The sequence below is a fragment of the Meriones unguiculatus genome, chromosome 3 (genome assembly GCF_030254825.1).
Source record: "Meriones unguiculatus strain TT.TT164.6M chromosome 3, Bangor_MerUng_6.1, whole genome shotgun sequence".
NCBI classification, from domain to species: Eukaryota; Metazoa; Chordata; class Mammalia; order Rodentia; family Muridae; genus Meriones; species Meriones unguiculatus.
In genome coordinates this window covers 11,781,650-11,853,085 of record NC_083351.1, presented here as the reverse complement: position 1 = coordinate 11,853,085, position 71,436 = coordinate 11,781,650, and the positions used below count along the sequence as shown (strand labels likewise).

The 71,436-nt window shown below is 52.8% G+C and overlaps 1 long non-coding RNA gene across 15 annotated transcripts; it reads right to left on the bottom strand.

Annotated features, from left to right (window-relative positions):
* Nucleotides 1–33,889: 33,889 nt before the first annotated feature.
* Nucleotides 33,890–71,100, bottom strand: LOC110545244 (uncharacterized). Of its 15 annotated transcripts, none has more exons than XR_009590525.1 (7): nt 70,840–71,100; nt 68,486–68,612; nt 64,830–66,388; nt 63,947–64,275; nt 63,621–63,861; nt 47,683–47,761; nt 33,890–34,373 (listed from the first exon to the last, which is right to left on the bottom strand). It is a non-coding gene; the product is annotated as an uncharacterized LOC110545244 (long non-coding RNA). The 15 variants fall into 15 exon arrangements; XR_009590535.1 differs by having other exon boundaries at nt 63,947–64,970; nt 66,093–66,388; XR_009590528.1 differs by having other exon boundaries at nt 63,947–66,178; nt 66,301–66,388.
* Nucleotides 71,101–71,436: the final 336 nt, after the last annotated feature.

Sequence of the window (71,436 nt, the reverse complement as noted above, 5' to 3'; positions counted from 1 at the left end):
GGAACAGCATTAAAAAAAACTACCTCTAAACCTTGAGATAATGACAGTTTGAGGAATGAGGGGTAACTGGGGTGTCCAGGTGGGTCTTGAGTCCAGTGGCCAGAATCCTCATAAGAGAAAGGTAGGAGAGGGGCCTTGCACAGAAAACCGGAGGTCAGTCTGCACCTAATCTCTCTGTGTGTGGCTTACCTGCTGAGGAGATGTGGACACGTTACTTTACATCCTGGGCCTCGATTTCCCCTCTCACAGCATGGGAGTGGTGTGATGAGTCCCTGTTCCCAGGGTAGGTGGGCAACGACAGGCTCTATGAGGAGACCCTGACCAAGAGTCAGCTGCTGCTGTGAGCAAGGCGGTGACTTCATGCAAACGCCCCCAAGCCCTTGATGCATTTAAGAACAGGGGTGGAAAGAGCTGAGGGCGGCCATTGGAGCCGCCATGAGGTCCCATTTGGTTGCACAGGGAGGGAAGGGCTGAGGCATTGCATAAGGAATGATGTGTGGGCAGATGGATAGGCGCATGTACACACGCATAGAGGGATGATGAATGAGCAAATGACAGAACAACGTCAAAACTGATATTCAAGTGATTGAAGGAGAGATGGCGGGATCTGCTGAGTAACCCTTAGGTGACTCACAGCCTCGGTAAGGATCCAGAAGGAGAACTGTGCCCAAGAGAACATCACATCAGCACAGTGAATGTCCACAAGGACTCTGAGGAGGGCACAGCCTCCTTACAAAGACTGGCAGTTAAAAAGTAATTTATTTTTAATTATAGTAAAATATTCACAGCATAAAACGTACTGTCGTGGCCATTTTCAAGGGTATAGGACAGTGGCAGAAGTCTGTCCACTCCATGGCTAGCAGGCCAGCACTGCCCTGTCTCCAGAACTGCTCCACCTCATAGAACCTAGAAACCATCATATGACTGTGACTGCTTCAGATGCCTCCTGTAACTGTGGTCAGGTAGCAGGTGTCCTGTGACTGGCTTATCTCACTTAGCGTAGTGTCTTCTATGTGTGTCCTTGTATCAGTGTGAACTCTGACTCTTTTGCAAGTCTTGTGGTCTGTGATGGTTGGTACTGTCAACCTCCAGGTTCTAAACTCACCTGGAAAGCTAGCATCCAGGCACACCTGTGGAGAATTATCTAGATCAGGTTAATCTCTGGGCATGTCCGGGGAATGGGTCTGGGTATTGTTAATTGAAGTGGGAAGACACACCCACTTGACTATGTAGATGGAAAGGGCTGGGCACCAGTATACGCTCATGATTGTGAATGGGATGTGACCAGCTGCTTAATACTCCTGCCATAGTTTCTTTGCTGTAATGGTTTGCACCTTGAACTGTGACCCAGAATAAACCCTTTCTCCTTCGAGTTGTTTTCGTCAGAGTGTTTTTACCATAGCAAAAGAAGAGAAACTAAGATTCAAGCTATCTGGAAATGAATTGACGGATGGATGGATGGATGGATGGATGGATGGATGGATGGATGGATGGATAGGAGGTTACCTTGAAGGATGAATTTGTGAATGGAAAAATGAGTAGATGTGTGGTTGAATAGGTGGATAGATGAGTGCACGGATCAATGATGCATGAGTGGAAGATGAGGTGAATGCATGATGGAGACATAGATGATGCATGGATGAATGAACAGATTGTGGGTGTGTGGATGGATGGATATATGTATGCAGGCACATTGGATAAACATATGCATGCATGGGCAGAGGGTGATTGGTTTGTGGATGCATGCATAGATGATGTAGAGGAATTCTAATTCAGAACATGGCTGCTTTGGCAAGAGATCACATACAAAGACCTTCTAGGTCTGTGTGATCCAGCTGGAAAACAGACACACCTTTAATCCACAGAGACAGAGGCAAGCAGATCTCTGAGGCCAGCCTGGCATAGGGCAAGTTTCAGGTAAAGAACAGCTTAGGTCCAGGCATGGTGGTCCATTCCTTTAATCCTAGCACTCAGGAGAAAGAGGCATGCAGATTTCTGAGTTCTGGTCAGTTCTGTGCAGACAGTTCAGTTGAATCAGGGACCTGAGAGACAGTGCAGTGGAGTTGAGTTTGTAGCAGTTTACTTCATGGGATTCAGAGGAAGTTTTACTAGGAAAGTTTTACAGAGAGAGGTTGAAGAGAGAACAAGCTAGACTCAGGTGAAGACAGAACAGAACAAGCCAGAGAATGAGAAAAAGCCAGATGGTAGAGTTAGTTTGAGGCCAAGCAGAGCTACTCAGTGGGAAAGTGAGAGAAGTCAGACGGAATCAGTTTGGAGAGGAGTTCGAGCCAGAACAGCTGAGTTGAACCAGCCAGCCAGAGTTCAGAGAGAACAAGAAAGGATGAGCTTATTCTGCAGTAAGTCTCAGAAGCTGAAAATATTTTAGGCCTAGCATAGATTGCATGGAGGCTAGAAGCTTCCAGGACTAAGCCTAGGTTAGCAAACAAACAGTAAGCCTCGGAGATGACAATTAGGCAAATAAAGGCTGCTTTTACAGAGGGATGTATATGTGGGTAGCTGTGTGTATGTATGTATGTATGTATGCAGGTGTGAACAGATAAACACATGGATAGATGGGAGAGTAGGTGAGTGGATGGATGAATGGATAGATGGGTGAGTAGATGAGTGGATGGATGGATGGATGGATGGATGGATGGATGGATGGATGGATGGGTGGATGGATGAACGGATATACTGGTACACAGATGGATAGATTAATGGTGAGTGAATATGTGGGTGGATAGACCGGCACATGGATGACATGGATACAGACATGCGTGGATAGAGGTGGTGTATGGATAGACAAATGAATGCTGATTCAGCTGTGCGTCGAAAGAGATATGGTATGAAATACAGGAGAGCCTAGAATGACTCACAGCCTGGGGAAAGAGCAGAGAAGAGCCACTCCCAGCACAGTGTCTCAGAATCACACTGTGCATGCACCCACAGCTCACAAGGACTGTGGGGGACAGCACAGGCATCATAGGATCCAGACCATGTGCTGAGGGCTGACCCGGAACTACTCCTGTGTGAGAGAGATTAACAGCAGACAAGCAGAGGGGAGTATGTGGAGCCCCAGGAGAAAGCTCAGAAGAGAGGCCTCGGGTGGAGAGAGGAGCTCCCGGCTTGTGACAGAGGACTTCTAGCCGAGGAGCTTGTGGGGCCCAGCCTCCCTGCACCTTAGTTTCCTCGGCTGTGAAGATGCGTTCCACCTCTTCAAGTCTTTATGGGACTCCGGAACAGCTGTGAAGATGCCAATCAAAGCTCTGGAGCACGTAATCTCCTCCCAACACCTGGGCTGTCCTCAGTCCCATCCCCCTGGGGTGTTCAGGCTGCCAGGCTCAGTATCCCCCCTGGGGTGTCAGGCTGTTGGGTTCAGTTTCCCCCTGGGGTATTCAGACTGCCTAGTTCAGTTTCCTGAGGAAAGACCCAGCCAACCCAGGGAACATGCTCGCTCCTACCTCAGGCCCCACCTCCACTGCTGATTGGTGGAACTTTCCCCCAACCCTCTCTTCCCAACACTCACACTATCCTGGGTTGGGCACCTGCGCTCTCTCTCTCTCTCTCTCTCTCCATGAAGATCTGCATTGATTTTGCCATAAACCCTTATGAATTCAGCACGTGGAAAAAATAACATTGATCCCCCTCGTAATTTGTCTACGAACAGCAGGGCCTGCTAATAGCTCCCCTGAAGATTTATGCTGGAGAACAGGCATCTGGCTCTGTCCACCCACCCTGAGCCACCCTCTTCACATTTTGGTGTCCTTTGATTGTTTGGCCCCTTTTGTGGAAAATGGGCAGGTTTGGGGACCAAGAACCACGCCAATCGCCACTTGCTCCATGCAAGGAAAGGGAGCATGGAAGACAGCAAGAAAGGGGGTTGGTTGCAGGGGACAGGGGCGGTGGGCTGCCAGAAAAGGAAGGAAGTTGACACTGCTAAGCAGCTTCCAAACTCCTGAACCTGCCTCCCTCACATAGAGTAACAACACTAGGGCCTTTGATCCTGTTGACAAGACAACTGGGGCTCAAAGAGTTGGGGCAAGTTCTGGCTCACACAACACAAAGCACAGAGTCAAGCGTTTTCAGTACAACGGGAGTGTACAGAATTGGGACATTGTCACGGGCTCCCCATGCATGACATGCTCCATCCTTCCCTGCAAGTTGGACCATATCTCTCAGAGGGATGTGGACACAGATGCTCGAAAACAATCTCCACTCTTCTCACTCCCAGTGTGGGGACCTCAGGGTGTGTGCTTGGACAACGACAGGGGCCACCCTGATGTCCAGTGAGAAATAAGTGTTTGTTTGCACAAAGCCCCCCAGGCTTCAGCGTTACCACAACACAGTAACAGTTATTGAGCACCTGCTGCATACCAAATGCCCTACAGTGTGCTCTGTATTGTTTTCCAGCTATGCCTTATACTCCAGCCTGAGGGGGGTGACTGCCAGCCACAGCTAGAAATGGCCGGTGTATGGGCAGTAGTGGGCAGGATCAGAACTCAAATCCAGGCAACGCTCACCTTCATGCCTGTGTCCCCTCTCCTCGCCGGAGCACCCTCCAATCTCCTGGCTGGAGGTGTAATGTGCAGGGGCTGCGGGGGTTGGTGGCTGTGACAGGGGCCACCAGGCAGTTTTGAAATTCCTTACCTCCAGACACTTTATTTTCTCCTGTGTCATTTCTTTCCATTACATTTGGTCCTGGAAGTTTGCACTAAGTAGTTATGTATCTGTCAAACTGCTTGCAGCTGTGAAAGAGCGGAAGAGACACAATTTAGAAGGAAGGACACTTATATACTGTGTGTGTGTGTGTGTGTGTGTGTGTGTGTGTGTGTGTGTAGGTGTCTCACACTGTAGCCCAGACTGGCAACAACACTGTAGCAATTCTCCTGCCTCAGTTTTTCAAGCACAGGGATTACGGATGTGAGTCACCATGCCCAGCTGAAATCGGGAGAAGATTGGTTCTGGCTCATGGTCTCAGGGATCACAGGCCGTGACGCTTCACCTCCTTGTTCCCAAGCCTGGACATGAGGGCTGGATGCCATGGTGGAGAGAGGGCAGGGTGGAGCAGATTCTCACCTCACAGTAGCCAGGAAGCCTAAAGCAACAGGACTGGTGGAGCCTGGGGGCTGCAGAGATTTCTGATGCGCATCCCAGTTGGGAAACGGTGATCTGGACTCTGCCGATACCAGCATGTGATCGCCTGCATCCAAGTGGCACCCGGTGGGGTAAATTATAGGAGTCATTCATGCATGCATTCACTCGATCTAGAACACATGAGGTCCTCCTTCTCCCCCTTGCCTGCTCCCTGGACACCACTGATGGAAGCTTACCTCAGCATGTTGGGGAGCCCCGTGGACCACCAGGCCAGTTACACTCCTACCTTCTTCTGATCCCCTGTGAGGCCCCCGGCCCCTCACACTAAACTGGGTTTCACTCGAGCCCCTCATCTCATCTCTATGGTTTGCCTGATGTCCTCCTGCACATTCTGAGCCCTGCTAGAAGTGCACGCTCCCTTCTGTTAGTACCAGTGTTTCTTTATGTCAGTCCTTGACTTCTCTGACCGCTCCTCCTGCAGCCACACTGATCTGACTGCATGGACTCCGTGCCACCGTGGGGCAGTGAAGAGAGCAGACATGACTCGGAGGGCACAGTGGGCCTCTGAAGCGCCACCTCTAGTCCCTTGCAATCTAGACTTCTGCATGGCCACTAGCTCACTGAGCATGCTGGCCACTTAGCCGCCAGCTCTTGGCCCCTGCATGGGAGGTAGTGACCAGCGCGGCGCCTACCCTCCCAGTTCTCAAACTAAAAGAACTTGTTCAGGGTCTCTCTGTCCTCTGTTTGTTCCTGTCAGCTCAGGGGAAAGAGTCCTTCCAGAGGCTGATGAGAGGCAGAGGTTGAGGTTGAACCCAGGGTCCTCTGGCTCAAAAGACAGAAGTCACTTGGCCCACCTGGTGCCACCTGTAGCAGGTGACCATATCCCTGGTATCTTGCGAAGGCTCCAAACCAGCGGTTGCCAGACTCGGGACAGGGGGATGTCAGTCAGCCCTGGCATCAGGAACTCTGTGCCTTAGTGATGCTCTATTCTCACCCATCCATATAGCTCTCTCTCTAGCTCCCCCTCTTCCCTCCACTCCCATAGAAAGCCCTTTGAGTGGGTTTAGTGGGGATCCTCTGTGTGTGTATGTGTGTGTGTACGCGTATATGTGTGTGTGTGTCTCCACTTCATTGCCAGATCTCTGCCATTCATCCATATTGCCATGGGTACTTAGGACACAATGCTTCTAACAGCTCTGAGCTCGCAGTGGACACATTCTCCAGCTGCTATCCAGTTCCCCATGAACACCAACATTCAGCACCTGCTGTGTGCCAGACACTCTCCTGTAAATGCTAGAACTTGAACTACCAGACGTAAGGCTGCCAGTAACCCCTGTAGGAGCTCTGATATTGAATCTACTGCAGAGAAGCTGAGACAGAGGTGGGTCCGACAACTGCCCCGAAGGAAGCCAGCTCGGAGGTGGCAGAGCACACATTTGAATCTAGATACTAGCCTCTTGATAGCGATCTCTTCTTTTTACATCATTCTGTAAAGCGGGCCCATCTGGACCCTCCAGATCCACCATCCTAGGGCTGGCTGTGCACAGGAGTGAGAATCACCGTGCTAATAAAGGCTATTACTCACCGCACTCCAGCTGTGTGCCGGCGGTTTTACATCACCCAGAGCTGCCTTCGTACAGATGCACACATAGCCCGCAGCTCCCAGGACCACCATCCATTGGACGTGTCATCAGCGCCCTCTGGAGTTGTTCAATAGGATGAAAATAATCCTATAAGCCTGGGGTCACTATTTCCTTTTCCGAGCCAGGAAAAGCGAAGTTCAGAGAGGCTACGTGACCTGAAAAAGCACAGCCAGGGAGCGACAAAGCACAGCTATAGTCATACAGTCGTGTGCCTGAACATGCCTCTGTGATGCTGTGTGATCACTCCTCGATCCAAGTGTGACTCAGTTGACCTGCGGCTATCCACCCCAGTGGAAACGCTAGCAGACTGTGGGATGTCTCCGAGGTTGGGTGCCAACATGATATGCCTTCCACCCAGAGCCATGGATCTTGGGGTGAATCCTTGCATTCGCTCTCCTCCATAACCTCATCCACCTGGGCCAAGGGCTCATGCTCCCCCCCACACCACTGCATCATGGGAGCAGTCCTCATCCACCCACCAGCTGACTGTCAGGGACATCATAGTGGAAGGCTGCTAAGAGAGGCAATAATTGGACGAGAGCTCAGGGAGGGCTCTGGATTCCTTCCCTGTATGAAGACAGCTTCAGAGAAGGGCTGTTACTACAGACAGAACATTTCTCCACGGCTATTCCCCTGGCCCATCGCAGCCAAGTAACGGGGCTTTGGTTTCCATAGACTTGACACGCTTAGCATACGTGCAGTGCAAGTATGGTTGACAGCCTATAAAATTGAGGTGAAATATTGCAAAATTGGCCAATTCTTGTACATTTTAAATGTATTCCCTTTATTTGTTACACTTATTTTACATAGCTACACGATCCGTCTTCAGAACTGGGGAAGGAATAAGTAATGAATCGGTCCCAAGACTCTCTGAGGCAAAGAGACGTGGGGGGGGGGGAATGTGAGACTTCCTCCCTGCCCAGCACGTCTGCATTCCGAATCCAGCAAGAAATGGCGACTTGCTTTCATTTTCTCTAGGGCTACATCTCCCAGGGGACAGAGCCAGTGGGTGTCAAAACTCCTTCTACGGGTGGGGGCTGGGCACCGTATTCTCTAGTGATGTAAAGACGTTTCATTGGTCTGAGATAGAAATTTAACTTGTGGAGCTGATCTACATGGGGTTGCATGTGTATAACATACATGTATACAGACGTGTGTGTCCGTGAGCACACATGTGCAGGCCAAAGATTGGTGCTAGATGTCTTCCTTTTGTTCCATCTTCTTTTTCAGAGCAGAGTCTCTCGCTGACCCTGGAGATTACTGATTGGCTGCACTGGCTGGCTGTGTGTGCCCAGATCTGCCTTTCTCTGTCCTCTGTCCCCCTCATCCTGAGGTTAGTGCTACCTACCTCTAAGCCTGGCTTTTATATGGGTTCTGGAGGTCTAACCTCAGGTCCCCATGTGTGTTGAGCAAGCACCTAAAGTTGGGGTTCAAAAGTAGACCTTAGAGTCTGGGGAGATGGTTCACACAGCATGAAGACCTGAACTTGAATCTTTCAAAATCACTGAAAAAGATACCTGTGGCACCATACATTTGTTACCCAAGATGGAGCAAACAGGGATGGACAGATCCCAGGAACTCGTGGGCTGGCCAGCCAAGCCAACTGATAAGTGCCTGGTTCAGTGAGGAACCCTGTTTCAAAAAACAGTAATAATAATGTAGAAAGAAACACACCTATGTACATGCCCATGCATTCCCACACATGCATGCATGCACACACACACACACACACACACATGCATGCACACACACACACACACACATGCATGCATGCACACACACACACACACACACCTGCATGCATGCACACACACACACACACACACACACACATGCATGCAAGCACATGCCCCTTATATACCCACAGGAACATAGACTCACACACACACAGAGTAGTTTTAGAGATTCCCCTTCAGATGACTGTGGGGTGTCCCTCTCCAGAAGCATTAGGGAAGCTGGCTGTGAGGTCTCCCCTTGGCTGGCTTTCCTGGCACCACGGAGCCCTGGACCACAGCTACATCTCTACAGAGTCACCTGTACTGGACCACTTGTTCTCAGGGAAAAGTCTGTAGGTTAGTGTGGATGACTCACTCACTGGTGACTCGGCAGCCCCTCCCCCACTGACAGCCAGCTGACAGGTCATTGTCCTCTTTCATACCTAATGGAAACAAGGGCTGGAAGAAAGACCATTGTTTGGAGCCCAGGACACAAGAGAGTCTTGGGAGCTTAGTCCTAGTGACCCAGGACCACAATCCTATCACCTCTGTGGGTCATCCTAGACACCCATCTATGATAGGCGAAAGTTCTCACCTGTACTCCATCTTGGCTTTGCCCAGCATCCAGAATGGTGTGTTGGCTCCATTTTATTTAGCTTTGCATACTCTGAGCTTGGCTTGATACATGTAAAAGACCTTGAGAAGATGGATGGACAATGACAGAGAGTGAGTGAGTGAGTGAGTGAGTGAGTGGCTAGGTGGATGATGGATTGATGAATATCCAGATGGATGGACAATAATGCTGCATAGATGCATGCATCAGTGGGTGGGCAGGTGATAGAATGAATGGGAGTATGGGTATGTATGCAGACAGACCAGTGAGTGAGTGAATGGATGGATGAATAGATAAAGCACTGGGGGGGGGGGAGTAGGATGTGTGGGTGGGTAGATAGGTGGGTGGGAGGATAGATAGATAAACCGCTGAGTGGATGGATAGGTAGATGCAGGATGGATGAATGGATCAGCAGAGTGGGTGGATGGGTGAGCAGAGAGCTGGATGATGGGGGAGTGAGTGAGTAGATCGGTGGATGTCTTGTAAACAGATTTCTGTGCACAGAAACAGTGTTTTTGACCCAGTGCTGTCCTCCCTGTCCCTCCCTAGCAAGGTGACATTTGTAAAAAGCCTCATTAATATCTCAAACAATGGAGAGACTGGACCAGCCGTGTCTCTCCCTCCATTAAAGCTGAACACCCCTCAGGGACACAATGGGAGCTAATGCATCTCCCTACAGCTCTGCCAGAACTGTGGGTCACCAAGAGCCCATTAGGGAGCCAGAGCAGCTATTGATCCCTGAAGAAATACACCAGCGTCCCAAGGCAGGCACTTCCTGGGCCCAACAGACGAAGGGAAAAAGCAAGACCTTTTTCCTCTGTTGTTGGTGATGCAAGAGGTCTCAAGTTAGCCTAGCTGCAAGTGTGGTCCTGCACAGCATCTCACTTCAGGTCACCAAGCTGATCAGATGGAGCAGGCAGCCCTGCTGAAGTCCCCTGCTGTAAACACTCTGGGAGACTGGCCCACCTCCTCTCCAGCCCTGTATTTGTGCCCTCTGCAATGGGAACACACTGACTAGCTGCTGAAGGAGAGAGCCTGGGGGTCCTCACCACACCCAGACAGAATTGACAAAGCTACCCTGCTGGGCTGCAGCTGGTGAACATAGGAAGGATGCTCCCCTGGGCCCACTCACACCTGAAGAGCTGCCTGCTGCACAGACTGACCATCACAGCGCTCTCCATCCTTTCTCACCCACTCTCCACCCTCCAGGGACTTGGCCTCCAGATATCCTTCATCCCTTTGTTTCTCACCCCCACCCCCTAATGGAGTCTTTAAAAAGAGAGTCTGAATGTAGGCAGGGGGTCTGTGGCCCTCACCTGGCTGGGCTGGTGCATAGGTTAATGTCCTCAGCTAATTCTGGTAGAATGGGAGCAGCATGAGTGGACACGGAGAAACTACTCTTTCCTCTTCCTAGACCAATATAATTTCTACCAACATTCTCAAAACCTATCCTTACCCACGAATACGAATAGCTGTCACTCCTCATCAAAGAAGCGTCTTTTTGCAACAGATGGAGACTATGACAGAGATTCACAGCTGGCCAAAATGCAGAGAATAGTGACCATGGAGATCCCAGCCCCAACCTATATATCTACAATGTAACCCTACACCTAAAGCTCAGAGAGCATCGTGGGAAGAGGGTGCAGAGAGATTGCAAGAGCTGGAGGACCCGGACACCTACTGTGAAATAGTCTGGACACAACAAGGAAGCTGCACCCATGAATTCTTAACAGCATGGCCACCTGCACATTAACAGCAGGTGTGACAATATGGCTGTCACAAGGCCCCAAAGCTAGATGAAGCAATCTATGGCTGCTGCTAGATGGAAAAATCAAACCCCTGGTAGGGTACCCGATCCCAAGTGGGCAGCCCCAAACATATGTGCACACAAACAACGCTAAATGGACTCTGCAGGTGATAGTAGTGTGTGTGTGTGTGTATACATAGTCACATATATGTAATGATAATAACTAAGGAAAAGGCTGGGAATTTAAGAAGGAGTCCAGGAGACATAGGAAAAATTAACAAGAGAGAGCAAGGGGTGGAGATGATGTAGATATAGTACTTACGTATGAAATTCTCAAAAAAAAAAAAACCCTAAAATTTTGAAAAGATAGAAAAAAAAGTTTGAGTCCATTGGAGTTTCTTTTGAAAGCTTAGAGTTTCTCATCTCAGGTTACTGTAACACAGGACATCGGCCTTCTAGACTCAAGAATCTGCCATTAGACAGATGGATGTCCCCAGTCTCGGACACTGTCCCTGTCTAACTCCTTCCCAGTGCTGGACCCTGAGGTACCTCCCCACCACTGCGAATCCTACACCCTCCACCTCCTCACCTTGGAGAATGTTGTTGTACACATCTGTCTAGCAGACAGCAGCTAGACCTCAAGGCCTGGGGACTCCTGAAAGCCAGTGGCTGCTGTGGAGGGGAGGGCTGCCTTGGCCCCTGTGGACAGCAGCTGGTTCCTGCCGCAGTGGCCTCTGGGGTCCTTGGGGTTTCTGTCCCTGCTCTGGAGCAGACTTGGGTCTGGGGAGTCTTTCTGGTCTCTCCCTGTCCCCCACCATGAAGCCTAAGGGTGACCTGTGGCTCTGCTCTCCTGCCTTGACCCACAAAGGGCCCCTTGGCAGAAGGCCTGCCTCTTTCTCTGCCTTTTCCTGTGGTCAAGCTCCATCTGGCCCCTCCTGACCCGGTCTCAGCAGCCACGTTCTCCTGACCATTCTCAGGAGGCCTCCTGAGAGTGCAAAACATCAGCAAGCCCAGCCCCCTCTGGCTCATCCCCAATGTCACATGGTCACATGCATTTCCTCTCAGTTACCCTGCCTCAGTAAAAACTTATTACCGAAGTACCTCAGGACTGGAATTGAACGTCCGCGATTTGCATAGTTTTGCATTTCATTTGCATAGTACTTATTTCCTGCCCCCAAAATACTGACACTAACCCAGGGTGCTCCTGACTTTTTGGGCACCCAGCATCTCACCCTGTGTTCTCTTGCCCCTCCCCCTGCTTGGGCTGACTACATCTGGAAGAACACCTGGCTGGCCCAGGTACAGCAAGCGGGCTTTGCTCCCTCTCTTCCTCCCACAAGGCAGCAAAGATCCTGCCCTGGAAACACCAGCTTGGCATCTAGGCTTAGTGCGAAAAGACATATGACCTTCTGTGTATGTGCACAGTGCCCAGGAAGCAATCTGAGAGTGCCAGGAACTAAGGAATGAAAGAGCTAATGAATGGTGAATGAAAGATGAATTAATGAATGAGAGAATGGATGCTGAATGTATGTTAAACAATGAATGAATGAACAATGAATGAATGAATGAATGAATGAATGCTCTATGGGTCACTTAGGAGAGTGAATGAGATGCTGCCACTAAATGCCACTATGAGCTCCGTCTAGCCATCATGATGACCTACAGAGACCAGAGTGTCACTCTGTAGCTTACCCGGGGCTGGCTTGGTGCCAGGCCTTGAACCAGATGCTGGGAGCCAGGAGAGGACTCAGTGTTCTGCCCCAGGGGCTTGGCAACCAGGATGGAAAAACAAGGTTGCCTCTCCTGGGAGATAATTAGGGAGGCCCGAAGGGTCCTCAGCTGCCTGGCTGAAACCTCAGGGCACCGTGCCCCAGAGACCGGAGGCTTAAATGGTTCTGTGGAGAACTGAGCTTGCCATGGACCTTGTTCTGAGAACCTCACAGACTGATGATAGAGCGAGAAAGCATCAAGAGTGAGGTGCAGGTGGGAAGAGGCAGACAGGGAGAGAAGGGTGCAGATTCCTGAAGCAGGATCCTGGGAATAGGGGGAAGGGGCTTTCACTCTATCTCACCAAGAGAGGGTGTGTTCCCCAGCAGAGGCCTAGTTCCCCAGCGCTAGTGTGGAACTCACAGCAAGGAGGTCAAAGCTTGCGGAGGGGAGAGCTCCGCCCAGCTCAGCAGCAATGTAGGGGAACCAAAGGAGGGACCCTGGACCAGACAGTGGAGGAGTACAGCCAAGCAAGATCTTCAAGGGAAGCAGATGATCTGACATGAATTTTGCAGGGAAGTCCAGTTGGGACAAGCAGTGGGGAAGGAGGAAGTTTGTGGGCTTTTGGGCAACTAAGCCTAAGGCCTCCTTTGAGGCCACCAAAGCAAATGGAAGGTAAGAAGATTCCAGTAGCTTCCTCAGCATCACACAGAATTGCAGCAGCAAACATTGGGCGGATGTCTGGGTCCTGACTCAGAGCTCAGACCTGGGACCAGCGGGAGTCAGATGGTGTGGGTATGAGGGAACAGCCAGGCACCCTCTCAGCCCTAAATTCAGTATTATCTTAAACACCTGGCCATAAGTGGCACCCTTATACACAGATGAGGGGAGGAAAATATCCCACTTTGATCTATCTTTCTCTAATTTTAGCCTCTTCAGGACACACATGAATTGGTCTTGCAGGGAGCCAAGAATGGTTCAGCCCCTCAAGATGGAGACCTGGTCCATGCTGGCTAAGGTCAGACAGGACGGACTGAGGCTGAGCCTGAGCCTGGAGCTCAGGTTGTCCCCCGAGTCGACCTTCCCCCAGTCTGTCTTCAGCTTGGTCTCTTTTATGCTGGCTCCTCCTGAGACTCTTGCTGCTTCTCTCTCATGTGTGCTTCACTCCCAAAACCTCAGGGAATATCTCACTGTGTCTCCGATGCTCTTGAACACCATTATAACACTTCAGGGGCTTCTCCAGGGGCCATTCCTTCCTGAGATCTGACCTGAGGATCTCTTGAGCTCAGGACTACACGGAGACAGGGTGGCACCTCAACTAATGTTCCTAAAGCCATACAACCGGGTCCAACACAGAGGGCTCTCCTCAAGGCTTCCAGAATTTAGACATGGAGGCCAGCCATCATAGCACCATCTCTCAGGAACCTTGACAAGCATGGAAAGCTGCAGTGGTAGGGGTGAGGGCTGCTGAGAAGCAGCTGTGAGCCCATGCCCGGGGCAGCATCTCTCTGCGACTCCATTCTGCAGTCTGGTTTCTTCCTTCCTAGCCTGGAAGTCCTGCTGTCTGAAGATTCCTCAGACACTGGGGAGCATTTTTTGACCATGTCCCCCTCTTGGCTGTTGTGACTCTGGCTGACCCGCTGTTCTCTTCTGAGCCTCTGGCACATGCATTCTGGCAGTGGCTGGAGCAGGTTCCTGGTGAGCAAGTGTGGCTAAGCACGTTCTCTCAGTAAAGAGTTACGGTGCAGGCCAAGGTGAGGCACGGCCGGGAGGTCAGCTCTGGAGGGAGAAGGGGCTGAGCGCAGGGGCTGAGTTCCTCTCCCCACTGCCACTAGAGCAAATGCTGTCTCAGAGAGCCTTGGTCTCCGAGCTCACCTGGCAGTGAAGAAAGCAGGGGTCTCAGGGCAGAGGGACTTACAGGCCAGGGCTAGAATCCTACGCCACCAGCACATAGGTGACACTTCACCAAGACTTCAGGATGAGTCGGGCGGAATGGTGCATGCCTGTCACCCCAACACATGGGGGGCTGATCCTGGAGGAGGAATTTTTACAGCCTGGGCTGTGAAGCAAGGCCTGTCTCCAACATGCAAACTCAGCTCGCCAACTCACGACACGCTCCTAGTATCCTGTGTAAGATGGCCTCTGCCAGCCTGCCCTGAGTCACACTGCACACCGCTAGAGCCAGATACGAGCCCTGACACACTCTCCCACGCTTGTGCATGTTCCACCCAGCAGTCAGCTTCACAGCCAACACCCAGATGCAGCAGGGTGGGGGCCTGAGGCAGCTGAGCGGAGCTGGTGGCAACTGGGGGCTCCTTCAGAAAGTGGCGCTGATGACAATGGTGCTAAGAATGGGAGAGTGTTGTGTGCGCGTGCGCATGTGCATGTGTGTGCGCATGTACACAGGTCAGTGCAGCTGTGTAGCAGTACACGTGGGAATGTGTGTGTTCATAGGTGAGACCTTGTTGTGAGTACATGTGTGCACACATACATGTACAGGCTTGTGACCATGCATGCACACTGAGCCCATGTGAATGTGTATATGTGAGTACCCATTCGAACAAGTATGTTAAATGCTCATGTGTGCGAGTGTGTGCCTGTGTGACGGTGCCTACACACGTGGGAGGCCAGAGTCTGGGGTGCCCTCTGAATGGGGGGCAGAGTCTGAGGTGCTTTCTGAAGGGGGGCAGAGTCTGGGGTGCCCTTTGATGGGGGGCAGAGTCTGGGGTGCCCTCTGAAGGGGGGCAGAGTCTGGGGTGCTCTCTGAAGGGTGGCAGAGTCTGGGGTGCCCTCTGAATGGGGGGCAGAGTCTGAGGTGCTTTCTGAAGGGGGGCAGAGTCTGGGGTGCCCTTTGATGGGGGGCAGAGTCTGGGGTGCCCTCTGAAAGGCAGATGCAGCGGCCCCCTCACTGCAGCCTCTAGACCCTGGAGGTGCTGTCAGGCCTGGCGCCCAGCCCCCGCCTGCCTCAGAAGTCATCCTGTTATGATTACAAGTTAATTAAAGCAGGGGAGATCAAAGCCGTTCTCGCCAGATGACTGATACTGCACACGCCCGAGTTCCTCCACTTCGTGTATGGGCCCACTACCGTTTCCATTCCACGTCCTCGCTCTGCTGCTGTGGCTGAGGAGCCGTTCAGATCCGCTCAGATCTGCTCTGCCCCTCCACGCGCCTGTGCGAAGCGCTGGCAGCTGAGAGCAGGGCCCATTGAAAGGCCAGCACAGAACCCAGCAGCCTTTCAGCTTCTCACTAGAGTGACTGAGACACCACCCGGCCCTCCCCGAGCCCTCCCTGCCCAAAGAGAAAACACTGCACAGTCTCAGGCAGAGGAGGATCACGGGAAGTGTGAGAAGGTGACAGGTGTGTCCACAGCTCACCCTGGGGCAAGCATGGCAGCCCGGGAGAGGAACTAAGCCGGAGCCGGAGAGCGAGCAGGCAGCCCTGCACCAGGGCTCCGGGCACCGTGTAGACCTGCTCCCCACCCCACACCCAGTGTCCTGAGCTGTCTCTATCTCTCACACAGGGGCCAGCTGGTGTGAGGCAGGGGTGCCCCCCCCAGGCCCCACTCTCACCAGCCAGCCCCCTTCACCCCAGCATGTCCTGCCCTGAGTCCTCCGCTGAAGACCTGCAATGGCAGGAGGCCACTGGAACATCTTCCCCACTGCGGACTGGAAGAATCCATCCCTCTCACCCACCATTCCCCCGGGCTGCCCTCCTGTGCCAGCCACAGCCCAGAGGCCCAGGGAACTATTGCTCCCCAGGAAGGCTGCCATGGAGGGAGGGAGGTGGTCCTGGTCAGGATGGCCACTGACTAGCCAAGATGCCTCCAGTGACAAGATTGGCAGGGTGAAGGAGGTGATGTTCTGTCTCTGCAGGCAGCCACACTGGATCTCCTGGAGCCATGGCAGCCTCAGTGGCAAAAGATGTTACCAAGGCATCCGGCTCGGCCGCCCATGATCGAAAACCCACAATGTCGCCTGACAGCACTCCCATTGGTCAAGCCAGGGCCTAAGGACATGACAGATTAGAAAAAGACTGCCCCCCACGGAGTGGGTTCAGGACCACCCATTGTCACAACCAGGATGCTGTGATCACAGAGGACTTCCTGGTGGAGGCAGCATGAAGTGTTAAGGGCGAATGCGGTGGTGGAGCTACTGGAAGGTAGCAGTGAGTCCAGTGGGAGAGGGACATGTCAGGAAGCCATCGTGGTGTCGCTGAGAGCATGGGGGGAGGGTGGTGATGTGGACAAGGTGAGGGGTGAGAGCCTGAGGGCTCACCCAGGGTGCCCACACTGAGGGGCTGGGGTGGGAGAGACCTGGAGACGACACACACACACACACACACACACACACACACACAATGTAGAAAGCCCGGAAAAGGAGCAGTGGCTGCAGACTGAGTTGTTCTGGGGAAGGTTCGAGAACAGGAGTCTAAGCTGGTGACTAGATTGCACTGGAGAAGGATGACAGGGGCCCAGCCTGTGCCAAGAGCTCAGCCTGCAGCCTGCGATGCTCACCTGAAGTTGAAGGACACAGATGACATGGAACAGCAAAAGCAGAGGCCTGGGAGGTCAGTAGCTTCTGGTCTACACTGAAGGAACGAGACCAAAATCTGTGAACACTCGGAGGCCAAGGGGAGGCACAGCAAGGCTCGGGGAGCAAGCAGCCCAGGAAGTGGACTGCATGCAGGGTCACAAGTCCTGCCAATGATCCCCCTAATGACCCTGCGGGCAGCTCTAGACAGACCCGCCACCACCCCCAGTGTCTCACCAGGGATGTGGCCTCTGCTGCTCACTATGACTGTAAGAGCTGGTGCTATGTAGCTTCTTCATTCGTGTAGAGTACAACAAGCTGCCTCAGGCTCTAGGGAGAGGCCAGGGAGGTCCCTAATGAGGAAGAGGCATGAGGGTTGCCAAGCCCTGCACGAGCAGCGGTCAGTGTGCTCAGGCCTTCAGACACACCAGGGTTTTAGCTACCCCGGCCCTCAATCCTGTCATCTCAACAGTGACAAAGGTGATCTTGGTGGCCTCGGAGCTTCCTTCCAGGGCCTGGGAAGATGGAAATGGCTCAGTTTGTAGAACTGAGCTGTGCAAACACAGAAAACCGAGTTCCATCCTCAGAACCATGTTTTTAAAAGAAAGCTGGTGTCGCCGCTTACACTGTAATCCCAGAGCTGGACAGGGCAGAGACAGGTAGATTCCTGGGGCTCACGTGTCAATTGGCTTAGCCTGGTTGATGAGTCCCAGGCCAGTAGAGACTGAACAAACAAACAGGCAAGTAGGTCCTGACCGACTGACCTCCGGCATCCACCTGCATGTGTGTATACACACACATGCACACGTACGCACACGTACACACACACAAATGCACTCTGGCTATAGTAAAGAAGGACCATGGCACAGGAAGAGCCTACCCAGGGGACTCTTTGGAGGCCATCTTCTTTTTGAATCTTGAAGCTTCCCGCCCACTATGCTCCACCTTCCTCCATCATCAAGGAGTGACAGGAGGACTTGGTGCTCCTCCCCTGATGGTTCCTCTGACTCCATTCAGGGCTCTAGAGCATCCGCTCAGCCAAGCTGAGTCAGATAGAGCTTCCCACACTCGGAGACATGTTGGGCCTGGGCGGAGAGACCCTCCATGAAGCACTGGGGGAGGGTCAGCACCATGGTCAGCTCCCTCCACGCTCCAGGCTCAAGCCTTCCTGGGCAGCCAGGTCTTAGGGTCTGGGGGTGTGGCCAGGCCAGATCTGCTTCAGGGGCTAGTGTGAGACTAGAGGATGCCAGAGTCTTTCCAGTCTGCTGAGGTGGGAGCTAGGAGAGGAGGAGAAAGGCGGAGACGGAGAGAGGGAAAAAGGGAATCTGTCATTAGTTTATCCCGCTGAGAGCCAGGCACTGACCGAGCAGCCGGCCTCTGCAGGGGCTCCGTGTGATTAGCCTAACTTAGGAAACCACAGCAGCCCCAAGACCAGTGGTTCTCAACCTTCCCAACGCTGTGAGCCATCAATACAGCTCCTCATGCTGTGGTGAGCGCCCCCTCCCCCAACCACAGAATTATTTTTGCTGCTACTTCACAACTGTGATTTTGCTATTGTCGTGAATCACAGTGTAAATATCTATGCCTCTCCAATGGTCTTAGGAGACCCTGTGGAAGGGCCATTCGACCCCTCACCCACAGCTTGAGAACCGCTGCTCCAGACCCTGCCACTTGCTGATGCAGTCAAGCCTCTAACCCAAGCCCAACTCCTTTTGGATTCCAAGATGTGTTGTCATTTCTGGCTTCTGCTGTTGCCTGGCTGATTGGTTTGGTTTGGAGTATTTGCTTGTTTGACACAGGTCTTTTGTAGTCCAGTCGCTAAAGATATCTGATCCTCCTGCCTCCACCTTCCAAGCGCTGGCATCCTGAGCATGTTCCACCACACCTGGTTGTAGGGAACGGAACGACGAACTCAAACCCAAGGCTTTGTGTGCATTACGCAATCGCTGTCCGGTGGGCCACATCCCCAGCCCCTCCGCGCTGTTTTCGTCACCAGTCCTCCAGTTTTCAGGGCCCATAGAGCAGGACACACAGCAAGACTTGTCTCCCTTGTCCCAGGCTCTCTGAGAGCCCGAGTCAGCAGCTGTGGTTTATGGTGCAGAGAGGAGGCTATGGCTACGTCGGCAAGCTTCCGCTTACTTTGTGGAGCCCAGAGTTACCTGTCAGAGTTGCTGGGAGCGGCTCCCTAGTGATGGGGGACAGTCCCATGCCAGATGCTGCCCCCTCCCGAGCTGTGGGGCATCTGACAGGCCAAGAGGTGCCTTTGCCCTTTCCAGCTGTGCCATCCTGAGACTGGGGGATGGCACTCGAGCGTGAGCTGGAGGTGTGCCACTGGTCGCCTGTGTGACGTGCACTTTGAGACCCAAGGGACAGCCCCATCCCCTGCTCAGCTCTGAGCTTGGGCAGTATGCAGTGCAGGCATGGGCAGACTGGGTGCCAGTCAGGCCTAGTGAGGATCCTGCCTCATGCCTTCCTCGGCTTCATGGCCCTGAGGACACCATGCCCGTTTCATGCCCCTTACTTGGTTTATTGGTGAGATTGAGACTCTAATAGAACCCCACTTTTGGCTCAGAGAAGGTCTAAACAACACAAAAGCTTATGCAGACACTCCGAAGCCCTTTGGGATAGGCACAGAGAAGTCAAGAGACACACAGGGTTCAAGGGCACACAGCTTGAGGTGAGGCCAGTGCCAGCCTCTAAGCAACATGGCTCGGACCCAAGATCCTTTTCTCCCCGTGATGAAGGGCTCCTGGGGTGGGTCTCTGGTTTCCCTTTCACTGACTCAGAGCAGGTCGCTCTGAGGAGGAAGGCTGCTGTCTTCCCTGCTTCAGGAGAAAGACACAGCCTCCCAAGAGAAACTTGGTGTTGCTGGCTCAGTAAGCTCACAGAGGTTCTTCCTGGCCCAACCTGTGTGAACTCCACCACCCCTGTCTTTAGAAAATCCTACAGCAGGGTGTTCAAAGCCCCACAATTCAAGGAGACATTTTCTCTCTTCAAGTCGGGAAGGTGAGAGCCCTGGAGCAGCATGCTATGTCACCGGGATATCTGGTTTTGGTGCTTTCTATGAATTTTCAAAAATATATATGTGTGCTGGTGCCTGTGGAGTCCAGAAGAGGCACCAGAGCACCTTGATCTAGAGTAACTAGGGTTGTAGATGGCATTATGTAGGTGCTGGTAGCCAAACGCTGGTCCTTAAGTGTCCCAGGGATGTTCATCCACCTGGAACCAGCCATCCCACCCCACTAAACTACCCAACCAAGCTCTGGGTCTCTGCTCTGGACACCAGCACACTGACCTTCTATGAGAACCTGGCCTGGCCATGATCCAGCCCTGTTCAGTCCAGTTGGAACTGGATATTCACAAATTGAGGTCTAATATTCACAGTTGAGGTCTAATCCCACAGAACCCCAGCTTCAGGCAGGAGTGGCAAGACAGGCCCGCAGGTAGCAAGATTAAACTGTAAAAGAGATTCCGTGCCATTTAACCCCATCCTGCATCCACAGCAGGGAAGGCAGGTGCCTCTGTCCAGATGACCAGAGGCCTGCTGAAGGAAGCAGAGAGTTTATCCGGGACTCAACGCTGGGGTTCTGAGGCCACCGGGACAGTCAGGACAGAATGTCACAGCCTGAGGTTTCCCCTCCTCAGGCTCTGTCTCCACCCCCACTGTCAGCCTTCCTATTCCACCCACCCACCGGGCTCCACCTTCCCAGGCCCTTTGCCCCAGGTCCCTCATATTCCACATTGTCTTCTCTGTGATGAGATCAGGTTTGCCCTTCCTGACCGATCCCACCCTCCGGGCCTGTCTCTATGCCTGGACTTGGTGACTTATCTGGGCATCTCCTGTCTCCCCTGACTTTACAGAAGAATGATGCCAGGTTCTCCAGAGATGGGGGGAAAAGCTGTGAGTGGGAAATGTATCTGCCTGGAGACTTACCCTCCTGTGGACCCACCTTGTCCCCGTTCCCTCCACCTCCCCATGTATCTTCTCTGTCACACCCAGCAGTGCTAGCTGTGCCCCTGGGACTCTGACCAGGGCTCACTATCTCTGTGGTGGTCTCTCTTCCCCTGTAGTTGGGTCCCCTCTTTCTGCAGTGAATCTGTGGAACATCTGTTGGCTTTCAGCCCCCACCACCTAGTGCATTCCAAATAGCTGGCCCTGGAATCCACCTGCCTGGCCTTGGGCCCCTCCACCTACCTGCCTTTCCCTGGGCCCCTAAATGCCAGAGGGATGCTGAGACCCTTCAGGGCCACCGCTCAGAGCCTGCTGTTGTCATGGTGATGGGCTCTACCTGAGATGGGAGGCCTCACGGCTGCATTTAAATACCACCCCTCGTGGCCTGCAGGAGGACACAGTGGCTCTTCCAGGGAGCCCTCCCCAAGCAGCCTAGCTCTAAGCCATCTTAGCTAAGTTTTTAAATTTAAATTTATTTTATTTTTATGTGTGTTAACTGTTTTGTCTACATATATGTATGTATGTGTAGTACATGTGTACATGGTGCCCTTTGAGAGACCAGAAGAGGTTACTAGATCCCCAGGAACTGGAGATGGTTGTGAGCCATCACGTGGGCTCTGGGAATCAAACCTGGGTCTTCCACTAGAGCAGCCAGTGCTCTTAACCGCTGATCCATCTCTTCAGCGCCAGGGTGTCCTTGTTAATCTCTTCCTCAAGGTTAGTCTGCCCAGTGCACAATACACCCAGGGACTACCTCAATCTAAAGAGAGATTAACGATATGCCTATAATCCCAACACTTGAGTCAGGAAGATCCTGAGTTAAGGGCTAGCCTGGACTAAACTGGGAGACCCTGTCTCAAACCATAGTCTTCTTCTATGCCTCAGTCTACTGTGTGAAGCTAGAGGAAGAAGGGTGCTGAGCACAAAGGCAGGGACTTAGGTACGTTCCTGCCAGAGAACCACCTACTGTACCAAGCAGCCCTTCTCCCCTCACTGCTGCCCAGAGGGCCTTCTGCTCAGCCCCCACCTGTCCCTACATCCCCTCTTCAGCTCAGACCTTCAGACCCAAATAAAGTCAGTAAAACTGCCAGAGGCACTTGGACTGGAAGAAATTGAAGAGTCTGCAAGAAGAGGCCTCCAGAGGTGGGAAGGCTGGGCTCCAGGCCAATGCCTGCAGGTAGCAAGTCTCCCCGGGGACAGCCCTGAGCGGCTTCAGGAGTTTCACCCTGGTGACAGAGCCTGGGAGGGACCAGCTTCACCGTGTGTCCTGGGGGGCTTTGGCATTAGACGGTCATCTGCCGGCTCATCGCTTGGCCTGAAGGATGACAGAAGCAGGTGGTTAGCACCGCTTCCGCAAGCCTACATGGCCCAGGATGTCTTCATGCATTCGCTTACGTGTTCGTCCACATGCCTACTTGGTCCTGGGCCCAAGACAGGTAGACAGACTCCGATAGCTCAGTGGCCTCCTGTCCTTCCCACTTCCCACGCATGCCAGCTATAGCAGACGGGACAGGAGCCCTGGGCTGGACAGGGTGAAGCCTCCAGTGGCTGAGGCCTGGCTTATCACTCTGCCATCGTCCCTATCCTTAAAGTGTCACAACTCTTCCTGAGGCCCCGAGTTTTCATTCACAAGAGTTCTGAAATTTCACAGCTGATCCATGCCCAGATGTCAAGACAGCTCTGCAGAGCCACGGTGACAAGAGGCCATGCTCAGCGCCTGCTCTCTGTGGCTCGTCCTGGATGGCCCTGGCTGTGACACAGGGGAGCCTCATCCCCCATGCTGAGGCAGGCTGGAAGGCTGAGAACTCTGGAATGGTGGCTTTGATCCCTCCACGTCCTTGTGACACTCCCAAGCTGACAGATGGCCTCTGACGCTTGCCATCACCTCCTGAAGCACCTGGGCCTTCCACTCCACAGCCCAGGTCATCATACCCCAGCCACAGTACCTGCTGGCCTCAGGGACACTACAGCAGGCTTACAGGCAGAGCTCATTAAGGTCACAGGGCAGAGTGATCAGGAGGGACTTACATCAGACTCTGGCCTCAGTCTCTCTCTTCCAGCCATGAGGCTTCTTTGTGCCTTACTGGCCCGGCTGCTATAGCCCTGACACGCTGGGATTTTCTTAAGATGTGGCTCCCTAAGGTACTGGGTCCACACCAGCCTCTACTTCCACCACTTGGCACTCCAGTGGATGACAGTGAAGGGGAGGGAGAGTAAAAGAGGGAGGGGAGGGGCAGAAAGAAGGGACAGGCACCCGGGACACTGTTAACACTCGCCTGTCTGTCCACTGGCCACTGTCACATCTTCTGCTCATTTATATGACAATCTATCTTTCTGTCTGTCTATACCTCTCCCTCTCTTTCTCTCCCCCCTCTTTCTCTCTCTCTCATGCACACACACACACAAACATGTACACACATACACATACACACATACACACATACACACACACACACACACACACACACTGGGCAAAAAAGAGATCTGAGAATCTGGCCAGAGTATACAAGCAAAGTCATTCTTCACTAGCAGCAGTGGTGACTGGGCCTCAGTGCTCTCGTATTTACTCAACAAACCTCTCCTGAGCACTTACCATCTGCCACACTGTGGTTGGGTCCCTGGCCTTATGAACGCAGACAAGGCTTCCACATTTCTTGAGAGAGTAAGTTTCCACCCTGATCCAAATAGACACATGGGGTCAAGCCCCATCATCAAAACAGCGAAGGACCAGGCTCAGAAAGGGTTGTTGACCTGCCCAGGTCATACAGCCAGTGAGTGACAGAGGTGTGTGAACCTCTGGACTGGGTGCTTCTTGAACCTCTGTGTCCTCTTGGCCTCCCTGAGGGCCAGTTCTGCCTGCAGAGGCTCCTACAGAGCACAGGATACAAGCAGGACAGGGGGAAGAGATATGGAATGTGTTGTGACATGGCAGATCAGAACCTGGCTCTCCTGGGCCACATTATCCCAGTCATGTGATGCCACAGACATGCTGCTCAGGGATTGTGAAGGGTGTGAGCACCACAAACAGGGGCAGAAAGAGGGAGGCACCAGCCAGGCATCTCCTCCATGGCTAACACCAGACTGAGCTCAGGCCTGAGGGTAGGGTGAAGGTCTCTGGGAGATGGCTGGAGGATGCACAGCTGGGACAGGATCGGCCAGCTCCCACCTCTGAGGAAGTGTGAAAAATCCAGCAAGACTCAGAAGAAGGGTCAAGGCAGGCTGAGCAGGGCTGCCAAGGAACGGCAGCAAAGCCTTGGGGCTTCAAGGCCTGTCTCATTCAGCCCTGTACCTTGTGCATGGCTTCAGAGATCCCGGTTCTCACAGTGGCTCACATGTTAGAACCCAATGCAAGCTACCTTGGTGTTCACACTCCCCTTATGACATTAGGAGTCTTAAAATTCACATTTGGGGAAACTGAGGCACCGAGTTTTGTTTTGTTTTGTTTTTAAGCTACGTTAGGCAGTCTTTGCTTTTGCAACAAAACACCAGAGGAATTAGCTGAAGGGAGAAAGGATTTATGTTGGCTCTTGGTTTCAGAGGGTTCTCAGTCTGTCGCTTGGGACTGCTGCTTCAGGGCCCACGTGTGATGGGGAAGAGTGCCAGTGGCAGGGGCTTTGAAGGAAGAGAGCTTCTCAACTCAGAGCAGCCAGGAAGCAGAGAAAGACAGGAAGGGGCCGTGGCTCAGTGAGTAAAGGCCCCAAGAGCATAAGGACCTCAGTTCGGATCCCAGCTCCCAGACTAAGAGACAGGCATGCCAGTGTGTCCTGATAAACCCAGCACTGGGTGGGGGGAAGAGGCAAGAGGATCCTTGGGCTCACTGGCCAGCCAGTGTAGCCATTTGGTGAGGTTGTCAGCTCAATGAGAGACCCCATGTCAAAAACTAAGGTGGAGGAAGACAAACACTGTTGATCCACGATGGCCACATGTATATACACAGGAGAAAGCACATGCATATATGCACACACATGAAGACAACACCCTTCAAAGGCACACCCTGTCGAGGGTGCCCACTCTCCCCTGCAGACGACAGGAGGAAACCAGCACAGAGGGATAGGCGAAGGCTTGTGGACCGGTGAGATGGGTGCATGGTGTGGCTTGGCTAGAGCCAGGCTGGCCAGCTGGACCCTTGTAGGACCTGAGCACACAGAATGGAGGGGAAGCCGGTGGGTCCACGGCCAGATATGGCTGTTTCCAATGGCCTTTGAGGTCCTGGCACGTTCTCTGAGCCTTGGAATCTTCATGTCTTCACCAGGAGCCCCAGAGGCCCCTGTCAGTGGGACAGAGAGCCCCGCCATCATAGCCTTTCATGTCCTCTGCTGTAAGGGATTCTTTAAGGCCCTACCTAGGAAGCAGAGACAGCTGATGTTCTGGTTTCCATGCTGGGTACTTCCCCTTACAGTTGAAGGGCATGACCAGCATCTAATCAGTCACATACTTCTCTCTGTCGTGGGGATGTTTCCAGGGAGATTGACAGAAAAGGGAAGACCCACCCTGAACGTGAGAGGTGGCATCCATGGGTTAGGATCATGGACTGAATAAAAAGGAGGTGAGCCGAGCACCATCAACCATCTCTCTCTGCTTCCTGTCTGCGATGCAATGGGACCAGCCGCCTCGTACTCTTACCTCTATGTCTTCCTGCCATGATGGACTGTGTACCCTTGAAGGGTGAGCCAAGACAAATTCTTCCTTCCCTAAGCGGTACCTTCCAGTGTTTTGTCTCAACAATGAGACCGGTAACTGACACACAGACCACACATCTACTGCTGGTATCCATGCATGTTGCTGGTTGAGCAAGGCCAGATTTTATTGCCATGGGCAGGGACCAAGTACAGCCTTCCCCAACCCACCGCCACACACTTGAGCCTCTGAGAAGCTGGGGCACCTTGGCAAGTGACAGCATGCTCATCACTTCTCCTTCAGGCAGAGCATCATGGGGGCTTCCCCTAGAAACCCAGATCAGAGCCCAGCAATGTGGGAAGGGGGTCTCCGCTGGGCTGCAGTTCGGGTGGTGGACTGCTCGCTCTGGGCTCAGCTCCTCGTCCCAAAAATGGGAAGGTGATTTCCCAGTCCTTCCCAGGGAGTCAAGTGCCTAAAGCCATGAATGACAATGACACAGCTCCATCCTGCCTCAGTCCCATGAAAGGATGTATTTAAAAAGCGCCTGTTGCCTGGTGACGCCACAGCCAGAATAACAGCTGCTCATGAGCTTGTGACACTGGAACATATCTACTGTGCCAGCTGCATATGCAGAGCTTGTGGACGCAGACGCGATAATAAATGTCCATCGCCCACCCAGGTGCTTACGATGGGAGCCTCCATCACTATTCCAGTGGGAACATCAACTCTTAAAGAATGAACACCCTCCAGGGACACCTGGCCACATGGGAGAAAGCCGGTTCTACCTAGGTGTGAATGCTCAGTGTGCAGGAGTGTGAGCGACACAGGCGTGCCCTGGTAGGAAGTAGGAGGGCACTGGGACGGCGTCTGCTCGCTGACAGAAAGCTAAACTCACCCACTGAAGGGCAGGTTGGCAGGGACTGAGCAGGAAGCTGTACACTGTGGCTCAGCCCCACTCCCTCACAACACCATCTGGGGCAAATTGTCTGAGCCTCCGTCTCCTCCTCTGCAAACTGAGCTCCCTGCTCCCTCAAAGGCTGCTGGGGGAATCATCATCAAGGCTGTGCTTTAAAGTCTGGTCTGTAAGGAGTGTTTTCTGAGCCAGGTATGGTGGCACACACCTGTGATCCCAGCACGCAGGGAGGCAGAGGCAGGTGGAGCTCTGGGAGTTTGAAGTTAACCTGATCTACAAAGCAAGACCAGGACAGCCAAGGCTACTTAGAGAAACTCTGTCTCAGGGGAAAAAAAAAAAAGAAGCAGCAGTAGAAGAAGATGAAGAAGAAGAAGAAACAGAAGAAGAAAAAAAAGAAGGTGATGAAGAAGAAACAGAAGAAGAAGCAGGAGGAGAAGAAGAAGGTGATGAAGAAGAAGAACAAGCAGGAGGAAAAGCAGGAGAAGAAGAAGGTGATGAAGAAGAAGAACAAGCAGAAGGAGAAGCAGGAGAAGAAGAAGAAAAAGTGCTTTCTGTTTTTCTTTCCTAGTTTTAGGGTCTTCTGGGGCCCAGGTGGTCTCTAAATCACTATGTAGCCAAGGACTTTGAACTCTTGATCTTGGAGTGCCAGGATTACAGGTATGTGCACAGAACCCAGGTCATTGCGAGTGCTGGACAAACACTCTACCAGCTGGGCCACATGCCCGGCTCTGTGGACAGCAGGGCTGATCTTTGCATGGCCCCGTGGCTTCTGACCATTGGCTTTTGTACATAGGGGGTCCCCAGAGTCGGCAGTGAGGGGAAGGCATGGAGAAACGGGCTTCTCAGAAGAAAGCCTGGATCACCTCAGCAGCAGCCCCTTCTCTGGAGCATTCCATTGCTTCCTGAAAGTCCTGCCCCAAGGCACCAAAGAACTCCCTCCCCCCATCATAGCCACAGGGAGACAGGAATTCTCCACTGGGAGCCCCTTTCCAAGTCCCTTTTTTCGGAACAGCAGCCAACCCACTGGGAACAGGTAGGCACTGACACTGAAGGCCGCACCCTGGGCTGACTATTTAGACCTCAAGGTGGGGCCATGGCACGCCCACTTTACAGACAAGCAAACGGAGGCACAGGGCTTTAAAATGGGTGCCTGAGTGCATGAGGCAGGCTGCAGAGCAAAGGAAGCTGGGCCCAGAATCTGTCCCCCTACAGCACTCTGTGCCTTCCGGCTTTCCCAGAAGCCTAAAGGACACCCAGGCACAGCCTTCCTTCCCACAGAGGTCCAGAGAAGGCAAGGAACCTGTCTAATGCCACACAGCAAAGCAATGGCCCAGCTGGCTAGAGGTCTCTGGTTCTAGCTACTGTTGGGGGAGGAGGGGAGAAGGAGAGAGTCTAGGGACATAAGGACCTGAGTTCCGGGTCCCACAAAGAGGACACAACATGCCTGAAATCCCAGCTCTGTGGAGGTGGAGACGGGTGGTTTCCTGGGACATGCTGGCCAACTGATGAACACCAGGTACAGTGAGAACCCTGTCTCGAAAAGTAAGTCGGGGCAGGCAATTGAGGAAGGCCCCTGACATTGACCTCTGGTCTCGTCTCCATATTTGTACACACAGATGCGTAGCAGCATACACGTATGTGCACACAGGCACAGAGGCGTATACACACATAAGCATGTACACACACAAAGTGACGGAGGCCATGAGCAGGCCAGGTGCTTGGCTTGGCAACACCTTTTCTCATCTGATATTAACAGGTCTTACCAGGTAGTCTGTCTAAATCCCTGTGGTGTGGTCAAGTAAACAGGGAGGCTGAGACACCGGCTCCCAGCAGCTCAGCATGCTCCTCTGCTGGACACACTTCTGGGGTGCAGAGGCCGCCTCCCTGTTGGCAGGGCAGCAAAAAGCCTCTGCTGTCTGCATTCCTCCTGACTTCTTCACCAGGCTAATTTATGGAGGGCCGGCAGAGCAACCTCAAGCCTGGGCAGGAGGTAGAGAGGGAAGTGAGGAGGCGGAGTGGAACTACTAATTGTTCTCCAGGAGGACGCTCTCTTTCCTTGCTGTAGGGAAGGCTGTGTTTAATTAACTCTGCTCCCGTGCTGGGGACGGGACTGATTGGAAATGAGCCACGGGGCCTCCACAACACCTCAGAGGGCCCCACTCAGATCCCAGCAACACCTGGCCTGCTGTTGCTCAGAGCCAGGGGGCTGACGGATGGGGTGGAGGGTGGAGGCAGGGTGTGGATGCTCTGGAGTCCAGCTTGCAGGAGAGCAGGCTAAATGCCAACCTCGCACACTTGCCCAGTCTACTCTGGCCGCTTGGGCCTCCGTCCCTATCTATCCTGTCCCACACTGGCATGGCAGGTGTAAGTAGAGGGACTTGATGGTCAGGCTGCAAGGGAGCCTGGGGTAGCGGGCAGGAGCAGGAAGTGCTCTGAACCCTGAAGGAAGGTGACAGGGCCAAGTCACAGGACCCAGGCGCTTCCTCCTGGGATGGCCAGGACTTCCACCTTCCCCACCCTCTCTCTTTCTTAAGGACCCACACACCCCTCTCCTAGATCCCTAGTCTCTTTGTTCAATGAGTCAGGGCTGGAGGGTCACATGACTGCCAACAGGGAAAGCTCTCACTCTGAAAACCACACACACACACACACACACACACACACACACACACACACACACGAGCTCTTTGCACTCACTCTTCTTTAAGAGTCAGTCAGTTGCCCTCCCTCCACGTTTCCTCTGCTCTTTGTATATCCTACTTGCTGTGTGACCCGGGACAAGTTACTCACCCTGTCTGTGCCTCACTTCCCTTATCCGTAAGGGTGAGGACAGGACTCCACTCACATCACAGAGCCCTGAGGTGAAGTGTGGAAACTATTACTGCAGGACACAGCCTCTTTGTGAAGCAGGCCTCTCTCTTCCGCCAGAGCGGGTAGGAATGGCTGTCTTGTGTGTCTGCCTCCCCCCACCTTGGGCTCCCCTCCCTGGAGCTCTGAACAGCTTTGAACCTGCACAGCACCTGGTCTCAGTAATTGCTTAGCAAATGCCCAGGGAGGCAAATGATAGGCCTCTGTGTACTTTCTGCTACTGTAATAAAGTGCTTGAGACAAGTTAGTTTATTTAAAAGTTGGGGAGGGGGTTGGAAAATCCCAGAGCCCCGGTTGCCCTTTGTTCAGTGTCTGCCTCATCACAGAACGGCTCACACAGCACGTGACACAGAGCACACATGTAAGCCTATAGCGCCTCCTCTCTGACGGAGCCGCTGGCCTCCCCTTCCGTTGCCCTACCATGAGCCGGGGCAGCTGCCTCTAGATGAAGGTTTGGGCACAGGACCCCTGCCGGTGTCTGTGGCAGGTACACTGTGAAAACATTCACCTCTGTCACTACCTCCCAGAGATAGGGAGAGCCTCTGGCCCCTTTGCAGGGACTCAGTCCCGTGGGGAGGGGTCCCAGGAGGCCAAAGAAAAGGAAATGCCTGTGGGTGTAGGGTTGTGACACAGAGCCCTCCCTCTGCTGGCATTTCAGTGAGGCCACAGGACAGGACCTGGGAGCAACGATGTGGGCAGAAAGGAACACTGTCTCTGTCCAGCCGGGGTTGGAGACCCCAGGCCAGGCAGAGGAGGAACCCCACCTCAGAGATTGACACAGTTGCTGTGTGGTGCTGGTGGGCACACACACTCGCCTCAGCCGCCTTGGAAAGTATGCGAGAGGGCTCGGAGTGTGCTCCCAGCATGCTCTGGGTCTGGCTGTCTCAGTGCCAGCGTGTCAGCTTTCTCTGGTTGTCACGGGTGGGTCAGAGCACCGACTCAGAACGTGAAGCTCAGAGTTCTAATTCTGTCAGGCCTCTGGCCTTGCTGTGCAGCTCAGGGCAAGTCTCTCTCCCTCCCTGAGTCTCTATAGAGAGCTGACCTAAAGCTATTTTAAAACTTTTCCCAGCTCAGATCCCACGACTGGTCCAGGCACCCTGCTTCACCCTCCTTGGGGAAAATCCACCCAGACCTCTGTGGGGAGGGAGGTGTCGGGGTGCTGTGTTCTCTCAGTCCCTGATGGGGGCACACTCTGGCCCCAGCTCCTGGGAAGAATGCACCAACCCCTTCAATCAGACCCTTCTAGGCTCGGCTGATTAATAGAAGCTACTGCTTTGGGGGAAAAAAATAGAAGAAGAAAGAAAGAAAGAAAGAAAAGCTCTGTAAATCAGCTGTTTATTTAACTTTCCCTGGCATTTAATGACTGTGAGGCTTGGGAGAGGGGGAGAGATGGAAAATTAATTTGAGTCGTGCCAGAAAAGCCAGTCAGGGAAATAATGAACTTCCCAAGTGTCAGGGAGAATGGAGACAGGGAAGCCAGGAGCAGGGAGCCCTCAGCAAGCAGCTCAAGCTGGGCTGTGTGCATGATGGCTCTCCTGTCGCCCTCTTTGAGCCTGGGGCGAAGAAGGAGCAGAGCCAGCATGGCTGCTGCGCATCTCCCCGGGACTCTAAGATGGAGGGGGCCTGGGAGAAGGCTGTGGGGAAAGTACCTGCAGTACAGGCAGGAGGAGCAGAGTTCGGATCCCAGAGCCAGGCATGGTAGCAGCATGAGACAGGAGATCTCCAGAGACACCTGGCCAGAACAGGGAGCTTCCAGTCCAGGGAGAGACCCTGTCTCAAAAGATCAGGTAGAGGGCAATTGATGAAGTCAGGCTCTAGCTACATCTGGCATGCGCGTGCGTGCTCACGCAGTGAACATACATGTGGCTGCACACAGAGACACAAATGCACATGCAAATACACACAGGCATGCACACACACACACACTGGAACATACATGCACATATAACACTCACACATACACACAGCTGCACTTGCACACACCGTAAAAATGCACGAATGAACACAGAAACATATGTATACACCAAGCACATCACGGGGTACACTAAGCAGACACCGACCACACAGCACTCTCGAACACCACATGCAAGCGGGCACACCCACACAGAGGCGCACATGCATGTGCCGCGCCCATCACAGTTAGGGGGTCTTCAGGATTTCTGGGGTTCATAAAAGCCCCTGGGCTCAGGGGAGTGAGAGGTATGTTCCGTGCCCTCCCCAGCTCCGCAGAGGGATGTTGAGAGAAGGATGTTGCGCCTTGAAGGGTCTCCAGAACAAGGGGTGTCACACGCAGCCAAGTAACCTCATGCACAAATGAAGGGAACAAAATTGGACCAGAAAGTGTCAATCGTTCCAGAAGAGAGGGACATGACCACAGCCATGGGGCAAGCCTGGGCTATGAGCCGAGGCAGGAAGTTGATGAGGGCATCCAGTACCCTTGGCAACTGGGCATTTTCACAGACAGGCAAACACACATGTGCCCACATGCACACACACGTGCACAATGGTGGCTTCAGGGACAGGCAAGAGATGGGAGGTACACAGCTTTCAGTAGAACAGTTCAGGAGGACATCCCACAGCCACCAGGTCAGGTTTCTGTGGCACCAGTTCGGACCTCTGCTCAGACTTCCCTCACTTCAGAATGGCTTCTTCCAGAAGACTGAAGCTCCAGCCTGCAGCAGCTGGCGCGCTGCCGTGTTCATGGGGAAAACCCCCAGGCCAGTGCTTGGGAACCCCCAGGTTCCCTCCTGTTCTTCCTCCCTCCTGCCCTGCTCCCAGTCCCCCCTCCCCCTTCAGCAGGCTGACGCCTGATGGATAGGAGATTGTCATCTTTCTCACACCTGGCATCACCACCCTGCCCCACCCTGGCTCCAGAGGATGCAGAGCTCTCTTCCGGGGGAGCTGGCACTCTGCCTGGCTCTCTGCCTGGCTCTTGCTGCTCACGGGAAATCAGCTGATTGCATGCCAAGCCTGGACGCTGAGGGAGAAGAGCCAGCTGGGCCCCCGCTCGTGAAAGCAGCTGGGAGGATGGCTCCCCTGGGCCTGCAGAACTCTGTCCTCATCTGGTCTCCTGTGGCCAGCTTTCCCCCAGTCTTCCCAAGTTCTTTCCAGAAAGTATGGGGCCATCAGGGACAAACACCTCTTTGGGGGACCCTAAAGAGGCAGAGCCAACTTTCAAAAAGACACGGGGTCAGAAATCCATGAGCCCAAGGCTGTTACTGTACAGAAGTCACCATGAGGCCGGGACGAGGCTCAGCACTTGCCTTCTAGGGGTAGGGATCTGAGCGGATCCTCAGCACTCAGGAAAAAGCCAAGCATGGTGGGACAAGCTGTAGCCCTCAGGGTGGAGAGGAGACAGGAGGCATTCTGGGGCTCACAAGCCAGCCAGGCCAGCCTACTCCTCCACCCATCCCTCCAGGTCCCATTGACAGACACTGCCTCAAAATACAAGGAGGATGGCTGGTGAGGAAGAAGAACTCACACACACACACACACACACACACACACACACACACATACACACACACACACATGCAATCACCAGCTCCTCAAACACATAACGAGTTCACACATTGTGAGGTTGGACCATTCATAAAGAACGGAAACTAATTCCCCCTCGGTTCTGGAGGTCCCAGATGGAAGTGCTGCTGGGCTGGGGGCTCCCTGCTTGCCGCACAGAATTTCATTCCCGTGCCCCTTCATTCCTGGGCCTTCTCACTGCAGAAAGCTAAAGACACATGTGAGCCAAGCGCTCTGTGGAGCGTCTACTGTGAGGGTCTGGGTCCTCTCCCTGCTCCAGGAGACTCTGCCAAATCACCGAGGAGGCTGGTCTCATTGGCCACAAAAGTAAACAGCCAGGGGACACATGCAAACCCTCTCCCTGCTCCCTGGCCATCAGCTCCAGGACATCCCGGAGAAGGGAGGCGAGACCTCTCCTGGTCTGTCTTGATTGTATTGTAAACTCTGCCTGTGGTGCTCTCCTTCTGCCTCCAGGAGCCTGAGTGTGGCCGGAAGAAGCGGTCCCCAAGGCGGGCTCTGAGGGTGGGTCCCAGCATGCCCTTCACCTCCCGTCTACTGCTGTGTGAACTGTGAATAAGACACCTGAACGATGGAGGCTGAGCAAACGTGATCACTCCATATCATCCATTTCTTCATGCTTCCTTGCTTTTACAGGTGTTACTGTTCTGAGTGCCGGAAGCCCAGTAGTCCTCAGAAAGGCTCCACAGTGAGCTGACTCTGTGACCAGACCCCGACAATAAGCCAGCAGACCAGGTGACAGGTAAAGGCTAGAACAAAGGGCAAATGCCAAAAGATGGGCTCAGGCTGGCAGGATGGTCCAGTAGGTACTGGGGCTTGTGGCCAGGCCAAGCCCGAGACAACCCCTGTTCAATTCCCAGAACCCCCGTGGTGGGAAGAGAAAGCTGAATCTCACAAGTTGGCCTGTGACCTCCACGGGTTGCTAAGGCACACCTACCCACGCCCACACCCATGTAAAATAAAAATAAGTGCACTTTTATTTTTCAAAAAGAGTGAAAACCTGAGCTCACGGGGTTGGGAGGGGCAGGTGAAGCCTGCAGAGGCCCTGTGCCCAGCAAAGACCCTAGTTATCCTGTGCACACGTGGCACAGCCAAGCTGCCACCTCCTAGCAGGTGTGAGACAGCTGCCAACCAGTGAGGTCTTCCGGGCTGGTGGTCCCACAGGGGCCTTAATGTTCAGGTGGCGTCCATAGATGCAGAGAGCTTGGGCACAGAGGGAACCTGGCGTGGGGGCCTTCTCGAGCCATCATCTCTGCCCAGGTGGAATTGTTAATGAAGAGGCTGCTGCTGTTCAAGTCTGCGAAGCTGGGCTCCTCAGAAGAGCAGGACTCCATGATTCTTCCTCCATGTTGGCCTTCAGGTTCCCCTCAGAACCTGCCCAGTTGGCACGGCTGGTGCTGGGTGGGAGCCCACCTCTTCCAGAAAACACTCCAACAGCCTGTGCGTGGGAGGTGAGACAAGTGAGGGACTTGGCTCCCAGAGGCAAATCAGAGGGTGTCCCGTCCCCGCAGCCACCCAGCTTTGGGAATTCAAAGCCCGGCCTCCCACCCCCCACCCCACCCTCAGAGCTAGTCTCCACTACTCTCCTCGCCACTGTCTGGCTGAAGGGAATGCTGTTTCCTCGGCCCTGGGCAGTGGAGGGTGACTCTGGACCGAGGAAACACAAACCACTTTCAACATCCATCAGAACTAGCCTCCCTCCCAAGAGGAAAGGCATGGCACCCAAGCACTGGCATTTGGGACCTGTGGTGGCAGCATTCCAGAGTGGTGAGGTTCCAAATGTATTGGCAGCGGACGGGCCACTAAGATAGGTGGAGCTGGAGCCCCTCCCCCTCCCCGCAGCTTTCACTCACCACACACAGCCCACTTGGTTTGCACCTAAACCAGCCCACACATGCGTGGGCTGTGTTAAGCCTTAGTCCCAGAGAAAGCGCGTTCACAGATGCCAGGAACCTGGTGCATCCTCAGAGAGCACCCCGGCCCAACCCTTCCGCTTTCAGATGGAGAAACTGAAGACAGCCCTTGTTCAAGATCGCGCAACTGCAGCTCACTAGTAGTCAGGGTCAGAACCCGGTGTGGCTGACTCCTGGGTGCAGGGAGCTCTCGCCACAGCACCTAGTCGCTCTGTCCACCTCGGATGCTGTTCTGCCATATCCCAGTGGCATGGTTTGTAGGAATACAGGCTAAGCCTGATGCAAGCCTGTATGCCCAGCCACTCCAGAGGCTGAGGAGTCTCTCAAGCTCAAGGCTAGCCAAAGCGACACAGTCAGACCAGTCTCCAAAAGAGGCTGGAGAGATGAGGGAGGTGGCTTTTTTGGTAAAGGGCTTGCGGGGAGGACCCAAGTTCAATCTCAGCACCAAGAAGGCAGAGAGAGAGGGCCCCCTGGAGCTTGCTGGCCAGCCAGCCTGGTTGAATCAATGAGTCTAAGATTAGTGAGAGATCCTGCCTCAAAAAAACAAGGTGTGCGGCTCATGAATGACACCCAAGGTTGACCCACATGTGCATGCCTGCACACACTCATGAGGGCATACACACACACACACACACACACACACACACACACACACGAAGGAATTCTGGAAACTCTCCATAAACTTATTGACACTATCTGTACCACACTGTGGAAGAAAGCATATACAACACACAGTAGGTGCTTGTGCAGCACACAGTAGGTGCTCAGCTGTGTCCCAGGACCTCTGCCAGGTGCATGGGACAGCCCAGAGTGTCCTGTGAGAGGTTGCAGGGATAGGTTGGGCTGCTCCCCAGACTCTGCAGCACATACTTTCTGGAAGTGGGAACCAGACAATCGACACAGGTCAGACAAAAAATGCAGAGACACCCGTGTCAGCGGCTCAGTCTCTGACGGCTGCCATGGCAATGTGAGCAAAGCCAGGTGGTCCAGAGGAGGAGAAGGTGGAGTGGAGAGGGCAGGAGCATTCTGCTGTTGGGGATTCTACACACTCTGACATGAGGAGAGATTCAATGGGGGCTTCCAGTGAGAAAACTTCACCCCTGGGGTAGATACAGGACAGAGGGTGCCATCTGCTGGCCCCTACAATCCATGGCTTCCATGCCCAGCAGACCACCAGGGACCTGAAGCCTGAAAAGGCCTGGCATATCTGGGAAGGACAAATGTGATTGCTCTGTGGGAGAGAAAGGGTGTTCCAGGGCAGAGAGGCGGGGCGCTCCTGTCCACTCTCCCACCACAAATGCATGTAGAGAGCGAGGGAGTCCGGGTCCCCGCTCTCTGGCTCCTTTAAGCAAACACAACCTGGCAAGCCAGGCTTGGAGATAACGAGCACTTTGATCTCAGTCCTTGGACCGTTAGTTTGTGGGTGATGAGCAACTTGGGCTGCCGAGGGTGAAGAGGTGCCCTTGGCCCCCATGCCTCGTAGTAGAGAAGCAGGGACTGTCCCTGGAACTGACCCTCTTTTTGACAAGATAAAACAAAAATCATCATATCAAGGCTGGACGGAGCGACCAGACAGAAGGAAGAGAGCTCCAAGAGCAGACACACGAATCAGAGACCCTCTCATCCACACACTCAGGAGTCCCAGAAAGGCACCAGGCTGAACACTGTAACACATATGCAGAGGACTTGATACAGACCCATAATCTACCGGTGTTCTCCCTGCGCTGGCTGCCTCGTTCTCTGTGAGTTTATGTGAGCCTTGCTCACTGGACTCGGAGGGCCTTGTTCTCCTGGTGCCCCCATCCCCTCTGGCTCTTCCACTCTTCACTCTTACTACCCCCTCTTCTGTGAAGTGTCTGTCTGTCTGTCTGTGTGTGTGTGTGTGTGCCTGTGTGTATATGTAACATCTGGCTGTGGGTCTCTCTATTTGTTTCCATCAGCTTCAGGAAGAAGCTTCTCTGATGATCACTAGATAAGGACGGATCTGTGAGTGTAGCAGAATGCCATTAGGAGTCATTTTGTTGGTACTTTTTTTTTTTTAGACCAGTGGCATTCAGTTTTACCCTAGGTCTCTGGGCTATCTAGCCTCTGGTTCTTGGTCACCCAATCAGTGTTGAGCGTGGGTTCCATCTTGCGCAGTGGACCTTAGGTCAAATCAGGCTTTGGTTGTTTACTCCTGCAAGTTCTGTGCCACCATTGTCCTAGCAGGCAAGACAGATTGTGGGTCAAAGTTTTGTGGATAAGTTGGTGTTTACATTTCTCTGGACCCAGTCATGATAAAGGCCCTGGAGAGGTTAGGGGTACAAGAGACATACCTCAACATACTTAGGGCAGATTACAGCAAGCCTATGGCCAACAACATCAAATTAAATGGAGAGAAACCCTAAGTGATTCCACTAAAATCAGTTAGAAAACAAGGCAGTCCACTCCCCATACTTACTCAATAGAGCACTTGAAATCTTAGCTAGAGCAATAAGACAAATGAAGTAGATCAAGGGGATACAAATCAGAAAGGAAGAAGTCAAAATGTCACTGCAGATGATATAACAGTATACATATGTGACCCTAAAAATTTCACCAGAAAACTCCTATAGCTGATAAGCACTTTCAGCAAAGTACCTTGATACAAAATTAACTCACAAAAATCCATACCCCTCCTTTATACAAATGACAAATGGGCTGAGAAAGAACTCAGGGAAACAAAACCTTTCCCAATCGCCTCAAACAATATAAAATATCTTGGTGTGTTGACCCTCTTTAACTGCCCTGTCTGTCCCAGGATAATCTCCTTGGTGGCGATAATGTGGCCGTGCCTCGGATGTCAAGACAGTTTCTCCTGGCATTGCATCTTCTCTGGGTCGATTCCAATTAAGTATGGATGGCAGCAGAGGACAAACAATGCTTAACAAAAACCTACCAAACTTCTGCATAGCCTGGTTAGCTTTTTGTCAGTTTGGCATGAGCTAACGTCACCTGGGAAGAGGAACCTCAGCTGAGAAATGCCTCCATCAGGTTGGCCTTGTAGGAAAGCCTACGGGAGCGTTTTCATGATTAATGGCTGATGTGGGAGGGTCCAGCCCACTGTGGACAGTGCCACCCTGGGCCGGTGCCCTGGGTACTATAGGCAAACATGCTGAACTCGCTATGGGGAGCAAGCCAGTGAGCAGCACCCCATACCGCACAACCTCTACTTCAGTATCTGCTTCCAGGTTCCTGCTCTGACTTCTCTTCATGATAAGATAAAATAAACCCTTTTCTCTCCCAGGTTGGTTTCGGTCATGGTGCTTATCGCAGCAGCAAATGCCAGCACCTACCGCACGGGTGCTGAGTGTGTGCCGGGCATTGCTCTCGGGAGTGGACAGGGCACGAAGCAGCAGGGACTGCGGGTGCAGAGCCCACTGACAACCCCTCCTCCTGTACGCTGGGAAGCTGAGGCTTAGAGGAGCGCATCTGCCCAAATCGCGCAACTCAGTAGTTGCACACCCTCAGCCACTCAGAATCCAGCATCCACTTGCTCAGTCCATCACGCGTTCTGTCGCCTTTGGGTGCATACTGAAACTGAAGGGGAGACGTAACTTGGGTGGCATTCCAGGCTGCTGAGCGTGGCTGGCGGCCTGGCTCTTTCCCGTGGTGGGAAACCCAGGAGCTGGCTGGTAAAGAGAGGGCTTTGTATCCTCCCTCTACAGAAGGGTATGGCAGAGTCAGTATGGACCCCAGCGAGAACAGAGAAGGTCCCCAGGCATCTGGTGGCCGGGTTGGTTCTGAAGGCGAATGGTGAGGACCCTGGATGAACGCTGGGAGAGTGCTGCCTGTGGCATCTGGACAAACCTAGGGCCCAGCAGAGATGGCGCGGGAGCCTCTACCCTGAGTCTCATGATTTACCACCCAGGGTCCTCCAGAAGCACGCATTGTACCCCAGCTGCTGAGAAGGCCACCTGCCCACAGACCTGACCTTTCAGCCTCCTTCGAGGGTGGCCTTCCTTGCGGGGAAGCCATCATACCCAAGGCTTGCTGTTTCCTAGCAAACGCCTTGCAGCCAGCTAACCCGCAGATGTGAACCCCCAGCCCTCGCCCCTTCACTCAGGTGAACTCTGAAGGGGCACGCCAGTCGGCAGGTCAGGAGTGGCTGGCCGAGGTCTGGGTGGGACTGTGCCCCAGTTCAGATTCTCACCACTTGGCCCCGCTTCCTTCCTGTCCCTTCCTTGGGTGTCAGACCTAAGGGCTCCCCCACGCAACAGCCTGTACTGCACACTCCTTTGCTGGGGCTTCAAAGAGTCACACACACACACACACACACACACACACACCATGGGCCCCTTTGGCCTGTCAAACTGGCACAATCTCACAATCAAGGTCTCTGACATCGCCACCCTGACCGTTCTTTGTTGGGTCATGAGCTTTGGGGACAGGATCTCACCTTTAGCCAAGGCTAGCTCATCGTTAGCCCAGGCTGGCCTTCCACCTCATCTGAGCACCGGGGTCACAGATGTACAGCACCACACCCGGCTCCCACCATCCTCTTGGTGTTTCTTCCCACACACGTAGAAAGACTTCCTTCCCTCACCTGCCTCGGATCTGGAGCTCAGAAGCCACCCCCGCCCCTGTCACCAACCTCATTATCTATCTACACCGAGGAATGCAGTCACACCTGGAGGAGACTTTTGTCACAAGATAATGTCTGTCTCTCGACCTGCTTCGGGTTCCCAAGAAAACCATTCACAAGTTAATTCCTGCCTCCTGCATCCATTCTTTTCTGTAATAGTAATTTGGAATCTATCAGAATGGCCTGCATTCCTACGCCAGCCCTTCCCAGCGAAGAGCTCAGCAGCCTCAGAGGACCCCAGGCTGAGTGCGAAGCTCCGGTTCTCTGTCACCTGGGTTCATCCTTGCCAGCCTTCAAAGGGCGAAGGCCAGGTTCACTCCTTCACCCCTCCCCAGGCGCCCTGGGACGCTTAAAAGATCAGTTGGTTGTCAGGTCACAGGTGGACTGGGTTCAAATCCTGTTTGCAGAGCCAGTTCATTCAATTTCATTCTGTCTTTCACGGCTGAAGGCACAGAGGGGCCAAGACAATGGCAGACTGAGAAAAAAGGACCAGCCAGCTGGCAGGGGGATGAAGGACGGGGTCAGGCGGTGGTGGAGAGATGGTCAGCCGCATAGTCAGGGCCTGGCAGGGAAGAAGGGGGCTAGCGCAGAGCGTTTATTATCATAAAGCCAAAGTTCCAAGAGAAATTGCAGCTTCCACGGCCTGGCCTCGCCACCACCAAATGGAGAGCAAATGAGACTGTTTAGCCAGTAATTAAGCACTAATGGCTCACTCAGGGCCTCCACCAGGCAGGAACCAGCCAAGAGGGGACCTAAGGAGTTTCAAGGAGGAGCAGGGTGAAGGGAAGCCATTGATCAAGTTATCGCAGAGAGGGAGAATCATTAACCCCAGCTGGCCTGTGGGCTGTGCACGACAGCGCCTGCCTCTCAGCTCAGCCACCTCCCATCTTACTCAGCCTGGGACACAGCCCACTCAGCACTCAGCACCCAGGAGAGCTCTGTGGTGGGAACTCAATGCAGGGATAAGGCATCTCAGCCTTACCTACCTTCAAGTTAATCCCTGTGGCTGGCGACATATTCCAGATGCCCCCAAGGTGTCCTGGCCAGGATAACCCCCACAAATAGATGGCTGACCTTCCTAGCGAGGGTGTAGTGATTTGAATGTGAAATGTCCTGACTGGGTCCTCATCTAGCGGCTCAGCTAGGGGAAGCTTTAAGAAGCAGGGCCTGCTTACTGGGACATGCGGGTCAGGGCATGAAGGGGATACGAGCCCTGCCTACAGTCCAGTTGTCTCTGGGTCACTCTGCCACACACTCCAGCTGGTGGGAAATGGTCTGCTGTCCCCACCACATGGATGTAAATCCCCTAAAACCATGAACCGAAATGAGTCCTTGCTTCCTGTGCTGGTTTGAATAGGAATGGACCCCGTAGACTCATGTGTTTGAATGCTTGACCCACAGAGCTTGGCACCACTAGGAGGTGTGGCCTTGCTGGAGAAGGTGTGGTCTTGTTGGAGGAAGTGTGTCACTGTGGGGGCGGGATTTGAGGTCTCACCTATGCTCAAGTCTGGCCTGCGTGATATAGTCCCCTCCTGCTGCCTGTCTGTACCATGTCTGCCTGCACGCTGCTATGGTTCCCGTCATGACAATAACGGACTAAACCTCTGGAACTGTAGGCCCGCCCCAACTCAATGTTTTCCTTCGTGAGACTTGCTGTGGTCCTGGAGTCTCTTCACAGCAATAGAAACACTAACTAAGACACTTCCTGACATCGCTTCTGTTGCGTATTTTGTCACCATCAGGGACAAAAGCCACTGGTGCAGGCAGCAGTAACAGCAGGAGCAGCCGTCATCCCTTAAGTCCTTCCTGGGTGCTGCACCTCTGCTAGGCTGCTCCGGGGTCTTCACAGACAGGCTCTGTCACCATTCCAGGTGGCTTTGAAGTAGATCGCAGGTATGGCTCACAGAAGTTGAGGTGGAGTGGCTGGCCCAAGTCCCTCCCCTCTTAAGAGACAGTTCTTGAACTCACTCTTGCATCAAACTGCAGCTCTCACAGTGTTGTGCATGCTGCTACCCAGTGCCTGTCCACTGCGGGCCTGTGTGGCCTCTCTGTCCCCTTCTCTGTGAGTGACGGGTCTTCTCAAGACAAAGCGGCACCAGGGTAGCTGCTGATGTCATTTTCCCATCAAGTTGGAAAAACCCAGTGTGGGACAATTCTGGAATTGTGAGCACTATCCTTGACAGCTGCTGCCCCCTGGTTGTATGGCTCTGGGAAGTCTATATCCTGCTCTGGTCATTACTTATCCAGTGCTAAAACAACAGACAGCCTGTGGTAAAGTCCTGAGCTAGCTCAGGCACCTTCCATTCAAGAACACAAGTGACTGCCAGGAGGGAAACCCTGGCATGTCTTAGCAGGGTGCTCAAAGCAGAATACAGGGCCACAAAAGTTTAGAATAAGGGAGACAGAGATGGGAGGAGGAATGAGGAAGAGAAGGAAAGAAAGAAGCAGAAAGGGAGCGCCAGGGAGGGAAGCAGGAGGCCTCCTGAACCAGGGTAGCAGGCCATCAGCCTTCCATGTCAGGAATGCTTCCCAGGCGCCATCAGGAAGGAGGCTCCTCAGTCCCAGGATATATAGCCACCGCCTTACATACAACCCTGTGTCAACACACCCCATCATCCAATGTCAACTCACTGGTGCATCTGTCTGCTGTGCAAATAATCCCATTAGAACTGGCAGAGGAAAACAGTATCCTTGCTCCCTGTGGGAGAAAGGGCAGGGAAGCCTGGAAGATGCACAGCCAGATTTTCAGTTGAAGGGTTGGCAAGTCCAACCAATGAGGACAGGAAGCCACTGGGTTACAGCCTATGCAGGGGACCTTGGGAGTCAGGCGCTACTGGCAAAGGAGCAGGCCGCTGGCCTCCTCACAGATTCCCAGTGACCACACATAGAGCAAAGTCAGCCCTGCCTCTTCCTCTCTCTGGCCTCAGTTTCCCTGAGGGAGACAGTCAGCCCTCATGGGCTCAAGATTTGGACTCATGCAAATACAATCTTAATTCTGATGACCAGTGATCTGTACTATCTTGGGCAAGAGATCAGGCTTCTCTGAGATTCGGTTTCTTTTTGGAAAAGGGGAGCTATTTCATATTCTTAAAAACAAAAACAAACCAATAATGTCCCCTGGGGCTTCTGTGAAGATTAAAGGCACGAAAAGACTTTTCTCAGAGTCAGACATGTGATAAATAACACAGAAAAACATGTGCACACATATGTATGCACATGTGCGCTCTCTGAAATAGATCATACACAGCATGTGATCTAAATACACACCCAGCTTGAATGTAGTTACCTCAAATTCAGCTACACATGCTTGCAAGCAGAGATACAGCCACAAGTACCAGTCACAGTATAAAAACCGTATCATTAAGTCATAAATGTTGACACTTATGGTGACAGGTACGCCGAAACTATTTATAAGTAACTGTTAGTGCTTCATCATTTGAAAAAAAACAAACAAGAATCTTCACCAGTGAGGTGGAGGCATCCGTACCGGCCGTCTCTGTACTTATTCAGCAAATAAAGTGTTTGTGGGAATGGCCTTCGCTTCCGGGTGCTGGCTTAATTAATCAAAAGGCCGTGGAGCTGTGAGGATGGCTGGGGGAAGGGAGAGAGTGCATGCTGTGCAGCCCTGAGGACCTGAGAGCCTGCATAAAAGCCCGGCACAGCACCCTGTGCCTGAGAGCCCTGGAAAGGCTGAGACAGGAGGACCACCAGGGCTTGCTGGCCAGCCAGACACTGAGCTCCAAGCTCCAGGAGAGACCCTGACTCAAAAAGGGAGGTGGGGAGTGACTGAGGAAGATACCCAAGGCCAACCTGTGCACAAACTCATGCTCACACAGGCGCACGCACACACGCACACACACACAACACACACAAGGAGTAGCTTAGCACATCAGAGGTTTCACAGTCCCCAGAAGCAGGAAAACGTGGCTGGACAAAAGCAGACTAAAGCTGTGGGGAAGAGATTAGGAAACATAAGGGTAAGGAAAGCCTTGCATCCCTCCCCCTAGGAGTAGCCGGCAGCCCTGTGGGGCACAGCCACGGGGCTCCACTCTCATTCCAGGTGGAAAGAGAAACCAGAGAGGTGTCATAGATGGTTCGGAGTCACATGGGGTCAGAGCTAATCCTTCTGCAGTTCTATCTCCTTCTCTCTGATGACACGGAGGAGGGACCTCCCTTGGCGCTATTCTCTCTCTGCTTGTTTTTATTCTCTTCCCTTTGTAAGCAGCAGCCTCGTGCTCACAACCTGCCCAAGCTCCGGGGTCTCGCCAGGACTTAATTAACACAGTTCTGTGGGGGATTTATTCCTGTGGATGACAGCTCATCCTGGCTTACTATTCACAGCCCTGAGAGGGAGTTTTCTTAGTAACTAAACGTATTAATGTGCTCAAAAATAGAGTGGATAAGAAGAAAACAACAGTACGAGCCATGTTCAGACGTGACAAAAGTCAAGGAGGTAGTTTGAAGTGACAGCTAAGTGCCCTGGCTTGATGAGGTTTGGTCCCATAAGGGCTCCTGTGGGGGAGGTTTGGATCCAGAGTGGAAACATTGAAGGGCATGGTGCCTTTAAGAGGAGAGGCCCAGGGCACTGAGGGATGGCTCAGTGCTTAAGGGCTTGCCATAAAAGTATCAGGACCTAGGTCCAGGTTCCCAGAGCCCTCATAAATGCGGAATGCGCATGGCAGTCTGCCTGAAATTCCAGCCTTGGAAGGCAAAGGGGGGATGCCCAGAGCAAGCTCGCCGGCAAGCCCTGGCTTTTATTGAGAGACCCGCCTCAGTGAATAAGAGAGAAAAGCAATAGAGGATAATTCCTGATGCTTGACTTGCATGTGCATACATTCATGCATGCACACACACAAGAGCACATGCGCACACACATGCATGTGAAAACACACACACACACACACACACACACACACACACACACACACACTTCTTGTCCTGGGCCATCATAGGGACTGACTTTGGGCAGAATCTACTTATATCCTTGCCCAGGCTGGGCCTGGACACTCCCTGTTTCCACACCTTTTACCCTTGCAGGCGAGTTCCAGACCCCTCTGGGAAATGGCTTCTAGCAACACCTGGCCAGTAGGAGGCCCCGTGAGAAGGGTAGAGTCAAGGATGAGAGAGCTGAATGTCTTTTTTTTTTTTCCCACCACTGGTCTCTGCCAGTAGTGGCCGCCAGTGCTCCACCCTGGCCTGAGCACCACCAGGGATGCCGTGGTCCAGCTTTCCCCAATCTGCCCAGCATCTTGGATTCCAAGCACCACCCCTCTCTACTCTCTACAGCCTACGGCTAGGACAGCTTCCATCCAGCACCAGATCGCTCCTCGATTCCATCACCCACCTGTGCCAAGTCCTAGGTGAAGTCCACTGCACCCCTTTACCCCCCACCCCCAAACACACACAGCCATCCCACAGAAGGGGGGAGGGGAAGGAGGGAGGTTCAAGAAGACACCTAACTCTGGGATGCTTAGGTCCCCTGTGTAAGGTGTCTGTGTATAGTTTACATGTGTAGGTGGTATATAATACCTGCTGATGGAAACTCAGTGCAGTCAGTCACTGAGAGTATGCTTGCGATCTAGGAGACGGTCTGTGTGCATTCAACACTGATGTGGTGTTGTTCTCAAGCAGCATTGCATCCACAAGGGCTGCATCTGTTGCGGGCAACTCTCAGAAAAGGAAGGCTGGTCTCCTTCAGGAAGGCAGTGACTCTCCAGCCTTTCACAGAGCCAGAAGACCCCTCGGAAAAGGCCCTCCTTCCACCCATCATATGCTGAGTTACAGAAGGGTGGCGCCGAGCTTTGATTGTCACCTTGACACAGCCTAGAATCATCTGAGAAGCCTCCATGAGAGACTGTCTATGTTGGGTTGACCTGTGAGCATGTCTTCGGGAAATGATCTTAAGCTAGCTGATGTGGGAAGACTCTGCCCACAGTGGATGGCACCATTCCCTAGGCAAGGGGTTCTAAGCACCGTGAGAGCGGAGAATTGGAGCTGAGCACAAGTGAGGAGGCACGCATACATTCATTTCTCTCTGCTCTTGACCGTGGGTGAGGTGTGACTAGCTGTTGAAAGTCCCTGCCTTGGCTTCCCCCCAGTGGCGGACTGTAACCTGAAATTGTGATCTGAAATAAAACTCTTTGCTCTTAAGGTGCTTTCTGTCCAGGCATTTTATCATAGCCACAGAAATGAAACTAGATCAGGTGTCATTACAGCAAACCGGATCAGAGGAAACGCCCATGGAGAATCAGCAAGCGAGGACTTTGGGACTGGTAGATCAGATGGGCCTTTGGTGTTTCCCCTAAGAAAGCCCTTTATTGGTGACACCACCATCCTTAGCTCTCAAGCAAGTCCAGAGCCAGGTCTGGCCAGGAGCAGCAGTTAGCTTTCTGGGCAGGAAGGAGCAATAGACCCTCAACCCTTGCTGTGATGTAACCAGGCTCTGGCCAACCAGAGAGCTCCACTTTCCTGGCACTGCGCCTCCCCCACCTCTGAATATTAAATGAGTAGTCCCTTAGGGCATCCTGGAAAGGAAGGAGCATTTGCAGGGACTGAGATGGCTCAGACAGTGCATTGGACTGGGTTCCTGCATGAGTGCCCACTAGGGGCTCCAGGGCACAAGGCTGATGAGGCAAGTGGCAGGCAGCTTGGGCTTCTAATACAAATCAGAATGAGTCACAGGGGTTTGATAGAGGGTGTCTGGGACACAGCTTCCTCAGACCCTGGGGAGCCCAGGTTAGGGATAAATTCACTGGGGCTAGCCATCTGTAACTTCATTCATTCTGTCTTCACAACGACCATGTGAGATAGACAGAGCAGGGAACCTCTCCTCTGATTTATGCCCGGAAGTCCTGAAGATCAGAGAGGTGAGGTAACGTGCCCAAGGCTTCACAGCTCCTCGGAGGCAGAGCTGAGATTTGAACTTGCGCTGGGTAAACCCTTCTAAGCCACAGAACCTCGGAGCCGCCTGTATCCACCAGCCCTGCCTCTTGCTCACTATCTCTTCTGTCCTTCCCGTCAGCCCTTCAAAGCCAAGTTCAGAGTCTCTCTTTGAGACCCGCTTCCCTCCGCAGCAGCAGTCCTTGCCCTCTCCCTGAACTCCAGGGGAAAGTTCTGCCTCTACCACATATTCAGCAATTAATCATCGCGGCCCATGACAACTTGTCCGCCGCTGCCGGTGACTTTTGTTCAAACTCACTGCTCCTTTCTAACTTGGCCTTCCCCAGGCAGCTGTGACTGCCCTGTCGGCAGGGCGGGGTCTCCCTGTCTCGACAGCCTTGCATTGCCAAGGTGCTCCTTACAGGTGCTGGGGCACTTCCCCTGCTCCGCAACCTTTTGACCTACCGTGTCCTCCTCTGTGACACTTTGTGCCTCTCTCTGGGTGTGTGAGGGTTCCTGGGATTGAACTGGGCAGCGAAGTCGTTCTTTTTATGCATTGCTTTGTCCTTTGGAACTGCCAACCGCATAAGCGTGCCATGTGACCTGTGCCTGGCCAGTCACAGAATCCCATCATCCTAGAAGCAATGATTGGCCCAGGAGTGGTATACTATGGTAGAGGAGAGCCAGGGTCTTCTTCACTTGCAAACAACAACAAAAGCTTCGAGGATGCACAGCCACCACTCATCAAATCGTCCCTCATCATGCCAGGCAAATGAGAGATGTTCAGCAACAGCAACAGGCGAAGCCACAGGAAGAAAACCAGAGGCTCAGCCTCCGGGAGCTGGGCGTGGTGGCTGCATGGGCTCAAATGCTGTGTCTCTGAGGAAGTTAACTAGCCCCTGTCGCCTCTGTGGAATGGGGTTAGTTGTGCCAGCCTTTGGGTGGGAACCAGCAAGTCTGTCTACAAGTGCACCCGTCATGCCCAAGTCCTGAGCAGGACATTCCCTTGTGACTCCCAGCCAGGGCCCAGCTGGTAGGTCAGTAGCCGCCTGAATCCAGCACCTTCTGTGGGGAACGCTCATTCTCCAGGGGGCATCTGTTTTCCTGGGATCAGGCCAGGCCCCAGGGTTCTGGCTTGTAGCTCCAGCTACCACTTAAGACTCCACTATGGGAAGGCCAGTTTCCTTCCCACAGATCAGTTAGCATATTGGGGGGGCATTTAAAACCACCATATTGCACCCTCTCCTGGCATCCATCTCTCTTATCATTAGATCAAGGGCAAAGCAATGAATAGAAAAGGCGGCGGCTGCCCGATTCAGGCGTGCCCAATGTCAGGCAAGCAGTTTACTTACCTCTCTAGGCCTCACCCTCTTATCTGTCAAATTCGGCCATTCGTGACCACAGCTAGGACACTGGAATGTCATGAGGTCTCTGGGGACAAAGGGGAAGGGTTGATGCCATACCACAGGCCTGAGACCCCTCCCAGAAGCCCCAGCTGGTGTTCCGAGCACAGAGAAACCTTGTTCTGGGTCAGTTTTCAGGAAGTGAACATCCCCCCCCCCCCCGCTGTCGGTTTTCTACCCGTCTTCCTGAATAGGGTTAATGCAAGACACTGCTGGAAGAGAAGCGGCCTGAGGGCTGTCCCCAGTGCTGTGCCATGTGCCAGGACTTAATCTGCTGTGGCCAGTGCCAAGCTACTGTCTCTCTCCATTCCTCTCTTCCTCGCCCTCTCTCTCCCTTTCTTCCTCCCTCCTGCTCTCCCTTCCTCACTAACAGCACTCAGCATAGCTCAGTTTCTTCTGCAGGGAGGATGGAGAGAAGATGAGCCAAAGAGAATTAGCCCCCGCCTGGGAAAGGGCTCTCTCTGCAGCTGGGCCCTACTCCTCCATGCCCAGAGCCTGACCCCTGTGCTTACGCTAAAGGAGAGAGAATGGCTTCTCTGTGCCATGCACAGGTAGCTGACCTGCCACCCTCTGTCCTGCCCACAGGGTCCACTCAGCCAGGAGACACTTGCACACAGACTCAGCCTCACTGGGGCCCAGTGTGGCAGACGCCTCTTAGGTCATACATAGTTCATGTCTCTCCAGCCCACCTCTGTCTCTATTGCCACCACGGACACGGTGGCTTGGGCTCAGTCTGAGATCAGCAAGTCCTCTGCTTCCCCTCAGAGCCCTCCCCATGCCCTCAGTGACATGGGATTTCCCCCCAGAGATATTCTGCTCGCATGCATATGTGTGCACGCACACACACACACACACACACACACACACACACACACACGCACAGACACAGGTGCAGGGAGCCAGCGACTGAGTGGGTGACTGAGGAAGCCTTTGGACAGAGGCAGATGGAAGCCAGTGGGGAGCCACTTCACATCTTCCTGGCAATCTGGAGAGTCATGTTCCTTGCTTCTTAGAAGTCCTTGCTTCTTATAAGTCACCCACAGCAGGGAGGACCCTTCCACAACAAAACTCATTACCCTCCCAAACCACAGAGAAAAAAAAAAAATCAAGGAGAAGCATCCAGCCTGTATTCTCTGTGAATCTGAATTCGGAGGTCCTTACCTGGTGGCTGCAGGCCAGGGGCAGGCTGGGGCTGAGAGGGTTACTGCAGGCTAGACCAGAGTCTCATCCCAAGTCAGCGCCATTGCAGGCTGGGAGCATTGCAGCCAGGCTCTCAGTAGGAGGCCCCAGGTCCTCTCTTTATGAGTTTCCTCACAAGTCCCCTCATTTGCCCTCCCTACTCCACGCCCTGTCCTACCTTAGAATCATCAATCACAGGCCCTCGGAGCAGGAGAGAGCCTTCCATCTCAGCTACCCATCAAGAGCAGGTACTCTGCACACCCGCCATTACTCTCTCCACTGCACAGGCACAGACATCACCAGTAGATCACAGTTCACTTCAGGGTCAGCACCATTTTCACTTACAGCACTCCAAGCAGCCACAGCTCATGGATCAGAGCTGGGTTGGAGTCTGTCTGCCACTTAATGGTTTTATTTTATTTCCATTGCTGGGATGGAACTCAGGAACAGGAGTGTGCTGGACAAGAACTCCACCACAGAGCTGTGTCCTCAGGCACTCTGATTAGATCGTTATGTGGGGCCATGTGGGGTCACCCTGTCACCCAGCCTATCTCGTTACCTTGTCACCAATTGGAAACAAGAACTCGGCCTTATGGTTGCCTTAGCAACCCCTCCTTCTCCTCTTTTTAGTTTTGAGACAGGATCTCGTGGAGCTCAGGTTAACCATGAACTCACTTTGTGGCTGAGGCTGACCTTGAACTCTTGATGCTCCTGCCTCCACCTCCCAGGTACTTGGATTACAGGTGTGTAACACCATACCCAGCTTGCTAAGAGCTCTCTATAATAAAGCTGTCAGGTTCTGACCTCCTTCCTCTTTAGTCCAGGCAGACCAGCCAGCAACAGCAACTGTCCCAGCAATGATAGCAATGGGCCATTTTTACCAAATATTTGTCATACAACAAGGTCAACTGTTCATGGTGCCCATTTTTTTGGGGGGGGGTGATTAGGGCCTGCCGTCTATTCAGCCCTTAGCCACAGTGATCATTATCTTGGGTTTTCAAGAAGCAGACTGAGGGGCAGGGACATGTATATGAGTGATTTTTAGGGGCGGAGTCTCAGGGGAATGGAATAAAGCTGGGGCGGGTCTGGGCAAAAATGTCATCCAGAGAAAGGCTTGCCTCAGCCTGGGTTTCAGGACTGCAGGGGAAGAAGCGATGTTGCAGTTTGTCACACCTGAAGACAAGAGGGTTGTACTTAAAAATCCCAGGAGCACATGTGCACACATGTACACACACACACACACACACACACACAGAGAGAGAGAGAGAGAGAGAGAGAGAGAGAGAGAGAGAGAAGAGAAACCAGACTATTGATACCCAGAGGCCACTTCAGTCTCTCCTGAAAAGTGGCTTCAGTTGCCAGGGAGACCCTCTAAGAAAGGGCGCTCTTGGCAGGTGGGGACTGGGCACATTTTGCCAGTGAAGGAAGCTCAAGGTGTGTGTGGGGGGGGGAAGGCAGCTCCAAGAGCATCTCCAACCGCTACTGACCCTGTGAGGAGAGAACCACTACATCTGCCTTGACGGACAAAGAGAGAGAAACACAGAGATGCTAAGTTACTTGGCCAAGATGCACAGCTAGGAAGTCACAGAGGGAGAAAGAAAGTCACAGCAGCGAGATAGCCCAGGCCACGCCTGGAAGGTGGCAGCCCCAGAGGAGACTAAGGAGAAGTAACAATTGCTAGGGCTGAGAGACTCAGACTCAAGGAGGCCTCTGCTGGCCGGCCTCAAGTCCCGTTTCCACACAGGACTCAGGACGTCTGAATCCTGGTCCCAACACTGATCCCATCAATAGGGTCAGACAGGGCTGTCCTCCTCTCCTGTCTTGAAGCTCAGTTACTCTTCCGTACAGTGAGAGAGAACACTCCCCCAGGAGTCAGGAGGACAGGTCTGTGGTGCTGTTGGCGAGCCAGCCTCACCAGCGCTGCTGCCAGGAATCAAGCTTCGCACCGTTCAACTGCGTCACTGCTCCCAGTGGGGACAGGCAGAGCAGCCAGCTCCCCGCTGATCGGAAAATTAAAGAATCGCCTCGCAGATTGACTCCAATGGAGCTGCGGCCTCAACGGAAGTCCCTGGGGCTTGCGGCAGTGGTGCTGGTGATGAGGGAAGAGGATGGGGTGGGAAGCCATGGGGTCCTCCAGCCTCCCCCTGGTGGGCCTGTGAGCGGACACACCCAGCAGGGGGCGGCTGGGTTTCTGAGCTTCCGCTCTGTGGGTGCTAGGGTCTGGAGCAGGGGCTAGAAGCCAACAGATCCATTTCTCTACTCAGCAACAGAGTCCAGCCCTGTTTCACAGAAAGACGTCTAGTAATGACCTCTAGAATGTTCTGGAAAACTCCTGGGTTTAGGTAAGAAACTGAGCCCAAGGAGAGATTCCCATGACATTAGGTGGTCTAACCCAAAATAAGAAAAGAAAATATGGAGCTGGAGAGATGGCTCAGGGGTTAAGAGCACCGACTGCACTACCAGAGGACCTGGGTTCAATCCCCAGCACCCACACAGCAGCTTGCAACTGTCTGTAACTCCAAGATCTGACACCCTCACACAGACACACATGCAGGTGAAACACCAATGCACACGAAGTAAAACTAAATATTTAAAGAAAATATATACAACAGAAGCTGGAGATGGCTCAGTCAACTGGCTCAGTCAACTGTCGTGCTGTCCTGGAGACCTGGGTTCTGTCCCTGGTCCTCATGTGAAAATCCCGGTGTAATGACAAGGTTAGTCACAACCAACTAGACTGCTTGTCAAGCTCCGGGCCAATGAAAGACTCTCAAAAGACAAGGAGGAGAGCTCCTGAGGGTGTCTGAGACTCAACTCTGCTTTCCTCATGCATGTGCACACGTGAGCATGCATGCTCACACATGAACATGCTTGCACACACAAGTGCATGCAACCAACCTTTGTTTCAAGAACAGAAAAGGGCCTTGGGGAGCACCAGCTGCCGTCTTCAAAGAGCAGACCAGGTTCTCCACCCTTCTGGGTGACGTCTTGGAGAAGGAGCTCTGGATGTCCAAGTGGAGGGTGATGCCCAGACCACCCTCTGGAGGGCTGGAGGTGAGCCAGACCCCAGAACCCGTGTTTGTGACATGGCTCCTCCACACTGAGGAGACACAGAGCTTCTCTTCTCAGGGAGCTGCGGTGATACCGACCAGGAACCCAAACAATGCTGGGGGAAGCGACCAGAGCCATGGTCCCGGCTCTCCCTTGACGCCACTGAGTGCCAGCACTCAGCCCACTGCTCACTTCTATTTTTTGAGACATCGCCCAGCTTGCCCTCTGGATGTACCTGCAACAGCATGTGGGGCTAACACCAACCCACCACAGGAGCCATCAACTGACCCATGTTCACAGAGTTGGCCTGTTTTACTCCCCTGCCACAGTTATCGATACAGAGGCTGGCAGGTGGGAATAGATGGCTAAAAGGCTGAGGGACTCACCCAAGAAAACAAAGTAACAGTGCTGAAGGCTTTCACCATGCCTTATTCTGGAGTCTAAAGAGCTTGGGGCTAAACCTCTTTTCATTACACTCAGCCTCGGGCATTTTGTTATAGCAGCTCAAAGCATACTAAGATGCTAACTGTGTCACATGACCTGTGTCTTGCTCTCCCTCCTCAGTTCCGTGTCTATAAACCTTACCTCTATCTCATGCTGAGCCTGACCCCAGCTCGCATAGACTCCCTGAAACACTCCTTCCCTCCTCCCGCCCCTGCCAGAAGAGAAAAGTATTTTAGGGCTTGGTGACCTGTGAACCATTCCACTCTAGGCTTACACCAGAAAAGTTGAGTGGGGCTGGAGAGATGGCTCCAGTAACTGTGGGGTGCAGAGAAGCGTGTATGTAGGTGCATGCAAGTGGGGGCTTTTGGTTGGGTATGTGTGGACAGGGGCTGGTCAGGGAGTGTTTGTGGGTGATGTGTGTGTGTGTGAAGAAATGGAGCAAGGACAAGGCGGGATGTCTGATCTCAGAGGGGATCTCTGCCGATTCCAGGGTCTTCAAGGTCAGTGCACCCACAGGGAGCCACAGCAGGGGTGAGAACGAGGGGGGGATGCTGGTTAGAAACCAGACCTTGCCAGCACGGAGGAGGATGGTTAGGGTGCCCCACGGTGCTTGGGGGGTTTAAGCTCATGATGCCAGACTTGAGCAGTCCTCTCTCCCTCCTCCTCCTTCACTTCTGCATCTCTCCCCACCCCCGACAAACACACACTGGGAGTCACTACATGCCAGCTGCAGCTCAGCCCAGCCTGGGAGAAGCAGAGAGAGACCCTACAGATGCTGCCAGGGCAGGAGGGCCTTAACCCTCTCCAGCCTCCCTCTAGGACATGGAGGGAGGATGCCCCTTCTCTAGAGGAGGACACAGTCACCATCATAGCCTTGCTGGAACCTGCATTGTGCTCACCAGCTCATCCCATCCTGCCAATCCGTCTCCCTGACCTACATTTTACAGAACCTCTTCTTTATAGACAAAGACTGCAGGGAAAGCACAAGCTTGTCCCCTCTGGCCCAGTGACTGGGGAGTGAGGAAGGGGCACGCAGCAGGGAGGGGAGAGGACCCCAGGAAGGTGGGAGGGTAGGGAAGAAAGAAAGGAGCCAAAGCAGGTTTTGCTGGGATGATCTGCAGCTCAGTTGTAGTGGCTCTCAAGCGTTGGGGATGTAGGCGTGGAGGGAGAGGGGATCTAGCAACCAGACGCTGCCAACTACACTGCTCCTGGTAGCCCAGGTCACCAGCGCTGCTCACGGGATGAGGTTCTGTGTAAGTGCCCAGCGAACAAAAAGTGAGGAGCTATCCCTATCTGACAGTTGAGAAAGGTGGGGCCCAGCACCAGGAGGATAATGAGAGCTTCGAGCCAGCCGAAAACATGTGACCCTCTACCTGCCAAGGCCCAGACAGATACAAGGACTTTGGCCAAGGTTATCTTATGGTCAGCCTGCCAGAGAGTTCAGAGCCCAAAGTAGGTTTCTGTGCCCAGGATCAGGGCAGACTGCAGTCAGCACCGGCAGCTTTTCTCGGGCTGATTCATCCTTTCCTCTGGCCTCTCCTCCCTAAGACCAACCTTGGCTGTCCCTGGCAGCCGGGAGCAGCGGCAGGTGAAGGAGTGGAGGTGATAAACACGTCTCCTGACTTCCGTGAACTTCCATCCAATTTGCTGCCCGTGAGCTGTGCCAAGACTGTTTGCTAATAAGCCAAATGGACTTCCCAGAGTCCACTTGAAAAGACTGACAGCCTGGGTTGTGAAGGCCTGGAGGAGCCTTCACTTCCTTCACTCTGAGCTCACAGCAGCCAGAGGGAGGGGCACGGAGGAGGCACAGACCTCAGCTTCCAATACAGCCTTCTGGAGCAGCCCGGCTGCAGGGACCCTCCGGACCAGATCATCCAACACTCACAAGGTATGAATGGGGAAGCTAAAGCAGGGCGTTGCTGGAAAGATGATCTAGGGTTCGAGTTCCCATCCGGGGGTACACTGGCTCCAGGGTCTACAGCCAGTGGTAGAGTCCAAGAACACTAGTTAGGGAAACGGGGTAAAAAGAGGGGACACAGTGGGGTCAGAGACTTGGAGGTCAAACATTTCTCAGGGAAAGCTCGTTGAGAGGAGGCCATGGCAGGAAGATATTGAGTTTGAGGCCAGCCTGGGCTACATAAGTAAATCTTCCCCTGACCCTGACCCTGAAAAAAAAAAAAAAAAAAAAAAACCCAAATAGCAAATTGGGGTAGGTAGGTTGAACTCTTTGTCTCAAATGACAGATCCCAAAGCTATCAGAACCTCTGCAGGGACTGTCACCTCGAGCACTCCCCTCTGATCCTCGGACACCTGTACTGAAGCTCCTCCTCTTTCTCAGAGGAGCCCCCTTTTCCTGAGCCCCCAGGCTCTTTTCTGCATTTTATCCCTCATCCCCCCCCAGACCTAGTGACATGATCATCTCAGGGAGCTCCCCATCTACAGCTAAAGTCACCCAGACTTGGGGATCATGAGCATCTCGAGCTAACGAAGCAGCTTTCCCACCCTGGCCAGGCTGCTCCTAGGCTGGGACTCCCAGAGCCTGCCCAGTCTCCCTGGGCACACCTCAGTCTGTGTTGTATCATGTGCAGAGTCTGGATGCAGGTCCCAGGACAAGCTGCAGAACTGGGGTCCTCACCTGTTCCTACTAACCTGTAGTCAAAGGGCAGACAGACTCCAAGTTGGTCCTTCCCAGCCCTTCTGGAGGGTGTGGTCAGAGGAGACCCAGGCTGGGTAACACAGGGTTCAGAGGGGTCGGGTAACCGGATGGCCTGAGCCATGTGGCACCTTGGAAAACCAGCATGAACATCTCCAAGTAAGGCTGATGGGTTAGAAACCTTCAGGTCACCGGGATCCTCCAAGTGACCCTGATCCGACCGTGTCCTCATAGCCCTTAGGAGGAGATCTTCCCTTTAAGGGACCCCAGAGTCAAGAAGTCCAACAGATCCCTGCCAGGCGCAGAAGAGGAGCGGGGCGGGAAAGAGCCAGCAGCCCCTCCCTCTCACCCACCCACCCAGGCTCCAGCTGCAGTCTGCTTTCATCTGCGTTCTACTGAGAGTTTCCGTGTATGGCTCTGTTTGAACAGAGCTGCTCTCCACTACAAACATTTTACAAACCTCTGATCTAGCCCAGCCCCTCATGTTCTGCGGCAGCCCTGGGCTAAATCCTATTTTTAGTGCTTCCTAGTGGGGGCTCTCCTGTCTGAGCCTTCCTCCCTGGGCCTGTGTGACAGAGAGCCTGGAACAGTGTGAAGGAGACACTGAGCTCCTTGGAGAGGCCCTGATCATAGGAGAGGCCCCAGGATGTACAGGCATCGGTTACCTGATGACCATGCTGGCTGGAAGTAGTGTCCCTGGGGCTGGGACATTACACTTTGCCAGGGCCTTCAAAGGTCTCAAAGGAGCCAGGGTGTGCACATGAGACTGTGCAGGCTGCTGCCCTTGGAGAGAGAGGGTCAACCCAGGGAGCATGTGTGCCCATGTGGATGACCGATGGAGGGGCGAACAGGTGAATGGATTCATGGATGCGTAGGTATGTGTCACATGCATCTGTGTGTCCATGTACACATACATACAAACATGTCCATCCATCCATCCATCCATCCATCAATCCATCAGTCCTCCATACAGGCATGAAGGCATACATTCATGGATGCGTATCTGTCTATTAATCCATCCACCCACCCAACCACCCACACATGTATTCACCATCTGGCCTTCCATCCTCCGTCTACCTACTCAGCTGCCCACCCACGCCTCAGTCAACTACATTCATGCACACACACATCTATCCATGAACCCACCCAACCATTCATGTATCCACCCACCCATCCAGCCCTCCATCTATTCATCCATCCATCATACACACATACATACATACACACACACATATGCATAGACATTCACCTGTGCACCCCTTGTCCCCCAGAAAGACAGGGTCTATGTGCAGTCAGTGTGATCAGTGTATTTAGAGGATGCACAGGAGGACAAAACACAGGGAGGCTTCCTGGAAGCGATGATTTCTGAGTGGAAGGCTGAGGGCTAAGTCAGAGTTGACAGTGAGAGAAGGTGAGAAAAGGGTGCTCCGGACCCAAGAAACTGTTTGCCCAAAGACCCAGGGGGAGAGAGCATGCAGCATTTTTGGAGGACCTGATAGTGGCTCTGTGGGGCTCAACCTTCCCATGTAAAAAAGCAGGGGAAGGATGAGACTGGAGGAGAGTGGACAGGAGTCCACATGGTGGGCACCATGGGCTTTAGGAAGGAGTTGGGCCCTATCCCAGTGGCCATGAACAGAGTCTGTCTGACTCTAAATGACAGAGCATCAGGGCTTCCCACCTCCAGGCCTAGAGGAGCCTGGCTTCCCTCCTTGACACTAAGCCTGAATCAGCTCTGTCCTCTGCCCTCATCCTTTACACACACACACACACACACATACCTGGACTACCCTCCTCTACACTGCAGGGAGTGTTGCTAAAGGCATAGAGATCCTGAAAACATGCCTTGGAACCCTCCTGCTGCAATGACAATGGTGATTTTTAATTTGAAGAAAGGATAAATGAGAAGCTGCATTTGACATTCCCACTGAGGCTCAGGCTATGCATGCCACAGGAGGGGCCAGTTGTCCCAGGATTAGGTAGGGTAAGAGGAAGTATCCCCCAGAACAGACACATGATGTGGACCAGGGTTGTCTGTTTTGTCACGACCCCAATCCCCAGGACACAGCACAAGATGATACTCAATAAACAGGCTCAGAATAAATGGATGGTCACCAAGTTCATTATCTGCCCAATCCCTGGCTGGGGGAATCCAGGATTCATGAGCCTTTTACAGCAGTAATGGAGCATCTCTATAGACGGCATTAGTGCCAGGGCACTGAGCAAAAATCAAAGAGCCCAGTTGGTGATCAGACTGTCATCTTGGTTTTCTAGTTCTTGGCCGGTTTCTGCCTCCCAGCCCTCCAGTTGGAATTCCTGAGAGAGTGAGAAGGCAATGTGTCCAGCCCATCCACTGTTCCCACTCACACCTCCACCTGAGTATTGACCAAGTCAGGTATCTCTGGACCATCTTTTCTCCAGAGGAACCAACTGTGTTGTCAGTGTCATCATCATCACCACCACATCCACCACCATCACCACCACCACCATCATCACCATCACCACCACATCCACCACCATCATCGTCACTACCATCATCATCACCATCACCACCACCATCATCACTATCACCACCACCATCACCATTGCCTTGATGACCACCATCATCATTACCATTACCATCATTATCACATCGCCATCATCACTATTGTCACCACCACCATCACATCCATCACCATCACCTCCACCATCATCACCACCACCACCACCACCACCATCATCACCATCTCCTCCATCACCATCACCACCACCACCACTATCATCACCATCACATCCATGACCACCACCCACCACCCTGTCATCACAGCTACCAGTCATCAAGCTCTTCCTGTACGCAGAGTACAGTTCAAGGCACACACTCCTATCTCCCTCAACCTTGTAATGACTCATAAAGATGAATATTCTCCATCCATCCATGTCCTTTTTGGGTAGATGAAGAAAATGGGCCTCATAGAGACTCAGGCACTGGCCAAGGGATGTGAATTATACCTCACTGAGAACAGGGAAAGAGTCTGGAAATTTGAAAATTTGTGTAACACAACCTTAACCCTGCTTGACTTTGGGATATCCTGCAAAGCCAGAGGCACAAGTATCTTCACACTCCAAGGCTTGACCCTGCAGGTCAGGCCACTGAGCTGCTACCTCCCCCCTACACCTGTTTCTACCCTAAACCTGGACTCAGGGACAGTTCAAGGCCAGCTGTCACCAGGAATCTGCCTGCATTTGTCCTGCTGGGTTGTAGGCTCTCAATGAGTCCACAGAGAGAAGGAAAACTGGCCAGGGTGGACTGTCTCTGTCTGAGTCTCTGTCTCTCTATCTCTCTGTATGTTTCTGTGTCTCCGTCTCTCTCTGTCTTTCTGTCTCTCTCACTCCATTCCCTCACCTCCAGGGCAGAGAGTCATGGGGGACTCCAGATGGCCATGCTCTTCTGTCCAGTTAGTGCTATCCCTGTAATTGTCTTTCTCCTACCACTCATGGCTGCTAGCACAGCCCAAACCAAACCACAGGATGAGAGAGCAGTTGGGTGCTGACACCTTCCAATGATACACTACAGTTGTTTCTGTGGGATGGGAGATCACTATGTCAACATATCTACAAGACAATTTCAGAGCCTCTGTCCTTCCTCTGGCCCTAAGCACCGCACAGATGCACTGAGCAAGAAGCAGAAGCCTAGACAGATGAAGTTGAGACTTCGAGTCAGACACAGTCCAGCACTTCTTGGGTAGTAAGCCATTCCACTCACACATAGGCCCCTGAGCCAAGATCCCTCAGCATCTCCAGCTCCCAGATGAGATGGGACGCAGAGAGACCAAGCGATGGTGACAGGTCCCATAGCCATAAAGTACTAACAGTGTCAGGATTTCAGTTACAGAGCTTGGGGGCGGGGGCTCCTCATGAATGTTTCTTATTGCCCACCAACACACACACACACACACACACACACACTCTGGTCACTGCCCTACCACCAGCTTCTCACCCCTCCCAGCCCCCAGTGGGGGAGTCTGGCAGGGCCTCCAAGCATGCATGACTTACTCCACCTTTCCCTCTACCTGTAGAGAGTGCTCCCTGGGACCAGGAGCTGGATAGGCCAGCAGCTCCTTGCTGACAAGTCTGGGGCAGCTCTGCCCAGGGGCTGAGCGTCAGGCCATCCCCCGCTGACAGCTTCACCTGCAGTCAGGACAACATCTGACTTCCTTCTGGCTGATCTTGGCACCTGCTTGTCACTGGGTTCCAACCTTGGGCACGGGGTGAGGCGTCTGCCATTATCCCTTAAGCCCCAGTAATTACAAATGCATAAATAAATGGATACATTTGCTCTGCCTATTGGAATCCGTTACCTGCTAAATATATCCCATCACAAAGGCAAACAGTGCTCTCCACCCACACTCGCCTCATGTCCATTTGACGATAGAGAGAACGGTGCACGGGAATCGTTGCTCTGTTTGCGGTCGGCAGACTGCCAGCTGCCGGGTGTGTGCCTTGCATTTGTCTCATGAGCCCCATGCTCACAGGCCCTGACAACTACAACACAGCCAGTAAGGCCGTCGGCACCAGCAAGGTAAATGTCTCTCTAAAAAACACAGCTGGAGGGGTGTGGCTGAGCACCTGTGGGTCAGTGCACCTCCTCCCTACCCAGACCTGTGTCTATTTGGAGCCTCAGCTGCAGTCTGTTTGAGAACCTGAGTTACATCTCCAGAAACCCAGGTAAAAAGCCAGGCACAGTGATGTACGCCTGTAACCCAGTGGTGCTGAGATGGGGAAGCCAGATGACAACAGGAACAAGCTAGTAGGATGCGGCTGCCAGCCAGCTAGTGCCAAAGCATGCCAGCCATGCCAGCAGCAGCTAGAAGAGAGAAAGGGCTCTGCCCCAGAGGCTGTAGAGGGAGTTAAGAGTCCGAACACCCAGAATCAAGGGGAGGGGAGGAGTCGGCTCTGTCATCTGAAGCCCTCCAGTCAGCCACTAGGTTAGGGAGCCCTCAAGAAACCTGTGAGCTCAAGAGCAGCCACATCCTGCCACCTCCAGGCAAACTTCCCTGCCCGTGGTTTGGGAGGGGGTCAGGCATTATTTGTTGACAGTCATTGGGCATCAGGGGACTGAGGGCACAGGGAACATTCCCGGCTTACACAGCAGCAGCCCAAATCATGACATTGTCATGGGTCTTGCTTCGAAATCTTGGCACCGCAACCTCAGCCCATGGGACCAAAGACCAACTCCAGCTCATAGGCCTTGCCAATAAGACAGGGTTCTTACAATGTGTGGCCCTCTTCAAATTGAGTAGAAGAGGTAGGACGCTACCAGGAACTCTGGCTACTACCGGGGACTCTGGCATCCCACAGGCAGCTGTTGGTGGAGAAGGATGAGTGGATGTGTACCTGAAGGTGTGAGTGTCTGTGCTTCTGAAGTATTAAACCAATGCTTAATCATGAGAAACAGGGCTTGTTCAGTATCCATCTCCATTTGCCACTTTCTTGTTACAGGGATAAAGCATTCAAACCAAAAACCCTTACTTAAAAAGAAAGGGTTTATTTTGGCTGATGTTTCCAGCGGGTTGAGTTCGCCATGGCAGAGAAAGCACGGCACTGGGCAGCCAGAGCAGGAAGCTAGCTGATCACATCTCAACCGTACACAGGAGGCAGAAAGTGAACAGGAAGTGAGGTGAAGCTATAAGCCCTCAAAGCCCACCCCCAGTGACATACTTCCTCCAATAAGGCTTCACCCCCTCAAGGTTCCATAGGCTCCCTAAACGATGTCAGGGACTAGAGACCAAGTGTTCAGAGCCTGTTGGGTTTACTTCTCATTCAAACCACAATGTTATCTTTGCCCTCCCTTTTTATTTTTAATTAAGAGCTAGTCTCATATAGTCTCGGCTGGCCTCTAACTGTGTAGCTTTATTAGTTACTTTATGTCACTTTGATGAAACACCACAGCCAAGGCAATTTATAAAAGGTAGGCTTTATTTGGACTTATAGTTTCCGAGAGAAAAGAGCCCGTCAGCATCATGGAGAAGTGGAGGGCGCTGCAGCAGGCTTGGCAATGGGGCAGGAAGTGAAAAGCTCATGTCCTGAAGCACAAGCAGAAAGCAGAGAGAGCACACTCAGTGCTCCGTGAGTCTTTGAACTCTCAAAGCTCTGCCGCATTGGCACACCCCCTCTGAAAAGGCTGAGCCTCCCAGGCCTCCCCAAACAGTCCACCACCTGGGGACCAAGTAAATACCCTAGTCCTTGGAGTCACCTCATTCAAAACACCACACGAGCCAAAGAGGACCCTGAATTCCTCCCCCTCCAGCCCCACTGCCCGTGCTGGCATGGCAGGTATGCACCATCCGCCTGCTCTATGAGGTACTGGTGATGGTGGGGGCGCACTAGGCAAGCGCTCTACCGACTAAGCCACACTCTTGGTCCCCTGTGCCTTCCAGTGTGCAGAAGTACTTCATGAGAGAGAGAGAGAGAGAGAGAGAGAGAGAGAGAGAGAGAGAGAGAGAGAGAAGGAGGAGAAGGAGAAGGAGGAGGAGGAGGAGGAGGAGGAGGAGGAGGAGGAGGAGGAGGAGGAGGAGGAGGAGGAGGAGGAGAAGGAGAAGGAGAAGGAGAAGGAGAAGGAGAAGGAGAAGGAGAAGGAGAAGGAGAAGGAGAAGGAGAAGGAGAAGGAGAAGGAGAAGGAGAAGGAGAAGGAGAAGAGAAGAGAAGAGAAGAGAAGAGAAGAGAAGAGAAGAGAAGAGAAGAGAAGAGAAGAGAAGAGAAGAGAAGAGAAGAGAAGAGAAGAGAAGAGAAGAGGTGGGGGATGGCAGTTGAGGGCGGCAAGGCACAGCCCTGGAACCCAGACAGACCCCAGCTTCCTTTGGGACACAGAATCCTCCTCAAAGGGCATCTTGAATTTCAAACAGTTAGAGACACAAAGAAAAGAAAGGCACAAAGGACGAAGGCGCCTTTGGGCCTGGTCTGAAAGCCTCACCACCACACATACACCCACATACCCACTAGCAGATTACTTCCTCCATCTAAGCTGCCAGCCTGGGCCATGGCAGGGATGGCTCGGCAATACGTGGGCTTGTCAGAGGTGGCATATGCCACTACCTCCCTGCAGTCAGACAGAGGGGGAAAGGGTCTACGAGATCAGATAAGAGACCTTTGAAATCTGCTCAGACGCCTGAGGCCCAGCCTTCAGGCTGCCTCCATCAGGGAGCCCTTTGCTTTCAGAATGTGGGAGGAAAGAAAGGAGGTGGAGGAATCTGCCAACCACGGCGCGGAGCTAGAAGCTGGAAGCCCCGGATCACACTGGGCAGCCCTCTCCACCACAGGGCCAGGGTCTCCTCCCTGGGAGCATGACTTCACCCTGAGTCATCTGTGTCAGAGTCCAAGTCAAAGACGGACGTGGTTGAAGCGGTCCCCTGGGGACTCAGGGAGGCCCACCCCAGCCTGGAAACACTTGCCTGGGTGACTTCATTCGGTCAGTCCCATCACCATTTATCAAACACACAGCAAGCAATGCTAAGAGAGGTTAAAGCCGAGGGCTCGGGAGCCAGGCAGACTGTGTCTGGATCCCAGGGGCGCTGAGCCTCGGTTTCCTCCTGTCAAGAAGCAGTAATAATAATTGCAGGGACCAATGAGGGCTGGCCCAGCCAAACACCAGTTACACATGGAAGCACTCTGAGTGTCCTCAGGTGCACAGTAAGCACCCTGTAAGTGCAGCCCAGGGGTTTGGAAAACGAGGCAGAATAGAGCAACGGCTGGCATCCTAACAGCTGCCCACAGGGACAGTCAGAGCCTGAGAGAGGAGCGTGCCTTACGTGGGGCGCACAGCTCAAATGCTGATGCGGATCCCAGAGTCTTTGCCCTTAATCGCTACGTTCTGGAGACGCCGACACACACCTTCCACCCTGTCCACGCTACCCCACCTCCAACAGCCAGGAAGCTAGCTCATACCCCTCGGTAAATGCTGAATGAGGGTCGGGCAGTGATGGCGCGCACCTTTGATCCCAGCACTCAGCAGGGGAATCTCTGAGAGTACAAGACCAGCCTGGTCTCTGCATTGAGTTCCAGGCTAGCAGGGGCTACATAGTGAGACCTAGACTCGACTAATTAACCAATCAATTAAAAATAAACAAACAAATACATAGAAACCTATTCCTAGGGCTAGTGGGATGGCTCAGTGGGAAAAGTGATTGCGAACAAGTACGAGGACCTGAGTTCGAATACCCGGAGAAGGGAGTGCTGGAATGGGGACAGTGTGGGGTGTTGCCTATGATTCCAGCATTCCTTTAAGGAGGCAGAGCAATCCCCAGAAGCACTTATGCCAGCTAGCTTGGTATATGTGGCTGTGAACAAAGACCCTGCCTTGAACATGGGAGGCAAGGACTGATGCCTGGGGTTGTCTTCTGACTTGCACAGGAACACCGTGGCCTGGTCACACCAACAGGAATGCACAAACACACACACACACACACACACACACAGAGAGAGAGAGAGAGAGAGAGAGAGAGAGAGAGAGGAGAGAAGATTTTATTTTAGAATCACAAACAGATGCTAGATGGACGAGAACACAAAAGATACACAACTGCAATTTCACCTGTTCCTTCCTCTTTGTGTGTGACATTGTTCTTGGGATGCTGTCTGTCTTGTTTTGGTTTCTTTATGTGCACAAAAAAGTGTGAGTCCGGTTATTCCATTTGCGGGGCTGCTCGGTGAGAAGCAAATTAGAGTGAGGTGCCAACGCCCCCAGTGGGGCGCCTGACGGTTAGCCCACATTAAATAAATGTCATCTTGATTTGATTTGATTTCCTTGCTTCTGCTCAGCTCTACTGGAGGACCTGTGGGGAAACGGAAGAGCAGAAAACACATTCTTGCTCTGAAGGACTTAACATGAGTCAGAGAAGTAGGAAACCGTTCACTTACAGAACCAAACACAATTAGCTGCAGCAGCAGGAGTCACCCCAGAGGTTCAGGGAGCTCATCATGACCCAGGCAGCTTGGAGGGCGTCCAGGAGGAAGAGGAGTCGGACCCTTCACCCATGAGGTGAAGCTGCAGCAGCTTCTAGGTGGTAACACGGAAACTCTGCCTCAGGGTTTGAAGCAGCTAGCCGGGAGCAGGAGTGGCAGGCTCTGATCAAAGGGTCAGCATGGCAGCCAAGCTAACCCGAGTACCGACAGCAGGAAAGACGGAAAAGTGATGTTCAAAAAACGCACATGTCGGGCCGGGCATTGATGTCTTTCCAGGAAACGTCCTGCATGGATGTGAGAGAGAACAAAAGGAAGAAGGCAGCCCGGAGCACAGGTTACCACCACGTGGAAGCCTGAGCTTTGCCACATATCAGATCCGGGCAACCGTCCGAGGTCGCTTCTCTTTAGAAGCCCCTCCCATGACCCCATATATCCAATCCCCTCGCTGAACAGCAAAGGACACTGTCGCCAGGGAGACTGTGAGAACAGGACACATTAAAGGTGACAGGCAGGTGCCCAACATCCAGCCTCCCACCACCACCACCACAAGGCCAGCGCCCAGGCTGATCCTGGCGTGCCCTGTCACACCTCGGCACGGTTGCTCATTATTTTAGGCCATCCTCACAAGCAGGCAGCCTGGGGCTTAGTCAAACTCTTGCTTAAATTTTTATCGCCTTCATTTACTTGCTCACCAAAGGGCGCATGCGCGCTATAGCACGCTATGGAGGTCGGGAGACAGCTTGTAGGGACCAGTTCTGTCCCTCCATCATGTGGGATCCAGGGATTTGCCCTAAGGCAAGCACCTTTCCAACGAGTCATCTCACTCGTCCGTCCTTACCAAACTAGCAAAAGGGGTACGTGTTCCTTTCTGTGGCCACGAGCCCGGGACCCTCTGGAGTTGCTTCTTGGTCTAGAGTTGCCTGTAGACATCCTGTGTAAAGTAGGATGGAGCCCACAGGAAATGAAGTAGAAGAGGTGGCTGGAAAGAGCGGACCCAGTCACATTCAGTTAATAGGACAGGCCACTGTAAAACAAATGACCCCAGATCTCTTTCCCAAATGCAACTCTTGTTCTTCTAAAGGCCTAATGGCGTGACTCGGGATACAGCATCCCTTCACCTGGGATGCTCCATACTTAATACCCTAGGAGGGGTCCTTCAAAAGATGTGGAGGGAGGTGAACCCAGTCACCTCTGCCTTCTCTACCCTACCCCATTGGTGAGAATTGGTCATGTGGCTGTCCCTAAACACAAAGGGTGCTGGGAAATGTAGTCTTTAACTGGGCAGGCTGCAAATCCAGGGAATCTAAATCCTGGGCGGCCAGCCAGCCAGCCACCTCCATCTCTGTGCTGTAGATGGCTCACATGCAGATCTATAAGGCTAGTCTGTCCACCAATCTTTTTCATTTATATAAATTTTCAAATATATTCAATTTTCTCTCTTTGTTGCCAGTTAGGTTTTTTTATTAGTTCTTACAGAATCCCAAATAATGTGTTTTGAACATATCCACTCCCCAAGTCCTGCCAAATCCACTCTCCTTCCCTACCAATTCAATTTTGTGTGCCCCCCCCCCTTTTTTTCACCCATCAAGTCCAATTTGTACTTCCTATATATTCTTGGATATGCTGGCTTTCACAGAAGCACAGTAAGTTTACCACGGCCTACACTCTTAAAGAAAACTGTGCTGGGTTGTGGTGGCATGTGCCTTTAAGCCCAGCACTTTAATCTGCAGAGATAGGTGAAACTCTGAGTTCAAGGCCAGCCTGGTCTACAAACTGAGTTACAAGACAGCCAGGGCTACACAGAAAAACCCTATCCAAAGGAAGGAAGGAAGGAAGGAAGGAAGGAAGGAAGGAGGAAGGAAGGACCGTGCCTGACTTAAACGGGGCTGGGGACTCAAACCCAGGTTCTCATGGTTCTGCAGCCAAGCCTTCTTGCCAGCCCTCCAAATTTGTGACTTTGAAGGCAGCAAATGTTGGAACTCTTGTTACATTTTGCACAGCACCTAGTCCTAAGGTTGAGGCAAGGCCCTCTGCCCAGGGGACTCCCCAGAGCCTGCGAATGTGGGTTGAACGGATGAGTGAATGGCCCTGTGGTAGCTACTTTCACGTTGCTGTGAAGAAACGGTCAGTGCACTTATAGATGGAAGACTGTGGTTCTGGAGGGTACGAAAGTCCATCACAGCAGACCTGCAAGGCAGCAGGGGAGGGAATTTGAGAACTCACATCTCAGACAGGACCCAGATGTGGGGAGAGACTATGTGCACTCAAAGGCCACCCCAGTGACTACTTTCTCTAGCAAGGCTACACACCGTAATCCTCCTGCAGACAGTGCCAACCAAGTGGGGACCAAGTTCAAACATACCATCCCTTGGAAGACATCCTCATTCAAGCTGCTACCTGAAAGGACGGGAAGAGATAGTTTATTCTGGACCCAAATACGAGCGACAATAGTCTGGGAACTCAGGGTTAGGTTACCTCAAATTCCATGTTCCAATGAGGTAGCAATTTCATGGAATTTTTCCAGTCACAGAAGAAATAGAGCCATAAGACAAGGCACATTTCAAACACGCTGGCCAGTACATTAGGTAGGTGGGTTACAGAAACATGGAGAAAATCAACTATTGGCTTCAGATTCGACACATTCTTAGTCTTCTCATGAAGACTAGGGGTCTGTTCATCCATTCCAAACAATTTTTCTCACAGTCATAAAAGATGTCACAGGAGGGCAGTCCATGACTATCAAGGGGGCTAATGGTTTCCCAAGATGATGGGGCTTGACTTGTGACATTCCAGCCTCTCCAGATCACTGAGATTCTGGCCAGCCACTCAGCTTTGCCAGACCACAGGCTCTGACCAGGAATTCTCCATCACAGTTAACTGAGCCTGGGTGCCTGTTGTGGAGAGACCTCTGAACTGAGAGGATACAGCAAATTGACCCTGCTCCCATTCCTCATCCACACAGAAGCCAATAACTCAGCTGAAAGAACGTGACCAGGGTGAGGGGTGGACTCACTGAGGGTGGGTTTGCTGGGCTTAGACAGAAGGAGAGGGCTACAAGTGAGGTCATCTGTGGTTCTCCTGATGGAGTTACCAACGAGCCACTGCTGCTGTTCAATACAAATGGCAGCTTGATGGGGTTCAAGCTGACCCTTCAACTCCCTGCGCCTTTCTTAGTACATGAATGTGTGTTGATGTGTGTGTTGTCTATGTGTGTGTTGATGTGTGTATGTGTTGATTATGTGTGTTGATGTGTGTATGTTGATGCTGTGTTTGTGTGTTGATGTGTGTGTATTGGTGTGTGTATGTGTTGATTATGTACGTGTTGATGTGTGTGTTGGTGGGTGTGTCTGTGTTGATGTGTACTGGTACATACATGAATGCATTAGCCAGAGGTCAACCCCAGGCTCCTTGCTCAGGAGCCATCCACCTCCTTTTGGGAAACAGTCTCACTGGGCCCTGAGCTTGCCAGTTTGGGTAAGGGCTGGCCAGTGAGCCCCAGAGACCTGTCTTCCTCTGCCTCCCCAGCTCTGGGATGTGAGTGAGCGTCATATGCTCAGCTCTTTGACGTGAGCTCTGGGGATAGAACTGAGGCCTGCAGTCTTGCACACCAAGCACTTTCCTGGCCATGAGCCTCTTCTCCCCAGCCTGTCCCCATGGTATGGATTAGGCTAATAACTGCAAGTGAGGGGACTCAGGCAGAGATCTTGGAGTGACTTGCTGATGGTGGGGTGAAGGGACTGAGACAGGAAACAAGAGTTCACCAGCCCCGGAGCCCTGTCCTTGTCTCCTAAAGTGACAGGGGTTGGGGTCACCAGTGTGGCCTGCCTGGTGCCTTCCCCAAGCCAGCTGCCCCAGCTCTCTGGCCCTGTACAGGAAGAAGACAGAAAAGGCTGAGGCTGTGTCCCCGTGACCCCTGGACCACTAGCCCCAGCTGCAGGAGGAAGGCCATCAGGAAAACCCCTCCTTGCTGAAGCAGCCCTCATTCCAGGGGCCAGGTTTGCCAGGACTGTTCCAGCAAATGGCTCAACTCCCTCTGTTTTTTGTAATACACAATCTCAGACAAGTCTTGGAGTGGGGGCAATTTGTGTGGCATGAAAAACACAAAGTTCGGAGTGTAACCTCATAGCGTTTGCATTTCTAAATGAGAAAACAAGCAGCGGAGGGCGGCTGTCACTCCTTGGCTTGTTAACTCCCTTCCAGTCTGTAGCAGTCAGTGGACTGCCAGCCCAGAGGTCCACAGCAGAGTCAGAAAGAGATCCACCTAAGAACCAGGTCCAACTCCCAGCATGGAAGTGCCCCGTCATCTCTTACCTCTACAGAATGCAGAAGTTACATGACATGTCCTCAAGGAACCTTCCAGCAGTGGCAGAACATGGTTATTAAATTCGGGAGCCAAAGACTGACCAGCTGGCCTCAAATGCAACCATTTGAGCTCTGTGCTGGTTTAAATAAGAATGGCCCCCCACAGGTTCATAGATTTGAACACTTGCTCACCAGGATGTGGCCCTGTCTGAAAGGGTCAGAGGTGTGGCCTTGTTGGAGGAAGTGTGTGTCACTGGCAGTGAGCTTTGAGGTTTCAGGAGTCCATGCCAGGCCCCATGGTTCTCTCTCTCCCTGCTGCCTGCAGATCCAAATGTAGAACTCTTAGCTCCATCTCCAGCACTGTGTTTGCCTGCATGCTACCATGCTCCCTGCCTTGATTACAACAGACTAAACCACTGAAACCGTAAGCCAGCCCCAGCTAAATGCTTTCTTTTGTAAGAGTTGCCTCGGTCATGGTGTCTCTTCACGACAAAAGAATGGTGACTAAGATACTGCCCATAGCCGGAAGGAGTCTTCGGGAGAAGCTGGCTCAGCCGCCAGCCTCTGCCTCCTCCGAGCTTCTCTCTAACATCTCTGAGAGCTGGCCACCCATGTTTCTGTTTGGGTACCTCTGGTTTACTCCCTTGCATTGAGAAGAAGGCATCTATCCTATGCAGGGTCAGCCCACAGCTGTAAAACCTTCTGTAGACTCTAGTTTGCATCCATTCTCAAGGCAGGGGATGGTGGTTGAACGCTTCCCCTGCAAGGAGGAAGACTTGGCTTCCATCTCCAGCTTCTCCTAAAACGGAGGCTGGGAATTCCAGCAGTGGGGAGATGAAGGCAACAGGGCCAGGAGTTTAAGGCCTCAGCTTCCTAGGGCATTTGAAGCCAACCTGGGCTACAGAAGACACTGCCTGGAGCAAACAAACACTTTGAAGAAACCTCTGCTCAAAGGCACGCCCAGGAAAGCTTCGAGGGTTGTCCTTTGCATGCCAGCCCCAGCTGGGGACTGTGGTGACGTCATGGTGATGTCATCTCCCAGATCTTGCTTTCCTCCTCTGTGGAATGCAGGTGGTGTCACCTAACTCTCAGAGAGCTCCAGAGCTGGTCACTGAGCACAGTGCTGGTCGTGGCATTCGCTGCCCAGGTGGTGACAGGTACCAGGGTGTTTACTCTTCTCATCACCTTGTCACTACAATGTGATGGGGGCCTGTGACCTGTGGCCCAGGGAATAGTGCATGGGCATTACAGGTCACCCCTAAGCCCACTGGACCTGACCATTCCCTCGAAAAGGTCACCAGTGCTAGAGTCCCTCAAACATGACACGGGGGCAGTGTGGTGTTCTCCAAGAGATTTTTGGGAGGAGTTGGAACTAGATCAGATCCAATTCACAATCCTTATGCCCCTTTTCTGGTTACAATTGAGCAGATATCTCCTTTATGCTAAGCCCTTTGGAACTACTTTCTAGAAAAATCAGAATGAGTGCTATCCACACATGCACACGTGTTCACAGATGTTGGGTGGGGCTGTGTGGATTAATTGGTCCTGCAGCTGTGGACAAAGCAATCCTATGACCATTTTGGAACCACGCCTTGATGGCATCTGTGCTTCTGCCCACTCTCCTGCTCTCAGCTAATCTGCCAAGAAGAGCAGCCACCAGCCTCTGGCAAAGTCCCAGCAGGAGCCTGAGAGGTGGGCCTGTGCCACTCTGGGGCCAGAGCCCAGCCTTCTGCCATGAGGCCACATTAGTCCATCCACAACCAGGAAGCCTCGGCCCCGGGAGTGTGAGGACAGGTGCCCATTGACTACCTTCTGACTTTCCTCACGACATGTTTGGGGGCCCGATGGTGACACCAGTTAGTAAAGTACTGTCTGTAGCAAGAGGTGGCACCTCAACCAACAGAACTCTCTGGAGTCCTCCGCCCCTGCTACACTCATTGGCCAAGCCCAACAGTCCCTAGGTGCGAGCAATTTCATGTATACTTTTCAGTCCAAGGGAGAGGGAAAATGTCCATGCCACCAGGAAAACTAGAGCTTAACTGAGAGCCTAGCTTCCTGTCCTCTCCCACACATCTTCATCCAAGCTACAGTTCTCCTCTTTGATATCACCCAAAGGATGAGAGGTCACAAGGAAGCTGGTGGGTTGGTTTGGCGCACCCATGGGATCTTTTCTCTGAGAACATGGACTCATGTGTTCCCAGGGTAGCAGAACCTAAGGTGCCCCATTGTCACCCCCTAACAGTGTGGTCCATGTCAACATTTTGCCAGGGAGGGTCTGCAAGACTTCAGCAAACAACAGCATGCCATTCTTCAGACATAGATGGTGAGCTGGTCCTGCAGCTCAGTGCTACAACATTTGCACAGCAGCTGACAGGTCCAGTTACAATTACCAGCACCACAAGAATAAATAAAGACAACCTGATACACAGTGACACCACACGTTGCGACCAAAAGAGAGTGCCATCCGTACCTGACCCAGGAGGCTCTTACACAGATACAGAGCAGCCCAAATGACTCCAAAAACCAGGTAGGCTTGGAAGACTCACCAAGATGGAGTGTGGGATGTTCATCTTCATTGTCAACATGGCTGGATTCAGAATCACAGAGGAGACACAGCTCCAGAGAGATTTAACTTAGCAAACAAAATCCTCCCTGAATGTAGGCAGCACCGTGCCAAGGGCCGGAGCCACGGACTGAATGAAAAGGAGAAAGAGAGCTGAGCCCAGCCCCCATCTCTCTGTATCCTGACTGTGGGTGCTTGTGACCAGCTGCCTCCTGACCCTGCTCCTACCCTGCCCTCCCCACCATGACAGTCTGTGTCCTCACACTGGTAGCCAAGATAAGCCCTTCCTCCCTCAGGCTGCTTTTGTGCTTTGTCACAGTCAGGAGGAAGGTGACTAATTCAGACCAGTCATGATCTGGTGTGACGCTCGCACAAAATCAGAACCCCCAGAACGCGATGGGAAGATCAAAAGGAAATGGTGACATTCATGATCAACTGACATTCAGGAAAGGTCTTACAGAGGTTACCTGAGCAACAGTGATCTCTTCAACTGTGGGCTCAAGAAAAACTGTATATCCATATGTTATTTTTAAAAAAAGAAAGAGAAAGATAAAGAAAAAAAACCTGGTTAGATTTTTTA